The sequence below is a fragment of the Eulemur rufifrons genome, chromosome 28 (genome assembly GCF_041146395.1).
Source record: "Eulemur rufifrons isolate Redbay chromosome 28, OSU_ERuf_1, whole genome shotgun sequence".
Taxonomy (NCBI): domain Eukaryota; kingdom Metazoa; phylum Chordata; class Mammalia; order Primates; family Lemuridae; genus Eulemur; species Eulemur rufifrons.
The window spans coordinates 5,868,334-5,940,149 of NC_091010.1; positions in this window are offsets into that span (position 1 = coordinate 5,868,334).

A 71,816-nucleotide genomic window follows, 5' to 3' on the forward strand; every position below is an offset into this window, starting at 1 on the left:
GGGGGTGCAGGCGGCATGGCGTGGGGGGTGCATGCGGCATGGCGTGTGGGGTGCAGGCGGCATGGCGTGAGGGTGCAGGCGGCATGGCGTGTGGGGGTGCAGGCGGCATGGCGTGGGGGTGCAGGCGGCATGGCGTGGGGGTGCAGGCGGCATGGCGTGAGGGTGCAGGCGGCATGGCGTGTGGGGTGCAGGCGGCATGGCGTGGGGGTGCATGCGGCATGGCGTGGGGGTGCATGTGGCATGGCGTGTGGGGTGCAGGCGGCATGGCGTGTGGGGTGCAGGCGGCATGGCGTGTGGGGTGCAGGCGGCATGGCGTGTGGGTGCAGGCGGCATGGCGTGTGGGTGCAGGCGGCATGGCGTGGGGGTGCAGGCGGCATGGCGTGGGGGTGCATGTGGCATGGCGTGTGGGGTGCAGGCGGCATGGCGTGGGGGTGCAGGCGGCATGGCGTGGGGGTGCAGGCGGCATGGCGTGGGGGTGCAGGCGGCATGGCGTGGGGGTGCAGGCGGCATGGCGTGGGGGTGCATGTGGCATGGCGTGGGGGTGCAGGCGGCATGGCGTGTGGGGTGCAGGCGGCATGGCGTGTGGGTGCAGGCGGCATGGCGTGTGGGTGCAGGCGGCATGGCGTGGGGGTGCAGGCGGCATGGCGTGGGGGTGCATGCGGCATGGCGTGTGGGGTGCAGGCGGCATGGCGTGGGGGTGCAGGCGGCATGGCGTGGGGGTGCATGCGGCATGGCGTGGGGGTGCATGCGGCATGGCGTGTGGGGTGCAGGCGGCATGGCGTGTGGGGTGCAGGCGGCATGGCGTGGGGGTGCATGCGGCATGGCGTGGGGGTGCATGTGGCATGGCGTGTGGGGTGCAGGCGGCATGGCGTGGGGGTGCATGTGGCATGGCGTGGGGGGTGCAGGCGGCATGGCGTGGGGGTGCATGCGGCATGGCGTGGGGGTGCATGTGGCATGGCGTGGGGGGTGCAGGCGGCATGGCGTGGGGGTGCATGCGGCATGGCGTGGGGGTGCATGCGGCATGGCGTGGGGGTGCATGTGGCATGGCGTGTGGGGTGCAGGCGGCATGGCGTGGGGGTGCAGGCGGCATGGCGTGGGGGGTGCAGGCGGCATGGCGTGGGGGGTGCAGGCGGCATGGCGTGGGGGTGCAGGTGGCATGGCGTGGGGGTGCATGCGGCATGGCGTGGGGGTGCATGCGGCATGGCGTGTGGGGTGCAGGCGGCATGGCGTGGGGGTGCAGGCGGCATGGCGTGGGGGTGCATGCGGCATGGCGTGGGGGTGCAGGCGGCATGGCGTGGGGGTGCATGCGGCATGGCGTGGGGGTGCATGCGGCATGGCGTGGGGGTGCATGCGGCATGGCGTGGGGGTGCATGCGGCATGGCGTGGGGGGTGCAGGCGGCATGGCGTGGGGGTGCATGCGGCATGGCGTGGGGGTGCATGCGGCATGGCGTGGGGGTGCAGGCGGCATGGCGTGTGGGGTGCAGGCGGCATGGCGTGGGGGTGCAGGCGGCATGGCGTGGGGGTGCATGCGGCATGGTGTGGGGGTGCAGGCGGCATGGCGTGTGGGGTGCAGGCGGCATGGCGTGTGGGGTGCAGGCGGCATGGCGTGGGGGTGCATGCGGCATGGCGTGGGGGTGCAGGTGGCATGGCGTGTGGGGTGCAGGCGGCATGGCGTGTGGGGTGCAGGCGGCATGGCGTGGGGGGCGCAGGCGGCATGGCGCGTGGGGGTGCAGGCGGCATGGCGTGGGGGTGCATGTGGCATGGCGTGTGGGGTGCAGGCGGCATGGCGTGTGGGGTGCAGGCGGCATGGCGTGTGGGGTGCAGGCGGCATGGCGTGTGGGTGCAGGCGGCATGGCGTGTGGGTGCAGGCGGCATGGCGTGTGGGGTGCAGGCGGCATGGCGTGGGGGTGCAGGCGGCATGGCGTGTGGGTGCAGGCGGCATGGCGTGGGGGTGCAGGCGGCATGGCGTGTGGGGTGCAGGCGGCATGGCGTGGGGGTGCAGGCGGCATGGCGTGGGGGTGCAGGTGGCATGGCGTGGGGGTGCAGGCGGCATGGCGTGGGGGTGCATGTGGCATGGCGTGTGGGGTGCAGGCGGCATGGCGTGGGGGTGCAGGCGGCATGGCGTGTGGGTGCAGGCGGCATGGCGTGTGGGTGCAGGCGGCATGGCGTGGGGGTGCAGGCGGCATGGCGTGGGGGTGCATGTGGCATGGCGTGGGGGTGCAGGCGGCATGGCGTGTGGGGTGCAGGCGGCATGGCGTGTGGGTGCAGGCGGCATGGCGTGTGGGTGCAGGCGGCATGGCGTGGGGGTGCAGGCGGCATGGCGTGGGGGTGCATGCGGCATGGCGTGTGGGGTGCAGGCGGCATGGCGTGGGGGTGCAGGCGGCATGGCGTGGGGGTGCATGCGGCATGGCGTGGGGGTGCATGCGGCATGGCGTGTGGGGTGCAGGCGGCATGGCGTGTGGGGTGCAGGCGGCATGGCGTGGGGGTGCATGCGGCATGGCGTGGGGGTGCATGTGGCATGGCGTGTGGGGTGCAGGCGGCATGGCGTGGGGGTGCATGTGGCATGGCGTGGGGGGTGCAGGCGGCATGGCGTGGGGGTGCATGCGGCATGGCGTGGGGGTGCATGTGGCATGGCGTGGGGGGTGCAGGCGGCATGGCGTGGGGGTGCATGCGGCATGGCGTGGGGGTGCATGCGGCATGGCGTGGGGGTGCATGTGGCATGGCGTGTGGGGTGCAGGCGGCATGGCGTGGGGGTGCAGGCGGCATGGCGTGGGGGGTGCAGGCGGCATGGCGTGGGGGGTGCAGGCGGCATGGCGTGGGGGTGCAGGCGGCATGGCGTGGGGGTGCATGCGGCATGGCGTGGGGGTGCATGCGGCATGGCGTGTGGGGTGCAGGCGGCATGGCGTGGGGGTGCAGGCGGCATGGCGTGGGGGTGCATGCGGCATGGCGTGGGGGTGCAGGCGGCATGGCGTGGGGGTGCATGCGGCATGGCGTGGGGGTGCAGGCGGCATGGCGTGGGGGTGCATGCGGCATGGCGTGGGGGGTGCAGGCGGCATGGCGTGGGGGTGCAGGCGGCATGGCGTGGGGGTGCATGCGGCATGGCGTGGGGGTGCATGCGGCATGGCGTGTGGGGTGCAGGCGGCATGGCGTGGGGGTGCAGGCGGCATGGCGTGGGGGTGCATGCGGCATGGTGTGGGGGTGCAGGCGGCATGGCGTGTGGGGTGCAGGCGGCATGGCGTGTGGGGTGCAGGCGGCATGGCGTGGGGGTGCATGCGGCATGGCGTGGGGGTGCATGTGGCATGGCGTGTGGGGTGCAGGCGGCATGGCGTGTGGGGTGCAGGCGGCATGGCGTGGGGGGCGCAGGCGGCATGGCGCGTGGGGGTGCAGGCGGCATGGCGTGGGGGTGCATGTGGCATGGCGTGTGGGGTGCAGGCGGCATGGCGTGTGGGGTGCAGGCGGCATGGCGTGTGGGGTGCAGGCGGCATGGCGTGTGGGTGCAGGCGGCATGGCGTGTGGGTGCAGGCGGCATGGCGTGTGGGGTGCAGGCGGCATGGCATGGGGGTGCAGGCGGCATGGCGTGTGGGTGCAGGCGGCATGGCGTGGGGGTGCAGGCGGCATGGCGTGGGGGTGCATGTGGCATGGCGTGTGGGGTGCAGGCGGCATGGCGTGGGGGGTGCAGGCGGCATGGCGTGTGGGGTGCAGGCGGCATGGCGTGGGGGTGCATGCGGCATGGCGTGGGGGTGCATGCGGCATGGCGTGTGGGGTGCAGGCGGCATGGCGTGGGGGTGCAGGCGGCATGGCGTGGGGGTGCATGCGGCATGGCGTGGGGGTGCAGGCGGCATGGCGTGGGGGTGCATGCGGCATGGCGTGGGGGGTGCAGGCGGCATGGCGTGGGGGTGCAGGCGGCATGGCGTGGGGGTGCATGCGGCATGGCGTGGGGGTGCATGCGGCATGGCGTGTGGGGTGCAGGCGGCATGGCGTGGGGGTGCAGGCGGCATGGCGTGGGGGTGCATGCGGCATGGCGTGGGGGTGCAGGCGGCATGGCGTGGGGGTGCATGCGGCATGGCGTGGGGGTGCAGGCGGCATGGCGTGTGGGGTGCAGGCGGCATGGCGTGTGGGGTGCAGGCGGCATGGCGTGGGGGGTGCAGGCGGCATGGCGTGGGGGTGCAGGCGGCATGGCGTGTGGGGTGCAGGCGGCATGGCGTGGGGGTGCAGGCGGCATGGCGTGGGGGTGCAGGCGGCATGGCGTGTGGGGTGCAGGCGGCATGGCGTGGGGGGTGCAGGCGGCATGGCGTGGGGGTGCAGGCGGCATGGCGTGTGGGTGCAGGCGGCATGGCGTGGGGGTGCAGGCGGCATGGCGTGGGGGTGCATGCGGCATGGCGTGGGGGTGCATGCGGCATGGCGTGTGGGTGCAGGCGGCATGGCGTGGGGGTGCAGGCGGCATGGCGTGTGGGGTGCATGCGGCATGGCGTGGGGGTGCAGAGAGGCAGCGCCGAGGGAGAGAACATGCGGAAACACGTGAATTTGCATCTTTGCAAAACTGTGGACAGCAGGGTAGGGTCCAAAACAGGGAACACAGGTCAGCAGACTTCTAGATTCTGATCTTGGTCACCAGAAGGAAAGTAAACAGGAAATTATACAGGTATCCATAGAGAGACAGACACATATCAATTCCACAGGTACAACCATGAAGAAGGGCTTCGCTCTAAGCCAGGAATGTCTCCTGACTTGGCGACATCAGATTTTCAGGGAAGAATGTTGACGAGTAGATGTTCACGGACAACAGGCCGAAACCAAGCTGTCTAGTTCCCTGCTATGCTTCAACAGCTAGCTGAGGCAGGAGGAAAGGACTCCCTTCCAAGATAAATATGTAAAGATCAGGATGAAACCAGCCTGGTACTGAGAGGAAAATAAAAAGGAGAAGATTATGAGAAACACACACTTGGAACATTATGCCACCCAAGCAAATGAAATTAGACAAAACAATCCTTGAAATCAACAAAACTAAAGGAAGTGTCAACTCTCTGAAATAAGAGCTCAAAGAAGAGGTATGCGAACTTGAAGAAGAGATGATAAGACAGCCAAGAAACTTAAAACATATGGACCTATAGCAATAACATTAAAAACTTTATACAAAGAACATTTACATCACAGTTGTCAAAAAAGAGACTGGATGCTACTGAATATATAGGCAGTGACAAGAAGGACAGAATTGAGAGAGTGAAGCAAAATGAAACGGAAAAAAATAAAGAGCTAAGAGGAAAGGAGATTTGAAAGACAGGCAAATGTTGTCTAAGGTACAAATAATTTTTCCTGAAGATGATAGCAGGAGAAATAGAATTGAAAAATAAAGATACAGTAGAGGAAACTTCCTAAAATAAAGGAAGATCTAAATTTACCTGAAATTTCATGACCCAGAGAAATGATTGCAGCACAATAAAATATGAGAGACATTCTGATGGAGATACTAGAATTAAAATGTAAAGAAAGAAAATGGCCACTTAGGTTTTAAAACAATTCACTCAATTGCAAATGGAGAAAGTTCCAGATAGTGGCCTGCAGTTTTCACAACAGAATTATTCAGAGTTAGAAGGAAATATGGTAATCATCAGAGAAGAAAATATTGCTCAGGAATGAAGCCAAGTGAAGCTGTTATGTAAGAATAAATAATAATGATGATAATAACCAATTTTACTGAAGGCAAGATTCTTTGCTAGTGCTTACATATACTATCTCATTTAATTATCTCAATAACCCCACGAGGTAGGTACCATTATTAGCCACATCTTAAAGCTGAAGTTCCTGAGACCCAGGGGATTAAATAACTTTCCCAAGTTCTCAGAGCTTGAAATGGCAGAATCAGAATTTAAACCCAGGCATCTAATACCAGATCCTGCTCTCCTAAGTATTATCCTATGTCTCCAAACATGCAAGAACTCAGGAATATATGCCCTTGAACATTTACCAGAATACAAATGCCTGTGCTACAAGAACTGAATATGAAAGTGTAGTATGAAGGAACAGTGGTGAGTGTTGCATCCGTTTTATAATAATATAGAGTGAGCACAGCACAGATGGGGAGAGAGCGTTTACACAATGAGGTTTGTGGTTGGCAGCTGCAAAGACAGTCCACTGACCCTGCCTCTGGGAATTCTTGCCCTGTGTAATCCTCTCACCTGAGTGTGGGATGGACTTAGATACTGGCTTATAATGAACAGAAAATGGCAACGTGGGGGATGTCACTTCAGAGATTAGGTTACAAAAAGACCGATTTCTATCTTGCTCACTTACTTGTGCTTTCTGTCTTTGGCAGCTCTGGCTCTAAAGGGAGCAAAGTGCTAGCTGTGGGCTGTCCTATGCAGAGGTCCAGGTGGCAAGGGACCAATGTCTCTGGCCAACCGTCGGTCGACAACCTCAAGAGTGAGCTTAGAAGCAGATTCTTCTCCAGTTGAGCCTTGAGATGACACCTAGATGACACCTAGATGAGCTCTAGATGACACCTTGATCGCAGTTTGGTGAGACACCTTGAGTCAGAAACACCCAGATAAGCCATGGCTGAGTCGCAGAAATGGTGAGATGATAAATGTTTGTTATTTTAAGCCACTATGTGTTGGGGCGATTTTTCACACAGCAATGAATAACTAACACGAGTTTCGAGCATCATATATCTAGTGCCAGCAGCGTGAAAGACTCGGTCGGATCCGCCATCCACAGAGACCAGCCCTGGTCTCAGAGTGGGGCCTGCCCCACTGTGTGCCAACACGTGTGCCACAGAGAGATGACCCTGCTGCCATCCTCCCACCCCGTCGGGGCATCCATCTCCACGCGTGCGTTCTGCTGATGGGACGTGTGCGTTGTGTGTGCAGCGGGCAGGGAGCTGTTAAAATCACTGACCAGCCCAGACAAAAACAGAGACCACAATGATTGACTCACGGCTTCCATTTAGCAACTGAAATAGAATTTACCTTTTCTTTAAGCAAAACAAAACCCTCTTCTTATTATAAAATAATACTTATACAGACAATTTAGAATATATAGAAAATAAGACAAAAATAATAGTTGTTGGTAGTACTACAACCCTAACATTTAAAAAAATTCTTTCCATTGTTCTCCACAACCCTCTTTTATTTTGTACATAGTTGCTCCCAAATGAATATAGTTTTCTTACATGCTACAGTTAATGTTTTTGTACCATTAGCATTTTTTATCTCTTCATAAATTTCATTTTAATGGCCTAATGTATTCCATTGTGTGGAGTATAAGCACACCTCTTCTGGGGCACAAATGCTGTGTCTGCTCGTGGGACAAGTGTCTGGCTTCTGCGGACACCGCTGTAAGCAGCGCTGGCATAGGCACCTGCGCATAAATCCCGCCATGCGGATCGCTTCTTGGAGTCCACTCCCAGAAGTGAAAATCACGAAGCTCAAGATACGCCCGGGCCTGCGATAGAACGTCCAGTCGTTGTCTGAAAGGGTCATGGCCGTTCACACTCCCACCACAGGGCAGGGAAGCCCGCTCCATTACACATTGCCCACCCCGAGTGTTCTGCGGGAGGAGAGAAACCGCCCTTCAAGAGGCTTCTACTTTTTTGTTTCCTTGACAGCTGGTGAGGCTACCCCTTCCTCACGTGTGCGGCAGCCCAGTAGGTGGTCCGTCCCTGCTGTGGCCTGGCTTTCCCCTCCAGCCAGGCGGCACCTGTCCCAGCCCCAGTCCGGGTCAGTGTTCTGAGCGTGGCCCCCTCCGCTGAGCTGGGAGACTCCTGCAGGAAGGTGTGGCCCCCACCCAAGGGCAAGCTCCCTGAGAGCAGGGACACGCGGCGCTGCTGAGCGAGTCTGCGTCTTCATCCCAGTGCCACCCGATGAAACTGGCTTTGACCTGTTATTTCCATCTTGCTGTCCTGACCTCTAGGCTCTGGTCCTACAACTGTGGCTGCCACTAGCTACAAAGTCACCCCAAACCTATTCCCTTTCCTAATAGGCCCCAGGAACCTCTAATCCCTTCTCCAGAGCCTCCCAGCATAGGGCTGCTCAGAGTTAATGAATCCACCGGGGAAGCCAGCCTGCCCTGGCAGGGCTCCCCCCGTGGGGATGACCACATTTATCAGTTAAAGGCTTCATTTAGCCCCTGCCCTGAGGCGTGCACAGGGAGACGTTTTCTTGGGCAAACTTAATTATTGCATCAGAAGAAAAAACATGTTCTCATGTTAGTTTTGGGGAGGCAGCAAGCGCCGGCAAGGCTTCCTGTAATTTTCATTACCAGTAATGACATTTTCCACAATCCTGAATTCACTGGGTTATTTTAATTCTTTTTACACTCCTTGTCTAAATGGTGAAGCAATCTACCAGGGGCAGGCTTGATATCAGTTTTTATAAACTCAAGGAATTGTAGGATCCTGTGAAAGCTCACCCAATCCACGCCTCAGCCCAGGCAGCAGAGCCACAGCTAAGCCCTCTGCCTGCAGGAGACCCCTGGGCCAGTCAAGGTTCCCGGAGAAACGGCTTCCTCCGGCTCCCTGGACCTGCCATTCCGTGGCTCAGAAACGCCCAGTCACGAAGGTCTCCCAGCTCCAACATTGTCTTCCGGAATAGCGGCGTCAGCCTAGGCTCCCCTTCCCCTGCCGCAGGGCTCTTGACCTGGGCTACACGTGGAAATCACCACTTTAAAGCCCCGATGCCTGCGTCACACCCAAACCAATTAAATCAAATGCCTGGATGATGGACCAGAGCCTGTGCTTTTCAATGCCCTTACCCTAGGGGACCTTGATGTGACGCCAGAGTGGACACCCGTGGCTCTGTTTCTGCTGGTTGGTCCAATGTCTCACCTGGAAGGGACGTTACCGTCTACCTGGTTCATGCTCCCAGCCCTGCCTGAACATTAGAATCACCTGGAAAGATTAAATAACCTATTGTTGTGGGGACTCCGCTCCCGCTGGCCCTGGCTGAATTGATCTGGGCCCAGCTACTTTCCAGAGCTCCCCAGAGCTCTCTGCCAGGCTGAGGGTCAACCAGGTCTGTTGATCTTGTACGAACCTTCTTTGGCCCTACGTCCTGAGAGGGGCTAAGGAGAGCACCAAGCAATATTCCCACATGCAAGTGCGTGCAACTCGCAAGGGGTTTATGGTCCCTGAATTCTGTTGTCAGAGAGCAGCTCCTCTGGAATCGAGCTGCCACTCCATGTGGGCTACTCAGAAAGGTGATTTCTCATTGCTTCATGCCTCAGAAGGTCCTAATCCCTAGAGCCTGTGAATGTGGATGTCTATGCAAAAACAAGGCATTTCCAGATGTGACTAGGTTAAGGATCTCGAGGTGGGGAGACTATCCTAGATCACCCAGGTGTGCCCTTAATGCAATCACAAGTGTCATTGTAAGAGAGGCAGAGGGAGATTTAAAACAGACGGAAGAGAAGCGGTGTGACTGTGGAGGCAGAGATCAGAGTGGTGTGGCCGCAAGCCAAGGAATGTGGGCAGCGGCCAGAACCTCCCAAGGAACAGGTTCTCCCCTGAGGCCCCTGAAGGAGTGTGCCCCAGCTGGCACTTCAATTTCGGATTTCTGGACTCCAGAACTCCGAGAGGATACATGTCTGTTGTTTTGGGCTACATCTGTGGTGTTTATTACAGCAGACATAGGAAACTAATACTACCAGGTTAACTAAATTTTAGGATCAGGAAGGGAATTCGGGCTATGTGTCTCTGTGACTGTCTCTAACCACGTTTCTCTTGGGCACCAATCAGGGAGGCAAAGTTAAAGTCATGCATGGGGCTCAGCTTCCCACAGGGTCCCCTCAGAGTCCCCACTTCCAGCCACTCCTTCTCCCTTGTCCTCTCCTGGCTGGGTCTGTCCCCGTGGGGAGAGTCTCCTGGGAGTCCAAGGCCAGGTCTTCCTCCTCCTCACGGCTCCCTCCTTCCCTGCCTGCCTGCCCTCACCCCTGCTGATATCCTCGTGGCCTCCTGACCTCACTGTCTTGCAGGACTCTGGCCTCTAGTCTCGTTTCTCTGCTCCAATGGGGGTCTCTGCGGGCAGGGGTGGCCCTGCTCACCCCAGAGGTAGGCATTACGCTGTTCATGACCCCAGCAGTATGCCTGCACTCATGCTTTTGGTGATGAGCACGGCTACATTTTCTCCATTGTTCTCTCTTCTCGGCTGCCTGATCTTGAGACATTTGACATCCAGCCCCTCCCGAGTGACCTTCCAATCTTCTTTCTCCTAATCTTTCTGACAGTGCACCTGTCAATTTAGGACTTAGGATCTCTCTCTCCCCCTATCTACAATTCGCCTGGATCCCTGGTTCTGCAAGACCGCTGTCCTGAGGACCAAGCCCTCCACTTGCAGCCCCTGCACAGTGGCCCTTCTCACTGTGCCCTGAGACTGGCCAGAATGTCTTAGAGGAGCTCCCAGAATTGAGCCATTTCTGGGGCTCCCATTGCACCCCTTGGTCTTTCACAGAGAGCCCCCTCGAAACCCAGAGCTCCAGACGGCAGCCGCCCCCAGGTCTGGAAAGTGGGGAGTGTGCGGCCCCAGCACGCCTGGCCCTGGAGTGGTGCTTAGCGGTGCGAGTCGCCTCCCCTTCCTTCTTACGGCTGAGCCCAGGTCTAGTGACACCCACTCTGCCAAGGCACGGATAGGAGGTGGGGGGGCTTCATGGGGTCCCCTTTTGCCCCTGGTGACACACCTCACTGCAGCCTCGAGCTCCCCACTACTGACTGAACACACACATTGGACCTCCCATTGAAAGCAATTAGAATTTCATCCTTCAGAGTTCAGCTTAAACATCTTTTTCTCAGAAACCTTCCCTGACCTCCCAGACTAGGTCACCGGGTTAGTCAGAGTCCCTGCAGGAAACAGATGGCATATTTAAATTGTGTAATTCGATGAGAGTTCAAGGAAGGGGCTGTCTACAAAGTGTGACCAGGTTTAGGGGAAGCCTTGAGGGGTGGGGTGGCCCTCCGAGCCAGTGGGGCTAAGTTACGGTGGGAGCTCTACCTCCCTCGGCCCGAGGGGCAGGGGTAGGCCTGGTTCTCAGAACCCAGAGCAGCCCGGGGGCTGGCCAGGAGCCGGGCCTTCTGTAGGGGACACGGCCAGCCCCGGCCAGCAGCAGGCAGGGGTCAGGGAACCAGTGCCCACTCTCCTCTCCTGCTGCCTCCAGCCTCCCATCTGCAGCTGGTCCTCTCGGCTCTCGCCAAGCTGGAAGGCACAGGTCGCCTGCAGGGAGGCGCTGCACACCTCACGTGTGTATGACTGTGTGATTGTGTCTGTCCTGCAGGAGTGTGGGTTCCATGAGGAAGGAAACGTGCATGTCTTGCTCATAGTACAGCGCCTGTACGTTGTTGGAGCTCACTGAACGTCTGCTGACTGATGAGTGGGTGCCATCACTGGGACCCTCCTGGAAGATGTTATTAAGGGTCCCAATAGGGACTCACCGCCCCTCACTTCCATGAATGAGAGACCACTCTCTGCTCTTGTCTCTTTGCATAACTTGGGAGGTCCCAGATGAGAGGTCCGAAGGGCAACCCCTGCCTTGTCTTCAACCCCATGGCAAGAGCACGCTCACCCCAACAATGCCACATGTCAGTGGGCCTTTGGCATGGCTCGGAGTTCCTCTGACCACGTGCCCACTCCCCTGGGGTGCTTGGGTTTTCCCTCTTGCTCTCATGCCCTGACTCTCCCATGTCCCCTGCTGTGGACTGAATGTCTGGGTTTCCCCAAATCCATGTGAGGAAGGCCCAAGCCCCAGTGTGATGGCAGGTGGAGGTGGGGCTTTGGGATGTAATTAGGATTAGGTGAGGTCATGACAGTGGAGCCCCCATGACATAATTAGTGTCCTTATAGGGGACGAGGAGACCAGAGCTCTCTCTCCACCCTGTGAGGACACAGCAAGCCAGGAAGAGGGCTTTCATCAGAAACTGACCATGCTGGTACCTTGGTCTCCGACATCCAGCCTCCAGACTGTGAGAGATGAATGTGTGCTGTTTAAGCAGCCCAGTCGATGAAGACATCCCTGCAAGCTTCTGCTGGAAGCCCATCTTCCCCGTCTCAGTCCTTGGCACTGCTCATGAAGTCCTCTTTGTGTCCTACACATGGTATCCTGGGGTGGGGGTCAGTGTCCCTTCCTGAGGTAAAAGGACACTGACTGGTCAGAGGAGTGGCTCTGGCTTCCAACAGAGCAAAAGTTAGTCCTGGAGTGACAAGTGTGCCCTAGGGGACAGACCCTCCATACTCAGAGCAAGTGAGGGGCCCTGGTCCTCCAAATCTGTCTTTGCGGGTGGCGAGGGGGACAGGCACATGAAGCGGTCAGAGAGCCGCCAGCTCCCTCCCTTGCCCCACGCATGCTGGGCCCCAGCCTCAGGCTGGCCGGGAGCTGAGTGCCGGGATGCGGCGAGTACCCTCGAGGGGCTCACGTCTGGTCACCAGAGAGACAGACCAGGCCCGAGCTGATGGTGTGCCATGGCCAGCCTCGGGACGGGGTGGGCAGACCGAGGGGCCTCAGGGAGGAGGCACAGCAGGGCTCTGGGGTGTGGGGGCACAGGGACCCTGAGCCAAGGGGAGGACCTGAGCTGGGCTTCAGAAAGACCAGGCCACTTTCCAGACTCAGGGAGATGTCGCAGGGGCCCTGAAGAAAAGCTGTGCCTGCCCAGAAGCGTCAGACACAGGGCAGATCCAGACAGGGCGGACTCAAGGGCATGGCGACCTTGAGGCCCAGCTTTGGGTAAGTAGGTCTCCTACATTCCCTGTGGTCTCCACACTCCTCCAGGTGGACTAACTGTGAGTGTTACCTTCCATGTCTCCTAACTCAGGTGTCGCCAACCCTGGCTACACAGCAAAGTCACAGAGGGAAGTCTGCGAAAAGATACTGATCCTGGGGTGGATTTGAAACCTCCTCCGGTCATCTGAGTGTGCAGCTGGGGTTGAGAACCACTGGCCCAGGGAACGCCCGCAGGGGAAGCAAGCTCTGCGTGACCCAGCCGGTAGGCGGCAGAGACTCTGCCCAAGTCCATTCTTTCCCCTGGGCACATGAGGGGCCGCTTTGTACATCTCATTCTGTGCTTTTCTGGGAATGGTCTTTTGCGTAAATGAGTGATTATGGGGTTTGGGGCGGAACGAAGGCTGAGTGCCAGCTTTCGTCCTCCTCTCAGAAACTGGGGCGTCAGCTCGGGAGGCAGGGAGAGCTTCTGCAGGGTCCCGGCCACGGCCACGGCCACGGCCATGGCCTCGGGCAGCAGGAATCTGTCAGCAGCAGGCAACGCAGCCGGGCTCGGAGGGAAGCGCCGACTGCACCCGGGAGAGCTGTGGAAAAAGTCGCCGTGAGATATTAAATGTCATCACTTTCAAGTTATGCATTACATACATGCACACATGTATATGAATATATATGTCTTGGAATAATTTTAAAAGCCATTGGAGAGATGAGCTGAAGAGGTGTGGAGAGAGTTTTACGCACAGAGCTGCACAGGCAGTGAAAGCCACCGACCGCGTCGTGATGAGGGAGGGCTGTCGTGCCAGTGACAGACGCAGTGGAGAGAAGGTTCAGTGACAGGAGGTTATAACATAACGTTAAGCCAAAGAAATACGTAAACCTAAACACAAAATATCATCTCAACTATGTAAAACGCAGAAAAGAGGCCACAATTTTTAAGTATTTTCAAGTATTAGAGTCTTTCAAATATCAGTTTGTGGTACAATTATAATATGAATTATATTCTTCATTTTTTAGTATTTTCTAGATTTTCTACAACAAATATGCATTAGTTTCGTAATTGGAAAATAAACTATAACAAAAAAGGTAGATAGAGTGGCAAGTGGCTTTTCTCCCAGGAGAAAGGGTTTCCACATTCAGCAAATGAAAAGACAGGATGCTCATTACATTTGAACTTTGGATAAATGACAAATAAATTTTTAGTGCACATATATCCCAGATGTTGCATGGGACATACTTATACTAAAAAAAAAAAATTGTTACTTGTCTGAAATTCAAATTTAACTAGACATCCCTTTAATTTATCTGGCAGCCCTACCTGGAGGAGAAGGTGAGTGGGCCCAGGCCAGGTAGGGGGTTTCCGGCTACCTGTGAGCCCCAGGCTGCCCAGGACACAGGCTGTGCAAGTTTCCCTGCACGAGACCGTGAGGGACTGTCCACGCAGCAACCACTCTCTCCCAAGTCCTCCAATCAATAGTCTTCTTATTTTCTGGACTAAAGTACAGCTGCTTCAGTGAATACACCTATCTCATGCAAACAACAATAATATTTATTCGTGCGGCATGCTAAAATTCTCAATGGGCGTCATATTACTGGTCACATTTATGGTTTTGGTCTCTGATGGGCCACCCAGCAAGTGTCAGCTTCTTAACACAACTTCTCTAAGATAGGGGCTATTCTTAGCCCCACTTTGTGGGCAAGGAAACCGGTGCTCAGAGGGAAGGGAGTCACACGGCTGGAGGGTGGTAGCGTTCACCGCCTGTCCCCTCCCGAGTCTGGGACAGGTAAGCGTTTCTTGGCATGGTGCTCTGTCACCTCTTCATTTTGTCAGTTTGTCCTCAGAAGCAGCCTTGTGAGGGAACTGTTGGGATGGGAGAGCTAAGGCCCCTCGGCTCCCCCGCTCCTGGCAGGACCCCACTGGATTCTTCTGGTCTTTCTCGCTCCTCCCCCACTCCCTACAGTGAAGGCTTTTGGGGTCTGCCAGGTCAGCTGGATCCTCTCGCTTGCTCTGGGACCCCAGCAAGTCACCAGAGCGCCTTGCGCGTCACTGTTCTCACCTGTAAGACAGAAAGCAAGAACAATCCAGGTGCGTGAGTTTGCTCAGTGGACACACGTCCCCCGTGGGGTGGCCGCACTCCCAGGTGGCTGGTAGGGGGGCTACAGCGAAGGTCACTTCAAGAGCATCTCTTTCTCCACTATCCGGGGCTGTAACTGATGATTAAGGATCCAAAATAAAACAAAAAAATGTTTATTTTATGGTTGAATTTCTGGCTTGACTTCTTACACATTGTCTAGAAAGAACCAAGGTCAAATCTTTTAAGGAAAACTCCCACATACATCTAATGACACTCACTTCTTCATCAGATCCTTGAACTGAAGTCTAATCGCAAAGACATTGTTTCTTGTTTTTCTGATTTCTCTGAGTCCCTTCAAGGTCTTTTACCAAACCCAATCCTGAAGCTTTCTTGGAAATCCAGAAAACTGAGTGAAACAAGAACACTGTAGAATACATTAAATGGTCTGGCACAAATTAAAGAAAAGCGCTTTGCTTGTAAAAGAAAAATAAAGATTCAGTTCATTCAAACAAGGAAAGCTCTGTGGAAGAAGCCTACGTTTTCCATTTGCCTTCAACACCTCCAAGTGTAGTGAGCAGAGTGAGAAGCTCCGTGTATACACGCTGTCTACACGGGTGGAGGAGGAAGAGCGCTCAGCACAGGATGGGATCCTCTCAAGATCAGTGAGAGACAGACAGTGTCATTTTCATTTTCCAGATGAGGAAACAGGCACAGAGGGGTCCAGCGACCTGCCCAGAGTGATCCAGCCAGTAAGTAGTGAGGCTGGACCTACCCCAGACCCTGAGTTTCCCAGCACCTGGCTCTACCTCCCTAGTGGACAAACGTCTCCGAGTCTCAGGAAGGATCTGTCCTTCAGAGTCAGAACTGACTGCAGTTCAGACGTTTGTGCATGCAGGGTTGGCCGGGAGCCACCTCCAGGGCCTGCCTTTGGGCTCGCCCATCTTGCTTTGGGGAGGCCCTGAAGGTTTCTAGGCCTCTTGGCAGTCATCCTCGGCTACGGCACCCCATTCCTCCATAGCCCTAGCTCTAGACCCACGCTAGTACCTTTCCAGCCTCAGCATGAGAAGGAATGCCAAGGTCATAGACCCTGACCAGCAAATGAGCTGTGTTGAGTTCTCACAGCATGGAGACCTGGGGCAAGTCATCTGACCTCCAGAACTCTGCCTTCATCTGCAAAGTGGATACATCCATTGTCACTCCTAGCACTGTTGTAAAGATTCACTGTGCACTGAGTATGTTGAAAACCCTTTCCCATTCCATTGTAGACTCCATCCTCCATCTCCTCCCAGGCTTAAATGTTTCAGATAAACTAGTCCCTGAACGAGTGGAAGAAGGAACATGGGAAGAAAGCCTGTACCCAGAGGTCCACATAATCCCTCTCTTTGCACAAGGTAATGCTGCTCTAGTACTAAAAGTCAGCCTCAAATGAAACCGTGTCTAGAACAGTACCATGTCCAGCAGTCTTTGGTCTCTCTCTTGGACCAAAGAGAGGGCCCAACTCAAGGACTGAGTTGGGACACGAGAGAGATGCTAACAATTAAGGGCTGGGACAGACAACGTTGGTGACTGCAACCTGGTGCTCAGGTACCCATGAAGAAGCTCTTTAAAAAGTGAAATCCTGGTGACATTCAGGGGTGGTGGTGTGGCCAGTTCAGGTGACAGACACCCAAAGCCCTGTGTGGAATGGCAGAGGAGCTTCAGACTCTTCCCTGGCCAGAAGGAGATGCCCATGCCAGGCGTCCCGGGCCTGGTGTCCCTGCCTCTGGCCTGGCTCCCTGTCCAGTCCACAGCCTCTGCCAAGGACTGAAGTCATGGCCACCTCCTCTTCCAAGACCTGCTCTGTGGCTGTGCCAGGAGCTGGGCATTAGCTACCTTTCACTTATGCGTAGAGGATGAATTATGCTGGGGCCGTGTTAACCATCATTTGGAGATTATTTTTGGAGACAGAAAACTCTTTAGCAGCAGAGCTTGAAGGTTACACAACAACCGTGTGAGCAAGGCTCTTGGATACTCAAAATAGACCTGCCGAGGTGAGGTCACCACCAACTGGCGCTCTGGGGACAGAGTTCACAGACTCACCTTTGGAAGCCTCTGCAAGTGAGCGTGCTGTCGCCCCAGCCAGGAGCAGGGCCTGCTCTGCTGAGGCAGGACTCACCCCCGTTGATGCTGGGATGGTGCTCAGGGGAGGAGTGATGGAAAGAGGGGGGCCAGGATCCAGAAACACCTACTACCTCACTCACATTATCTCATCGCACAAGGGACCCAGTGTTAGGGAGACCAAGGCCTGGCCCTGGACGAACGGCCAGCTCTGTTGTAACCCTTTGCTGCATGTGCTGTCTGGTCCGTGGACCCTGTGGCTCATTGCCACATGGTTTGTGCTTTTCTGTCTTCACGATGAGAACCATGGCTGCGGCCTTCAGAGCTCACTGCACACCAGCCTTGCACTGGGCCACATTCATAAGAAATGCTGTTCGGTTTCAAAGGCTCCCAAGGGAAGCTTCCTTTGCAAACTGCAAACAGGACTTCACTCTTTCAACCTCTGATGAGTTTTAAAGTTTAAGGGCCCTTGGAGACAATGTAACTCAGGGACTATCTAACTTTTTTGACTGAAACCGCCCTTAAGAATTATATTACATGCCTGGTATTAGTCAGCTAGGGTTGCCATAGCAAAATAACACAGACTGGGTGGCTGAGACAACAGAAATTAATTTCTCACAATTCTGGAAGCTAGAAGTCCAAGATCAAGGTGTCAGCCTGTTTGGTTTCTTCTGAGGCCTCTCTCCTTGGCTTGCAGCTGTCTGTCTTCTCACATGGTCTTCCCTCTGTGTGTCTGTGCCCTAATCTCTCTTTTCTTTTTTCATAAAATTCTTTTTCTTTCTTGTTTTCTTTCTTGCTTTCTTTTCCTTCTTTTTTTCTTTCCTTATTTATTTATGTTTTGAGTGTAAATGGCTTGTTTGGGGGATGGCGACCTCAGGAAGCACGGCGGGGGGGGAGGTGTGAAGAGATGGGGATGGACGCAGCGGTAGAAGGTGTTTTGATGGGCAGGTTTCCGCTGTGGACACAGGGAGGGCTCGCCCCCCCCCCCCCCCCCCCCCGGGACCTCTGGGAGACTGTACAGAACATGCCTCAGGGCGGTTCCCCTCCAAGGGTACAACAGCTGAAGCGTTTATCCACCGACTTCTTTTTGCCATTGGTTCAAGGCTGCTCCAGGTAAATTCCTTTGCACTTCTGGTCTGCTCCACGCATAGATTGAGGACACTCCTGCAGCCAACAAAAGCCCTCAGGCTTTCTCCGGTGCCAGCACTGGGAAGCCGTCAACACGCACAGGAATGCGAGTGGTGGGCTGACATGGGCAGGGCACTGACAATGTGTGCTTCATGCTGTCTACGCACCTCCTCACTCCCAGACTCTCCCAGCTGTCCTTCTACACTTGCTGTCCTCTTCCTGACAGGCCACTCAGAGAGGGACCCTGGGGGCTCTCTCTGGGGGACCCAGCCTGTAACCTGCCCTTGTGCACAGTCCTGACCAGGACCAACAGAGGCAAGTAAAAGAGGGGCAGAGGCCGACACGCACCCAGTGAGAGGCAGTGCATGCAGTGGTGTAGACGCTGGTGCTCCACAACCTGGGATGGGGCCCAGATCTCCTATTTCCCACTCTAAAGTTATTTCTTTTTTAACAATTTCTATTTCAATAGATTTAGGTGGTACAAGCAGTGTTTTGTTACATGGATGAATTGTATAGTGATGAAGTCAGGACTTTTAGTGTACCCATCACCTGAATAGCATACACTGTACCCAACAGGTCATTTTGGATTCTTCTTCCCCCTCCAAGCCTTCCCCCTTCTGAATCTCTTTGGAGACTCAGTCCATTATACCACTCTGTGTGATCAAGTGTACCCACTTCTCAGCTCCTAAGTGAGTGTATGTGGTATTTGGTTTTCCATTCCTGAGATTCTTCACTTAGGGTAATGGCTTCCAGTTCCATCCAAGTTGCTGTGAAAGACATTATTTCATTCCTTTTTATGGCTGAGTAATATATACTCCATGGTATATGTACCACATTTTCTTTATCCACCCATCAGTTCATGGATACAGAGGTTGATTCCAAATCTTTGTAATTGTGAACTGTGCTGTGATAAACATACAAGTGTGTATATCTTTTTGATATAATGATATCTTTCCTTTCAGTAGACACCCAATGGTGGGATTGCTAGATCAAATGGTAGGTCTACTTTTAGTTCTTTGAGGAATTGCTGTACTATTTTCCGTACGTAGAGCCTGTACTAATTTACATTCCTACCAACAGCATATAAGCATTCATTACCTTTTTACCTCATCCACACCAACATCTATTCTTTTTTGACTTTTTAATAATGGCCATTCTGAAAGGGTTAAGGTGGTATCTCATTGTAGTTTTAATTTGCATTTACCTGATGATTAGTGATGTTGAGCTCTTTTTCAAATGTTTTTTGGCCACTTGCCTACCTTCTTTTTAAAAATATCTTTACCCCACTTTTTAATGTGGTTATTTGGTTTTTTCTTCTGATTTGTTTGAGTTCCTTGTAGATTCTGGATATTAGTTCTATGTTGCATGTATAGTTTGCCAATATTTCATCCTGTTCTATAGGTTGTTTATTTACTCTGTTGATTATTTCCTTTGCTGCACTAAAAACTGCAGAAACTTTTTAGTTTAATTAAGTCTCATTTATTTATTTTTGTTGTTGCTGTATTTGCTTTAGGGGGTCTTAGTCATAAACTCTTTGCCTAGGCCATGTCCAGAAGAGTTACTCCTACATTTACTTCTAGAATTTTCATTCTAGACATTTAAGTCTTTAATCCAGCTTGAATTAATTTTTGTATATGATGAGAGATAGAGGTCCTGTTTCATTCTTGTGCATGTGGCTGTCAAATTTTCCCAGCACCATTTATTGAATAGGTCATCCTTTCCCCAGTGCATGTTTTTTGCCTGCTTTGTTGAAGATCAGTTGGTTGTAGCTGTATAGTTTTATTTCCGGGTTCTCTATTATGTTCCATTGATCAATCTGTCTACTTTTATACCAGTACCATGCTGTTTGGGTTCCTATAGCCTTGTGGTATAATTTGAAGTCAGGTAATGTGATACCTTCAGATTTATTCTTTTTATTTAGGATTGCTCTGGCTATTCAGGCTATTTTTTTTTTTATTTGATATGACATTTAGGATTGTTTTTTCTAATTCTAAAAAAAATAATGTTGGTGTTTTGATGAGACTTGCATTGAATTTGTAAATCACTTTGGGCAATATGGACATTTTAACAATATTGAATCTCCCATTTCATGAGCATGGGATGTTTTTCCATTTGTTTGTATCATTAGCGATTTCTTTCATCAGTGTTTTGTAGTTCTCCTCATAGAGATCTTTCATCTCCTTGGTTAAGTATATTCCTAGGTATTTTTTTTTTTTTTGCAGCTATTGTAAATGTTATTGAGTTCTTGATTTGATTCTCAGCTTGGCTGTTATTAGTGTATAGAAAGACTGCTGATTTGTGTACTTTAATTTTGTAACCTGAGACTTTACTGCATTTATTTATCAATTCTAGGAGTCTTTAGTCTAGATGTAAGATCATATTATCAGCAAACAGGGATAGTTTGATCTCCTCTTTTCTGATATGGATGCCCTTTATTTCTTTCTCTTGCCTGATTGCTCAGCCTAGAGTTGGGGGAACCTGCAGCCTTGGGCCACATGTGGCCTTCCGGATCACTGAGTGCAGCCTTTTGACTGACTCCAAATTTTACAGAACAAATCCTTTATTAAAAAGGGTGCAACGGGGACAGATGAAGTTTTTCTTGTTTTCTTTGGTGATTAAAAAAGAATGATATCTTGAAATCAGAAGGCCATGGGTTCCCTACCCCTTAACAAATGCCGTTGGCTGGGGGTTTTTATCATGAAGTGGTACTGGATTTTATTGAATGTTTTCTTCTGCACCTGTTGAGATAACCATATGGTTTTTGTTTTTAATTCTATCTATGTGTTGAATCACATTTGTTGATTTGTGTATGTTGAACCATTCTTGCATCTCTGGAATTAAATCTACTTGATTGTGGTGAATTATTTTTTTCATATGCTACTGAATTCAGTTTGCTAGTATTTTGTTAAAGATTTCTGGATCCATATTCATGAGGCATATTGGTCTGTAGTTTTTGGTTTTTGTTGTGTCCTTTCCTGGCTTTGGTATCAGGGTATCAGGGTGATGCTGGCTTTGTAGAATGAGTTAGGGAGGACTCCCTCCTTCTTGATGTTATGGAACAGTTTTGGTGGGATAGGTACCAGCTCTTCTTTGTAGGTCTGGGAGAATTCGTTTGTGAATCCATCTGGTCCTGGGTTTTTTTGGGGGGAGGAGGAGATTTTTTATTACTGATTCCATCTTGCTTCTTGTTATTGTTCTGTTCAGGATTTCTGTTTCTTGCTGATTCAAGCTAGGAGGTTGTATGTTTCCAAAAATCTATCCATTTCCTCTAGATTGTGTAGTTTGTGTCAATAGAGGCATTCATAGTAGTCATGGGCGATCTTTTGGATTTCTGAGGTGTCAGTGTAATGTCTCCTTCTCCATTTATGATTGAGTTTATTTGAATCCTCTCTTCTTTTCTTGGTGAATCTAGCCACTGGTCTATTGATTTTGTTTATCTTTTCAAAGAATCAACTTTTGTTTCATTGATCCTTTGTAATTTTCTTTTTTTGGTTTCAATTTCATTTGATTCTACTGTGATCTATTATTTATCTTCTTTTGCTAGCTTTGGGTTTGGTTTGCTCTTGTTTTTCTAATTTCCTGAAGTGTGATATTAGATTGTTAACTTGTGATCTTTCTGTCTTTTTGATGTATGCATTTAGTGCTATGAACATCATCCCTGTTAGTACTGCTTTTTCTGTATCCCAGAAATTTTGGCAGCTGGTGTTGCCATTCTCATTCAACTCAAAAAATTTCCTTATTTCCATCTTGATTTAATTTTTGGCCCAAAGTTCGTTTAGCAGCAAGTTGTTTAATTTCCATGTATTTGCATAGTTTTGAGAGTTCCTGTTGGAATTGATTTCTAATTTTATTCCACTGTGGTCTGAGAATACACATGGTATGATTTCAATTTTTAAAAATTTGTTGGGACTTGTTTTATGGTGTAACATATGGTGTACCATGGAAAATGTTCCATGTGCTGATGAGAAGAATGTATATTCTGAATTTTGGGGGTAGAATGTTCTGTAAATGTCTGTTCAGTCCATTTTTTTCTAGAGTCCCATTTAAGTCCAGTGTTTCTTTGTTGATTTCCTGCCTCAAAGATCTCTCTAGCTCTGTCAATGGAGGGTTGAAGTCCCCTACTCTTATTATGTTGCTGTGTATTTCATTTCTTAGGTCTAGTAGTATTTATTTTATGAATCTGGGAGCTCTGGTGTTAGGTGCATGTATATCTAGTATTGTTATATCTTCTTGTTAAAGTGATCTTTTTATCATTATATAGTGACCATTTTTGCAGGCCTTTTTTTTTTTTTTTACTGTTGTTGATTTAATCTGTTTTATCTGATATAATAATAGCTATTTCTACTTGCTTTTGTTTTCCATTTGTATGGAATTTTTCCACCCCTTTACCTGGAGCCTATGAGACTCTTTATGAGTTAAATGGGTTTCTTGGAGGTGAAAGACATTTGGATTGTGTATTTTTATCTATTCTGTCGATCTATATCTTTTAAGTGAGACATTTGCATTCACTATTAATATTTATAGGTGAGATACTGTTCTAATCATCATGTTGATTGTTACCTAGTTGTTTTGTATTCTCCCTTGTGTTACTGTTTTATAAGAGATGTGAGTGTTTACTGTTGAGTGTTTTTACACTGGTGAGTATTAACCATTCTTTTCAGTGTTTAGAGCACTTTTGAGCATTTCTTTTAGGGCAGGTCTAGTGGTGACAAAGTCCTGTCGTGTTTGCTTGTCTGGGAAAGATTTTATTTATTCTTCATTTATGAAACTTAGTTTTGCATGATACAAAATTTTTGACTGGCAGTTATTCTATTTTAGAGGAATAGAGATGAGACCCCAATCTCTTCTGGCTTATAAGGTTTCTGCTGAGAAGCCTGATGTTAGTCTGATGGATTTCCTTTATAAGTTACTTGATCTTTTATCTCACAGCTTATAGGATTTTCTCCTTCACTTTGACTTTGGCCAGGATGGTTAATGTTTGCTTTGGTGATGTCCTATTTGCACTGAATCCTCCAGGAGTTTGATGACTGTCTTGTATCTGGATGTCTACATTGCTAGCAAGACAAGTGAAGTTTTCCTCCATTATTCCCTCAAATAGGTTTTCCATGCTTTTTGCTGTTTCTTCTTCTTCTTCTTCTTCTTCTTCTTCTTCTTCTTCTTCAGGGATACCTATGATTCTTATGTTTCAACATTTTACATAATCCCAAATTTCTCAGAGACTTTGTTCATTTCTCTTAATTCTTTTTAAATTTTTGACTGGGTTAATATGAAAGCCTTGTTTACAAGCTCTGAAATTCTTTCTTCTGCTTGGTCTAGTGACTAGACTCTAGTTTGTTAAAAGTTTCCACTATATTTTGAAATTCCCTAAATGACTCTCTCATTCCCAGAAGTTCTGGTTTCTGTTTTAATGTCTATTTCCTTAGTAAATTTTTCATTCAAGTCTTGAATTTTTTTGTTTTTTTGGGTTTCTTTGTGTTTGTTTTCAACTTTCTCATCAGTCCCATTGAGCTTACTTGAAATCCATATTTTGAAGTCCGTATGTGACATTTCAAAAATTTCCTTTTGGTTGGAGTTCATTGCTGTTGAGCTGGTGTGATCCTTTTGGGGGTGTTGAAACAGCCTATTTTTTAATACTTCCAGAGTTCTTATGCTGGTTCCTTCTCATCTGGAACCTCTCCACTCAGCTCCAAATAGATAGCTTTGCATTTCTTCTGTTCCTCTGCCAGGTTCTCTGCTGCTTAGTGTAGGGAGGGAGAGGGACACTGCCTTTTGGCTCATGCAAGTAGGTACCTCCTGTGGTGTTGCTGGCAATTTCCGGTCAGTTGGACCTTCAGACCCCTGGAAGAGTGCTCAGGAGCCAGTGGTGGGGGACAAGGTTATGTGATCCTCAGTTCACAGGCCCCTGGATGGCATGCTTAAATTCTGGGGTGACTGGACTGGACTAGGCTAGAAAACTTACCCTCAAGCCTCTGTGGTTTGGGCCTGGTTGCTATAGTGAGGGGTGCCGTGATCTCCTGCTCCAGGAGAATGCTCAGCCAGGAGACAGGTACATGCACTGTAAGCCTGCAATGGGAGGGGTCGGCCCCTCTTGACAAGATTAGCAGAGGTGGGGAGGCAGCTGTGGGATCCATATGCCACTCACAACTCTCTCAGCAGTGACAGCAGTTTCTGTCCTTCAAGGGCACACAATCACCCAGATCTTCCACCCTGGCCTAGCTGAAGCAGAAGTGTTAGAGGCAGGTCAACCCGCTATGTGCAGGGCTACCAGACTGGCTGTGGGCTGTGGCTGAGTTGCTCTGGCAGGAGAGGTGTGCTTGTGCCAGGGACAGTAGGCTCCTCCCAGAGGACACAGGCAGCTCAGGGAGAGGACTGCTAGCCCCACCCTCCCCCAGGGGAGATGGTAGCTTTTGTCTTTGGGGCACATGAAAGCACTCATTGTGGTTTTTTTAGAGGGAAAGGAATGAGCCCCAAGCTTGGGAGAAGCCTGGGTGTGACAGGTGCTCTGTCAGAGGCGGGAGGCTGTTCCCAAGTGCCCTGGCTTAATTGTCCCCTGCAGAACCCTCACTGGTCTCAAGTGGAAACAGCCATGGCTTCCTTGGCAGCAGTGGGAGGAGGAAAGGGGGGGAGAAGACCCTGACCCTGACCAGTGGAGAGCTGCTGCCCTGGCCCCTTTGTGCTAAGACCATGGCGTGCTGCACTCTTCTCTCAGCTGGAAGTGGTCTATCCTGATTACCTAAGCTGCATCAGTCCTCCAAGGCTCCTACAGTCTGACTGGGCACTGGGGAGCTTTGGCTGTGGATCAAGCAATTAGAGCCCCGGGGGCTGAGATTCCCAGGTCAGGACAGATGCTAAATGCTGCCTGTCTGTGAAAGGAGGGAAATGAGCTGCGCCCCCTAGGCAGGACCCAGGTGCAGTGAGCAGAGTACTATTGGGGGTATTTCCTCACCCCCCGCAAGCCTAGAACTGACTGTCCTGCAGCTCACCCGCCCCAATACTTGTGCTTGGGAGCAGAGGCGGCTATGTCCACAGCACTAGGTGGTTGGAGGAGGGGAGGTTCCTGCCTCAACATCCCTTCCTGGGCTCCAGTGCTGCTTCTGCTCTGGGGTGGGGACACCCTCCTACCCTCCGGACTCCTCTCTGCACTTGGGTTTCCACGGGGAGGGTGCAGATGACTTTGGATCAGGAGCCTGGGGCTCTCTGTTACAGGACAGTGTGCCTAAAAAGCATTTGAGGCACTTCCCAGTCGCCTGGGGCAGCCTGCCCTACAGGTCAGAGCTCCAGGAATACTGCTGCTCTCCTGTCCCTTTGTGGTTGTCACGGTCCAAGCAGGTGCTGGGAATGTTCGAGTGGGATCCAGGGACAGGGAGATTGAGGGGCTGTGGCTTCCTTGGCAGGATAGAGGCACCCGGTGTGTGTGCAGGCAATGTGGGACCTGCTGTCTCAGCCTGGGTCTGTGGTGACGGCAAGTGACCTGCTCCCGGGAAGCTCCCAGGAAGCTCCCAGTTCGCTGATGGCAGCGGATCCTGGATTCATCGGGGCAGAGGGCTCTCCAACAGGTCTGGAGCTGGCAGACTGCCATGGTGTGAGGGGAGGAAAAGTAAACACTCCCGCCTCCCCTTTCTGCTGGGCTCCAAGTCCCTGCAGGCTGGGCTCTGCCAAAATCTTGCTCCTTCCTGTTCCGCTCAGCAACTTCTGCCCATGTATCTCCAGCAAGGGCAGGTTCCGAAAGCTTTTCCTCAATTTTCCACCTGGGCCATGCTTTGTCACCTGAAACTTTTTCTTGTTGGGACAATATGGGGACTGATGTCACCAGTCAGCCACCTCTTCCCCTCCCTAATCTCCTCTTGTTATGAGGACACCAGTCATATTGGATTAGGGTCCCCTCTAATGACCCCATTTTAACTTAATCAATTCTTTAAAGACCCTGTCTCCAAATAGAGTCCAATTCCAGGACCCAGGTGGTAGGGCTTCAACATATGGATCTGGAGTGGCCACAATTCACCCCATGACAATGTCAACACTCAGTATATAAATATAACTGAACTGTAAGTTAAAAAACAAAACAAAACGGTACCACATGTGAGGCAATTTGATCTTTGCTATTCTATTCTATTTCTTGAAAATAACCCTGGTTATGACCCACCAAAATGATTTCACAATCCACTAATGGCCATAACCCACAGTTTTTCCAACTGTGATCAAGGCCAAACATTGTGAAGATCTATTTCCACACTGATCTGAGGAGCTGAGCAAGCACTGGTCAGGGCCAGAGCTCTTATCTTAATGACGGGGGAGCTGAGACCGTGGAAAGGCCCAAGCAGGCCTGGCCAGGGAGTGTCGGGTACATCGGTGGCCCAGGGCTGGGAACCAAATGGTTTGAGCTTCTTCCAGAAAGGAGAGTGGCCAGGCAGGGTCAGGATAGAGGGCGAGTATCACCATGTCTGAGACACACTGCTGGGGGCCAAAATGGGGGGATCATTCAAAGAGCGAGTGCAGAGCAGAGCAAAGAAGGAGATGCCGAGAGGTCAGACTGTGGGCCGATGCAGGGACAGAGGGACGAGCTAGGAATGAGTGGCTGCGAACACCCTAAGGAAGGCCAAAGCTTGTCTACACTGGGGGCTGGTGGGTGGCACAGGGGTCAGTCCCTGCATGCTGTGGGCTGGAGGACAAGTGCTGCCCTAAGAGGCCTGCCTCATCTCATTACCCCTTTCCTACAGGATGAGGGGAAGCTGAGGTCACAACTGAGGGGTCCCGACACTGTACACTGGAACTGCTTGGGGAGGCCAAGGAGAGAAGGCTTTCGCTTGTGGAAAATCACCAGAGTACGTCAAGCTGCATAGAAAGCCATTCCTGAAGTTCCAAAATATCATCCTAACATTATGCCAGTGACCTTAAAACACAGATATAATATAGTCGATTGCTTGCTTGTTTAAACATATTGTTTCTTCATCGAAAATACAGCTACCACTTTGGAACAGAGTAACAATTCTTCAAAGTGGCATTTGAGACCCAGGGATCTTTAATATCATCCTCCACCTTAAATCTTTCCAGCTTTTTAGTTTGTCGTTTACAGCCCCCTGGCTCCCCTCACCACCATGTACATGTGTACTCCACGGGGCTGGATGTGGTAATACCCGTGATACGGCGCCCTGCTTTTTCTAATAGTAAAAAGTAATTTCAAACAATATTATACATAAAAAGAATCTAAACTGCTTTTTTAATAAAAAATAATTGCAAAATAAATCACACATTAAAAAGCATAAAAAGAGTATCTGTGCAGTTGAAACAATAAAAATACAATAGGCATCATAAATCTACCACCGAGCTTAAGAAACAGATCCTTACAAACGTATTAGAAGCCCACCACGTGCCCTTCCCCAGCCCTGCAACTAATTGTCTTGCAGGGTTGCCTGAATATGGTCTTCATCATCTTTTGCTTTTCAGTATAGTTTTTGACATAGTATCAAAATTTTTAAAATTACCTTTTATAATTGCAAATTGCTGGTGTTTAGAAATGCAGGGATTCTTGTGTATTGATTGAATTTAACAATCCAACAAATTTAGTACATTGTCTATTAATTCTACAAATTTATCTTTAGTTTCCTTTGGGTTTTCTGTATAGAAATTCTTAACATCTACAAATAATGACACTTTTGATTATTGCTTTCCAAACTTTTTAAGTTTTACTTATTTTTTCTTCTTATTGCACTGGCTAAGCCCTTTAGTATATCACTGAATAGAAAAAATAAAAGCGTATATTCTCGTTATTTTGCTGCTCTTAAAGGGAACGTCTTAGACATCTGCACATGTGATTTGCTATAGGTTTTGCTCTTTATCAAGTTAAGGAAGTTCCTCCCAATCTTGGCCTGTTACATGTTTTATTTTTAAGTCATGAGTGAGTATTGAATTGTATCAGACTGATCTTTGCATCTATAAATATGAGCATTGACTTTGTCCCTTCAATCTACTGATACAAGGAATTACATTGATTGATTTTGAAAATTAAACCAATTTTGTCTTCTGGGATAATTTCAATATGATTGTGAGATATTATTAGTTATACATTTTCTTTGTATGTTCTTTATAGTATGTTTATTTAGACTAAATTGATCTGTAGTTTTATTTTGTTAGTAGCAGGCATATGATAGCTTCATAAAATGAGTTAACATGTACTTTTGCCTTTTCTATTCTTTGGAAGAGTGTGTATAAGATAAAATTATCTGATCTTTGATGTTTGATAGAAATCAGCTCTAAGGCTGTTTGGGTCTGGGGTTTCCTTTATGAAAGAATTTTAATAACTAGTAAGATCTTCTATTTCTTCTTGAAACAATTTTAATAAGTTATATTTTTAAGATATGTATCTATCTCACCATTTATTGCCATGAAATTGTTCATAACATCTTTGTTATTAGTTTAATTTCTATAATACTGTAGTTATATTCCTTTATTCCTATATTTCCATTCCCAATTTTGTTGTGCTTTTCTTCTTTTTCTTGATTAATCTTGTCCAATGTTTATCTATTTTATTAACATTTTCAAATCACTGATTTGACTTTGGTTATACTCTTTATTTACATTTGTTCTTATGTCTATAGTTTCTGTTCTTGTGTTTGTTTTCATCCTTCTGTATTACTTGCCTTTTTTTTTCTAATTTCATATTTTAGATAGTTAGCTCACTCATTTTGAGCTGCCCTTTTTATTATAAGTATTTCAGACTATAAATTTCCCTCCAAATACCACTAAGGTAATGCATAGTGTTTTTATTATACTTACTTATAAATATTTTCTAATTTTCATTTCTATTTCTTCTTTGTCTCATGAATTATTAATAAATGTATCTTTATAAATCTAAAACATATTTTAAGCTTTTATCTATTTGTAATTTAATTGTGTTGTGGTAAGATTATGTGGTCTGTATGATACAAATTTTTTGAAATTTGTGGAGGATAGCTTTATGATCAATATGTCAAATTTTACAAAGTTTCCTATGTGGGGAAAGAATATATTCTCCATGTGTTAGATATGATAGCTTCTTGTTTTATCAATTAGAGCAGTTGTGTCAAAATATCCCATGAATCAGTAGATTCATTACTTTGTTGTTCTGGTAGTTCTTGCCTGATATATATTTGAAGATGTTATTTGAAGTATTCAAGCTTAAATTTTTTTCAGGTTATTATTTTCCTATAGCATTTTATTTCATTCTTTGGTTTCAATTATTCCATGTGTTTACATTTTATGTTTATCTCTTGTAAATATTATATATTTGAGTTTGTTTTTTCTTTTTTACTCAGACTGAACATATTTTAGGGAAGATTTTGTCCATTTATATTTAGTGTGATTAGGATTTATACCAATAATCTTACTATGCAATTTCTGTTTGTCTCATGCCTTTATCTTTTTTTAACTTCTCCTTTTGTGCCTTATTTTGAATGGAGGGCCTTAAAATCTGAGTTCATTGTTATCCCTCTACTTGTTCTAAAGATACACACTCCATGTCTGTTCTATTAATGGTTGTCTTAGCTGTTTCAATATGCATATTTAAGAATGTTTTAAATTGATCAATATCTATTGTCATCTCAAATGGTACACTAAATGCACCTAATTTTTAGGTTTATTGCTTTCTAGAGGTGAATTTACTGTGAAGCTAATGAAACATGAGTTTTTTAAGATTCTTCACTTACATGGGCTCTTTCTAAGATACTGAACTTAATTTTGTTTTTAACATTTGGTATTCTTTTTGTTAAGGAGACAAAGTATATATGTTTAAGGTATCATAGAACCTGCTTTGGCCCCGGATATTTTCGAATCATTCTGTGGATTCTTAACTTCTGTGTAGCTCAACACTATACCTAAGAAGGCGTTTCTTATATCGTGTCTCCTGTTTTGTCTCAATGTGGAAGTTTCTTCAGCGAATCTAAAGGATCTCACTGCTGTGGCAGGGACCGAGGTTGTGAAACTTGCTACTCTACTGAAAACATGGCCATTTCTTACAGAAAAGGAAGAATGTCAAAGAATGGATACAAGAGGTTCTGAGAACAGTGAACTATGGAGTCACTTTCGGGAAGCAGGCTGGCTTCTAATCAGGGACATCCCCTTATCCCAGAGCAGGGGGAGGGGCTGGGAGCCCAGGTGGATCTAGTAGTGGTGTGTGCCTCCTTTTTAATCTCTTCTGGGCAGAAGTGTCTAGGTTGTTACTCTGTCTCTGTCCCATCATTGAATCTTGAGTTGGGAATTGGGGGAGGGGCAAATAACTTATCTTTTTAGTTTGTAGGTCTCTGGGCCAGACTTAGGTAACAAGATCGTGGGCTTTAAAGAGCTCGATGTTATAATGAGATGAGACTTTTAGGGGCAGGGGTGAGAGCACTCTGCCAGACCACCCTGTTTGGGCTCAGGAATGCCGCTGACCAGAGCCTGGTTCTGCTCCCTGGGATGGCTCCATGGTCTGCGCTTGGAGGCTCCTTGAGCCACTGCTGGTTTGTTTTGCATCAAAGGCTAGTAGGGACACTTCTGGAAAGAGAAGCTCATCTTGGGCTTTTCTTCTCTTAACATTAGACATAAACATTGAATAGAATAAATAAATAAAGATAAAATATTGCATATAAATGAATATAACACACATATTTTTCAAGGTGTTATATTATTTTTAAATAACTGAATAAAATTGAAATATCTTTGAGTGGCTTTTAGAGTTAATTAAGTCATCTATTTAATTTTAAATATCTGTGCTCCTCTTCATATAGTCAATTATTGGAGGAGGCTTATGAAAATTGTTAAAATGAAAGGTTAAAATAAAAGCCTGTGTGGGCTAAGAGGGTAGAATTAATAAGTGAAGCATCACACTCGTCAGGGTCCCACACATAAAGAGGTCTTAAAGGTGCTTCTGAGCTTCCAAGCAGCCCACGAGGAAAGGAAGACAAGATCCCGCGACACGATTTGCAGTGTCCTTAGTATAAACAACTGTAACAGCTCTCAGGGGACATGCTGCAGCTGATGCTACAGAGACTTGAGACCCACGGCCCTGTGGCTTCTAACCCAGCAGTCGCTGCTCAGGGCAGGGGACAGCGTCCTTTACCGATATCCTCACAGGGTCAGCAGCTGGGGTTTCCCAGCAGCCTTTGGTTTGCTTTCCACATGCCTGGCCTTCAAGCAGGAAGCAAGGCTCCTGGCACGAGCTCCCCAGGAGAGGCTCAAAGAACTCCGTCCACGCAGCTCAGGCTCAACCCTTCACCCAAGCCTCAATGAATACTATTATTCTCAACTTAGGTGTGAAGTGATGACATTTTCAAGGTTTTCCTCCCTGATAGCTGGAGTGCAGCTGGTCTTCCTTGCCTTTTAGTTGAAGAAGGACACATACAAATGCTCAGCCAGAGTAAACCCGGATTCCATTCTCTGCCGAGAGCGGGACAGCTGTCGGACCAGGACATGTCCCTTAGAGCAGGCCACCCTGCCAGTGTCAGTGGCTGGCCCCTCTCACTGCACGGGAGGCTTCCCGAGGGTAAAGCCCACACCTGCTGTGCTTACCATCTGTATTGGTTTGCAGGGGCTGCTGTGACAAAGCGCCACAAACTGAGTGGCTTAGACAACAAAATGCATTGTCTTAAAACTCTGGAGGCTGGAAACACAAAATCAAAGTGTCATCAGGGCTGGTTCCAGGCCTCTCTCCTTGGCTTTAGGTGGCCATCTTCATTTCACATGGCATTGTCCCTGTACAACTGTCTCCAAATGTCCCCTTTTTATCAGGACACCAGTCACATTAGATTAGGGCCCTCCCTTGGTGACCTCATTTTAACTTGATTACCTCCGTAAAGACTCCATCTCCAAATAAGATCACATTCCGAGGTACCGTGAGTTAGGACATCAACTCAGAATCTTGGGAGGGACACAATTTAACCCCTAACACCATCGGGTCTCCAGTTCCTGACAAGCATCTGGCACAAAAGCAAACTAAAAGAATTTCTGGAGAATTAATGAATGAATACATAAATTGGGATCTATTTTATCGATAGGCAGAGCATGTTCAAGGCTGAAGGTTTTTATGTTTTAGCAATAATTCTGGGCTGGAAAATCTAAAATAGATGTTAATAAATGCTCATGTTAGTCACATAAGCCTTAGCAGAGATTAGCAGGGGATGTCTCACTTTAAGTTATGTGACTTCCTGAGGAACGCTCCAAGATAAACCAGTTATAAAAAGTAGCTCAGCAAATGAATGGGTAGAATCTACACAGGGTCATTACCCAAACATTCCAGCATACCTTGGAGATATTGAGGGTTTGGTTCCAGAACACTGCAATAGAGCAAATATCTCAATACAGCAAGTCACACAAGCTTTTTGTTTCCCAGTGCATAAAAAGTTATGTTTACATTATACTTTAGTCCATTAAGTGTGCAATAGCATTATGTCTAAAAAAACAATGTATATACTGAGCAATGGGTTTGCCAAAAAAAATAAAAATAAATAAAACAAAAAAGCCCCCACAATGTGTATATCTTAATTTAAAAATACCTTATTGCTAAAAAAGTGCTGATGATCATCTGAGCCTTTGGCGAGTCATAATTTTTTTGCTGGTGGAGGGTGTTGCCTCCATGTGACTGATCAGGGTGGTGGCTGCTGAGGGTTGTGGTGGCTGTGGCAATTTCTTAAAATAAGACAACAATGAAGTTTGTTGCATCAATTGACTCTTCGTTTGATGAAAGATTTCTCTGTAGCATGCGATGATGTTTGATAGCATTTTAACCATGGAACTTTTTTTCAAAATTGTAGTCAATTCTCTCAAACCCTGCTTTATCAACTAAGTTTATGTAATATTCTAAATCTTTTGTTGTCATTTCAACAATGTTCACAGCATCTTCACCAGGAGTAGATTCTATCTCAAGAAACCTCTTTCTTTGTTCATCTGTGGGAAGCAACTCCTCATTCATTCAAGTTTTATCATGAGTTTGCAGCAATTCAGTCACATCTTCAGGCTCCACTTCTAATTCTAATTCTCTTGCTATTTCCACCACATCTTCAGTGATTTCCTCCACTGACGTCTTGAACCCTTCAAAGTCATCCATGAGAACTGAAATCAACATCTTTCAAACACCTGTTAATGCTGCTATTTTGACCCCTTCTCATGAATCACAAATGTCTTTATGGCAGCTAGCATGGTGAATACTTTCCAGAAGATTTTCAGTGTACTTTGTCTGGATCCATCAGAGAAATCACTATCTATGGCAGCTATAGTCTTACAAACTGTATTACTTACATAATAAGACTCGAAAATTGAAATTACTCCTTGATCCATGAGCTGTAGAATGGATTTTGTGGTAGCAAAAGTGAAAACAATATTCATCTCCTGGTACATCCCCATCAGAGCTCTTGGGTGACCAGGTGCATCGTCAATGAGCAGCAATATTTTTAAAGGAATCTTTTTTGCTGAGTTGAGTTTTCTCAACAGTAGGTTTAAAATATTTAGTAAATCATTCTGTAAACAGATGTGCTATCATACAGGCTTTGTTTTTTCATGTATAGAGCACAGGCAGAGTAGATTTAGCATAATTCTTAAAGGCCATAGGATTTTTGAACTGGTAAATGAGCACTGGTTTCAACTTTAAAGTCACCAGCTGCATTAGCCCTTAACAAGAGAGTCAGCCTGTCCTCGGAAGCTTTGAAGCCAGGCATTGACTTTTCTTCTCTAACCGTTAAAGTTCTAGATGGCGTCATCTTCCAATAGAAGGCTGTTTCTTCTACAGTGAAAATCTGTTGTTTGGTGTAGCCACCTTCATCAGCGATCTCAGCTGGATCTTCTGGACAACTTGTGCAGCTTCTCCATCAGCTCTTGCTGTTTCTCCTTGCAATTTTATGCTACAGAGATGGCCTCTTTCCTAAACCTCATGAAGCAACCTCTGCTTGTTTCAAGCATTTCTTCTGTAGCTTCCTCACCTCTTTCATCCTTCATAGAATTGAAGAGACTTAGGACCTTGCTTTCGATTAGGCTTTGGCTTAAGAGAATGTTGTGGCTGTTTTGATCTCCTATCCAGACCTCTAAAACTTTCTTCATATCAACAGTAAGACTGTTTTGCTCTCTTATCATTCATGTATTCACTGGAGTAGCACTGTTAATTTCCTTCAAGAACTTTTCCTTGGCATTCGCAACTTGGCCTTGGCTCACTGTTTGGCACAAGAGGCCTATCTTGGCTTTCAACGTGCCTTGCTCACTAAGCTTTTGATTTAAAGTGAGAGGCATGCAACTCAGCCTTTACTTCAACACTCAGAGATCGTTGTAGGGTTAATGGCCTAATTAAGTAATAATTGGCCTGAATTTAATATTGTGGCATCTCAGGGAATAAGACAGTCTAAGGAGAGGGAGAGAGACGTGGGAACAGCCAGCGGAGTAGTCGGATCACACAACATTCACCAGCTAAGTTTGTGTCTTACATGAGCGTGGTTCCTGGTGCCTCAAAACAACTACAATAATAACATCAAAATTCACGCATCACAGATCACCATAAGAGATACATAATCATGACAAAGTTTGAAATATTGTGAGAATTAACAAAATATGGCACAGAGACAGGAAGGCATCACATGCTACTGGAAAAATGGCACTGATAGACTTACTTGAAGCAGGATTGCCACAAACCTTCCAATTTGTAAAAAATGCAATATCTGCAAAGCACAATAAAGTGAAGAGAAACAAAACAAGGTATTCCTGTAGTTAATGGGAGAAGAAACCTTCCAAAAGTGATGACTTAGGCTTTGAATGGCTGGTCTTGACCTGACACTAAAGAGATGCCCAGTTAGCTATCCAGGCTCACAGTTGGAGCACGAGCACTTCTGCTCCCAGAGAAGACATTTCTCTGCTTTCTATGCCGTCCAGGCTGGGATTGGGAGGCATTCTTTGTTCTCCTTTGCCCACCAAAATGGAAATGCTGTGTTTATTTTTTCTGATTAAATGGGTAATGCATGCTAATTGTAAAGAAGTTATCTAACAATTCTGAAAGTTTAAAAGAAAAGAGTTCCTCAAAACTTCTAGAAGTCTGTGATAGCAACTTCTACAATGGAGGTGTGTATCATTTCAAACATTTCAACATGCATATTTACGTTTGATATATGACATATATTTACCCAAATGCAATCATTGTTTTATCACTTGAATTTGGAACTTAACACATCATGACTGGGAAGCATGCTTTATTTGATACTGTTGCAGGATGTAGCTCTCCTTGGAAGCCCTGCTCTTTACTCAAGAATATGCATCATTTCTAGTTTTTGCTACTATAAATAGTATTTAATAAACTTTCAGATATGTACACATTTTTATGATTAAATTATTTCCTAATGCAGTGCCCAGTAGAACTGCCACATAAAATGAATACATTTATCCTGAAAATTTTTACATTCTTCAGAAATGTTGCACCAGTACTCACTCACTCTAACCAACAGTGCTGGAAATTGTGTTTGTTCACAATTTAAACATCAAACATTATTCTTTTGAAATTTTGCCAATTTAATGGACAAAACTGATATCTCCTTGTCAGTATAGTTTACATTTCTTTGATAACCTGATCTGTTTATTGGCTACTTGCCTGTTTTTCTTTTTTGAGTTTCCTTTTCATTCCTTTATTATTAAACATTTTAAAGTTGTTTCTAGTGTTTTATTATTATAATTAGTACTATAGAAAGTGTCATTGTATATGTAAATTTTCTGGTTTTGGAATTATTTCTTTTAGACAAATTTATACACATGTAATTTCTGGGTAAAAGGAAATGACTTTTATGGTGAATGTTAATCTTAAGTACATGTTTCAGATTATTTATTAGTAAATAGCTTAATCACCATCTCTTTAGCTTTAGATATTATGAAGGTACGAGAAAAATTATTCTCTCTGTTCTTACTCATTGTTCCCCCAAAGTGTATTCTCTTCTTTACTGTTTCTTTGGCAATTTTCTCCCCTCCTTTGTCACCATTAACCCTTGCTGAAACTTCAGTTCAGCCAATTTTGGGTGTAGGGTGTTGGTTTTCCCTTTTGCTTTATACTGTATGAAAATTCTTTTTTCCTAGAACGTTGAATGAATTGCTACCTTGGCGATTATATCTATAATATCTAAGAAGTCTTTACTGTTCTCAGGCTGTTCTCTTTTCCTGGTACCTTCGTCTTGCTTTAAGTATATATATATGTGTGTGTGTGTGTGTGTGTGTATACATGTACTCTTTTCTTCTAAACTTTCAGAATTGTTAGATAACTTCTTTACAATTAGCATGCATTACCCATTTAATCAGAAAAAATAAACACAGCATTTCTATTTTGGTGGGGAAAGGAGAACAAAGAATGCCTCCTGATCCCAGCCTTGATGGCACAGAAAGCAGAGAAATGTCTTCTCTTGAAGACATATTGAATATATACATATACAATTTTCAATGCTTCTTAATTAGCTTTTTCATTTGTCACTATCTATGTATCTATCCTACTGAGATAATCCTTTAACTATTTTGGCTTCTGAGAGAATAAGTCAGGATATCAGTAGTATTAGTTGATAGTAGGTTGTCCGTGCGTGCGTGAGTTCCACACCCTGCAAATACTTTGGGGAAGGATGGAGGGAGAGAGAAATTGGTGGGTCAGTAACTGCTGTATAGTTCCATGATCCTGTTTCCTCTTTCTCTCACTTGTGAAACATTCGCCCCTTTCCACAGAAGCCGTGATTACCATATTAATTTAAGGTTTGCATTTTGCCACAAATAACCAACCCCGCTCTCGAGTAGCACACACATCTTCCCGTGACGGTCGCTGTCCCTCAGGTGCCTGCGTTCTGGTTCAGGGGCCGAGGACTGTCAGGACCAGGATCTGAAATCCTTGTGGCCTTTCCTAAATGGTTGCAGGATGGAAACACACTCTTGTTGCCCGGGAGGGAGGAGGAAGAAGACACAAGGAAGAGGGAGTACCGCTCAGAGCTGGGAAGCGGGGCTTGCCAGAACCGCCTGCGACGGCTGCTTGCATCCGCTCGGCCATTTAACACCGTTTCCCAGCATCCCGAGAGCTGGAGCTGGTCACGTGACACTGCCCGGCGCAGGCGCTGTTGGCTTCCTGGCTTGGCTTCTTTCTTACTAATATGCCTGAGAGTGTTGCTTAGTCTAGTTTTGTTTTGTTTTCTGATAGACGTTTAGGGCTTTTAGGGGAGGTGCTTGAATTGCCTTATTTTAAAACCCCCAACAGTGCTTAGCCCAGACTTGAGCACACAATCATTCACAGTTCCCAGAATTCAGTTGGCTGCCAGTGAAGAGCTTAGTAGAACTAAGTTAACTACTACTAACTACTACTTCCTGAATACCTACCCTATGCCAAGTACTTTTCCAAATGCTTTACATATATTAACACATCTTATCCCACAACAGCCTTATGAGATGGATACTATTATACTCACTTAACTGATGAGGAAACTGAAGCACAGAGTGGTTAAGTAACTTGCCCAAAGCCACACAGCTGGAAAGTAGAAAGCAGGGGAACGGGGATTGGAAGGCAGGCAGGCTGCTTCCTGGGCTTGATTCCTACCGAGCCATACAAGTAAAGTAGGCTATAAGCGACTTACATCACCAAATCTTCATTATATGATGAAAAGTGATAAAAAGCAAACAAAATATACAGCTATTTTAAACCTATACTTTAAAGGGAAATCTGACAGCTGTTCAAAGCAGAGGAGCTAAGGAAATCTTTGCTTGTGTTGCAGACCGTCCTAGCCCTCATTTCTCATCCATGTGGATCGGGTTAAAAGCCTCCCCATCTTCTTCATTCATTCAATGTTTGTGGAAACGTCAGAGTGATCAAAGCTGTCTAGGGGCAAAGGGTGAGCCCTGCTGTAAACCGAGCTTCTGTGAGGCCTGTGCCTTTCCTCTCCAGCCCAGGGCTGTCTACACAGTGCCTGGGGAGTGTTGTTTGATTCTCATTTGAAGAACTACATCCACTGTGCAATCTCCACACCGTGGCCTAGTGAGAAGACAGAAAACCAAAGGACCCAGTTTAAGGTTGGCCAGCACCTATGAGACCTTAGTTTCCATATCTATAAAGTAAGGCTAGTTTGGATTCTTTGGAAAGAACTAGTTTATAAAATCAGCAGATAATGTGTAGACCCAGATGTGACTTGTTTGCAGACACTTGGGGGTGGCTTTTTCTCACCAAGGAGAAGTCTTTGATCTTTGCACAGAGTTCAGGTGGCAAGTCCAGAAGCCTAGTTTGACTTCGTTTCCTGCTTCCAAAGCTTTCATGTAAGATATTCCACATTTAACAGGTAGGGAGACCTAGGCAGGGCCTCAGCAGGAACTGGAGAAAGGTGTACCGTGCCCCATGCTCTGTAAAGGAGGACAGACCCAGGAGACCTGACTGCCCTCGATCTGCCTTGCTAGAGCCCTCCCCGACTCTCCAGTCTCTTCTCTGGACCCCCGGAAACTCACATGCACGCTGTTCCCAATGCGCAGCAGTCAGGGCAGGCTCAGTAGCGCTGCAGTCACAGGTCGCCTCGCACTCTCGGGGGCTTACTCGTGTCCTGCTCTCGTGAAGTCAGCTGTGGGTCCCGTGGCTCCCAGGGCGGCTCTCCCCCATATTTAGCAATTCAGACAGTTCTGTTCTTTCGGCCTCTCTTTCTCAACACTAAGCAAACCCCTTCACTGCTGCAGATGAAGAAAAAATCAGGTCAGGCATCTGTAGTTAATGGCTTTGGCCCACAGGTGACACGCTATTTCCATTGACATTTCTTTGGTGGGAACTAGTTACCTGGCCAGACCTAAATTCAAGGAATGGCTTGTGATGGTCTGTGTAACTGGCGGCAGAGGAGCGCTGGCTGCCGGTGAGCACTAACACGCTCTGCTGACCACGTAGACCAAAGCTCTCTTCGTTGGATACGGCGTTCTACCTCTGAGCCGTGACCTTGGGGTTAGCCAGATTCCGGGTTGTGTAGTCCTGGTGAGGAAGGAACATGGGGGCCACTGGTGGCATCAGTCCTAACAAATAGCTATTAAGTTTCTCTTTGGTCACTTCCAGTGATGGAGTCTCACCAAGTTATGAGCCAGAAAACTCCATTTTAAGGCAGCTCACGTGGAAAATTTCTCCTTGTTCTGAACCTATCTACCATCCAGGCATGGCCAGTTCTCAGGTTCTGTGGTCTCTGAATAAATAGAGGTGGCTCTGTCCACACCCACTCTCCCATGAGCCCTCAGATGCCTGAGGCCACTGACATGTCCCCATTCCATCTCCAGCTTTCTAGGTCTCACAGCCTCGGTTTCCTCCACTACCCCTCATGTGACCTCCAACTTCTCACTGTCTCGATCCCCACTCTGTACGCAACCTCCTTTTAGCGTAGTGCTCAGAAGCAGGTACCATTTCCCTGTGGTCTGACGGTTGCCACCGCTCTTGTTCTGGGCATTGCCTCATTCTAGCAATGCCACCTGAGACAGCATTGCTTTTCCCAATAGCCACAGCACACTCTAGGATTATATCATCCTTTTTCCCTTCCAGAGTTCTGTCCAATGGCTGGCAGAAAGAGATGAAAATAAAAATGAAAAGGCTTCATTAATGGTTGGGCATGCATCCCAAGATTGACAAAAGGCAGGCCTCTTTGATCTAACCTGAAACAGAGAATTCATCTTGAAGCTGAAGGGTGACCTCAGCTCTCTCCAGCCTGTGTGGAAGACAACTGGGACCAGTGTAAGACAGGCTGAACTCACCCATTTGAATGGAGAGAGGCTGGAACACATACACTGCAGGTGGCCAGGGCTGCCTACAGAAGACAAGTCCTGGGCCTTGACGATCTTTGCTTGGCCTTCGGAGAAGGAAGAAGGGAAGTCGTCTGGCTCCTCCACTGGCCTGGAAGGAGACTGTGAAGGAGATGGATAAAAAGACCTAGTGGCCCTGTCTGCTAGCTAAGGGCTCTCAGTAGTATACTTTGTTTCTTTATTTAAAGGTCTCCTAGACCATTCCCCAAGCTAACAGGATCATTTTGAATCATTATTTGACAATCCAGTAGATCAATTCCTCCCCCCCACCACTCCCCTGGCTTTGTGTTATTTGCTCCCACGTTATCCAAGTTATTTAGCACAACAGGGACAGTTACAGAGAAAGAAAACACACGTCTTAATATTCCCAACCAGGCTGATACACCTTGAGTATCATTTTTAGCTATAAATTAATAATGTCACATAGCACAAGAGTGAAAATACAGTTTTTGAATATGTTCTGCTACAATTTTACCAATACTAAGGTCTTCTGCCCCAGGAGAAAATTAGGTCGGTTTGTCAGGGCTTGCGCTTGGTGAACTCCTGTTGGCTCGCACTTCCCAGGTACTCTGTGATCTTTGATTTAATGATTCTGCTCAGAAACTTTCAAAGAAGCAGTGTCTTGTCTTGTCCTTCAGAATCTGCCATCTCCTTCTTTGTGATCACAACACAGCACTGTCCATCCACCTCCGCACTGGGCCGACAGAGTCCCTAACGCTCAAGGGGCCTTTGTGCAAGAAGAATGTTTATATTCGTACATCTTGGATTTGATAAAACATCAATTAATCTTAAGATTTTGACAACGTTTTTTATATATTAACACTTAACATTTTCTCTAGTCATATATTTCTAACATGATCTTTCACAATTATGAATGTAATAAATTAAAATTTTCCTAATATTTATACATTATTACAAACCTATTTAATAAAATTTTCCAAACATTTAGTTAAAAACACAAGTCAGATATATCGGATTCTTTTTAATGTCTTAAATGCTTTATAATAGAGGCTTATAGCAGTTGCCTATATCAGGGTCTGCTTTCCGCCGAGTGCTTGGGCGGCCCCTGTGGCCCCTGGCTATGTGGCAGGGTCCTTTGGCTGATCCCGGGTGATGCGCTGAGAGCAGAAATCCAATGTGCCTCTTCTGGGCTGAAACATTAAACTGCCAGAACAAGACCCTCCAGTGCACTTTTGCCCTGTCTCACTGTATCGGTTGTCTATACCTACATAATAAATTGCAGGTGGCTAAGTTTTACGCCCGAAACTTAGTGGCTTAAAACAACAAACATTTGTTATCTCACAGTTTCTGTGTGTGGGCAATTCAGAAATGGCTTAGCTGAGTGGTTCTGGCTCAGGGTCTCTCATGAGGTTATAGCCAAGCTGTTGGCCTGGACCACAATTATCTCTTAACTGGGGCTGGATGATCTGCTTGTATGAGGGCTGCCTTCCATGCTGTTGGCAGGAGGCCTCAGTTCCTAGATGGCTGTGGGAAAAGGGGCCCAGTTCCAGGGCACAGGCACTTTCCCAAGGACTGCTTGAGCATCCTCACAGCATGGCAGCTGGCTTCCCCAAGAGCGAGTTGTCCAAGGTGGATGTTGTGATCTGGTCTTGGAAAGTAAGAGTTGTTACTTCAGGCACATTGTATTTGTTAAAAGCAAGTCACTAAGTGTAGTCCATATGTAAGGGGAGGAGAATTAGTCTCTAATTTTTGAAAGGAGAAGAAGAAAATAATTTGTGGACACATTTTAAAACCACCATACTGGGTGCCTGAAGTGGCCATATGTTCTAGATGATACAACTACAAGGCCATGGAGCCCCTGTCAGCCTGGGCCCCTGAGCGACTTGGTGGAGCAGAGCCCTTTGCTGAGCCAAAGGGGATATGGAGACGAGAAAGAAATGAACCCGTGTTGTGTCAACTGATTGGAATTTTGAGGTTGTTTGTAATCACGGCATGACCTAGACTATCATGACCAGTAGTCATTTTAAGACATAAATAAAATCACATATGTAAAAGTGGTTACATAATTATGCATTCCCTATGTTTAAATGGTTTTAATCCTTATTTATATTATTCATAACATTTCATTTCTTACACTTACATAGGGCTTTGGTAATTCTCTCAGATACTAATAATCTTAGCAGGCCCCAACCTAGGTGCACTCCATTTCAGAAGAGAGGGGGTCACAGATTCTGGTCCAGGACAAGTCTGTATGTCTAAAGCGATCCAAACCAAACCCCTGACTGAGTTTCTTTTGCTAATGGAGTTCTATTTGTTATATCCGGACTTTTAAGCCTCTGCCTTTCAAAATCTAATTTCAAAGATTTAATTTTTTTTAAACTTGGTGTCTTTCCCAGAAATGATGTATTTTTAAAAATTTCTTATGGCTGGCAGTACCTAAACTATTGTCCTGTCATTATGATGAATTGGCCTAGTCTATAAATATTAATTGGAAACTTATGCATGCCTTATCAATATTGCATTATAATTAGTGGGGTCATCTTGAGGTTCCATCTACTAAGAGATGAGAGATGTGTGTGCAATGTTTAGCTAATTAATCATCTTGGAACACTGTGAAATTCTTTGTTTAATTGGTTGCTGTGTAGGACTACAAGAGAGTAATCAATTGGTTCACTCCCTAGAGTATCCATGTTTGGGGGATTATTTTTGTTTGTGTATAGTTCCCTTTGTTTATTCTTTCTTATCTACAGACATAGTAAAAAACATAGCTCTACTTTGTGAATAGACATGCTTAATAGAAAAATATAAATACAAACATAAATATTCTTCTATTCAGTAAAAGGAATAAAACTAAATAACCCCTCGTATTTGCATTCTTTTGCACATATTCTATTAACTTTGCTTTATTTAACATTGCTATAAATTCATGATCTTTCACAAAATCAACTTGTTCCAGTAACTTTGATGATTATCATGTTTTTCATGCTCTGCTTGGTTGATGGGGCTCTTCAAACTGGTACTTTTGTCTTTTCAACAGTAACTTACCATTATTTCTAAAACAATCTTATATTCTGGCATTACCAAGGGTATCCACACTCAATATTTTTCCTGTCCTAAGATTTGGAATCAAAAGTCCTAATTCCTTTTGGTGGAAAGTAACTCTGGAGAACCAAATCTGGACCCAAGAGCACCCAGGACCTGTGGCAGACACTGCTGCCGCCCAGCCTGTACCCTTTTTCACCTTCCGTGATGGTTAATTTTATGTGTCCACTTGATTGGGCTGCAGGGTGCCCAGGTGTTTGGTCAAACATTACTCTTGGTGTTTCTGTAAGGGTGTTTCTGGATGAGATTAACGTTAGAATTGGTAGACTGAGTAAAGCAGACTGTCCTGCCCAATGCAGGAGTGGGGTTCACCCAACCAGCTGAAGGCCTGCATAGAACAGAAAGGCTGACCCTCCTTTTTGGAAAGAGGGAACGCCTCCTGCCCGACTGCCCGGGGCTGGGACGTGCGTCTTTCCCTCTGGACTCAAACTGAGACATCAGTTCTTCCTAGGTCTCCAGCTTGCTGGCTTCGCACTAGAACTACACCTCAGGCCCTCTCGGGTCTCCAGATTGCCGACTGCAGGTCTCAAGACTTCTGAGTCTCCGTAATTGTGTGAGCCCATTCTTCATATTATGAGTTTCTTTCTCTCTGTGTGTATGCACCCTATTAGTTCTGTTTCTGTGGACAGCCCTGACGAATGCACCCTCCTCCTTGTGAGAACCCTGATTGCCCGCGGGTGGCAAGGGGCTCACCAAGAGATATGCACCTTCAGGGGCTCTTGCAGCTGACGAGGGCCCCGCATGGCCCTGTCTAAGCCCCTTCATCTCTTGCCCAGACTGTTGCAGCTGACTGCTACTTCCTGTCCCCCATGCTCCCCTAAACCCAGCTCTTCTCACAGCATCCCGAGTGATCTTCCCACAGTGTCATCCGGGCCATACCTTCTGCCCAAACCTCGCCAACGGCTTCCATTCCTACAAAGTGAGAGCAATACCTGCACAGCGGCCCCGGAGGCCTGTGGGGCACGAATGCTGACCGTATGTTCCAAACACGGTAAGGAATCACACTCCACTCCTCTTTCCCCCAAAGATCCACTCATTGTTCTCCAGCAGTGCAGCCCCGTGTGGGGAAAACCCTTCCATGTCCTGTTGGCATCACACCCTGCGGCACAGTCCCCACATAGTACAGTAGATACGGTGCCCCCACAGCACAGGGTCCGGTCCCTTCTCCCTGTCTCGTGCAAGACTGGCCCGTGTGCTCGTCCTGCATGTTCTGGCACCTCAGTAGAGAGTCCCCGACATGGGCGATCACTCACAGGCAGGCTCTCGTCCTTCCGTTTGACTGTCTTGAATTTCTTCTGTGCAGGTCTGGGGTGGTGGGTGGGGTATGACACAAACTGGATACGGATGAGAAAGATTCAGCTTGGTACTTATTTATTGATTTCATTTTGTCCCACAAATAATTGGAAGCGGCTGTTATTTCAGCTATTAGGAAGAGCTGCCCAACAAAGACTCCTAAAAGAATAGGAGATTTTAGGAAGCAGTGAGTTCTCTGCCTCATCCAAGTACAAGCTGGAGGACAGAGGACTAGGGCTGCTGGAACAAGGTGCGCCCAGGGCAGGCCACGCCGAGGGCTCAGTCTGGATGCCAGGTTTCTGTGGGACATCCTCCTCCTGAGCTCCCCTGGCTGAGTTCAACGGTGGTGCTGTCCCTTGAGAAATCCCAGAAAAGCCAAGGACCCACCTGATCACTACAGGGACTCTCACCAAAGAGAGACCCCACCTGTCTGACAGCGATGATACGGGGGAGTCGGAAATGCATCTCTCGATTACACGTCACCGTCACGAGGTGGATGGGAGGTTGGGCTGCTCTCCACACCAATAAAAGGAGTTTGATCTTTCCATCCTCTATCGAGAATGGCTCCCTTCTCATCGCTTCTTCTAGAGGACTGATATTTAAAAGTTGTTTTTGGCATTTGTCAACGTACATTTCTTCCAGATGTTACCCAAAGGTCTCAGACCAGTTTCACCAGCACGGAAGGACTCACATACGTCATAAGAATTTAAGAAGAGATTAAATTGGTGGTGAGGCTGGCCTGTGTCTTGAACAGAGTTTTGTTTGCTGAAGGGAAAAGCCTGTCCTCAATGCTCTACTGGCCAAAAATATTATTTGCATTTAAGGAAAAATAATCCAATGCTTTTTTGGGTGCTCGCACTTATTTTTCCCTTCTGTTTTGAGTGAGGACAGTGGGGCCCTGTTTTCAGTTAACCTCAACATCCCCAGCCTTCTGGCTTCATCTCTAATTAAAGAGAAGGACCAATGGCATTTTAAATTTCTTTAAGATTGTTCAATACACAAGCACACATTTCAACATCCAGCATTCTATTTATTCTGAGATGTTCTCTGTTCCCTCCTTCATTTTATATGCCTTCAATGAAACATCTCCCCTCCTTTTTAAACATCTGACATTCATTCCAATTGGACAGAAGGAGATCCTGAGCTGCAAAACAATCTCTTTTACTTGCCCAAATTCCTACATAAATGGGCAGAGTAGAACCTGGGAGTTCTTGGCTAGAAGGAATTTGTTGATGGAGATCTGGACCTACGTTTTTTTTAGTTTTCAACTTAGATCAAGAAACAGTCTGATTCTGGAAATTACCACATAGGAAAGATGGAAGAAATAATTTCTTTGTCACAGAGTCTGGGATGTCATATTTTAAATATGCACAAGGATATGTGCTTTTAGCATCTTTCTGGAGCCATTCCTGAGCTCGACTGCGTGAGCCTATTGACGTCTGCCTTCATTCCTGTGCTGAAACTTGATTTTGGAGGAGGGTGGGTGGCAATTCTGCAAAGGGAGAAAGAAAAAAAATTCAGTGGAGTATATATATTTCAATCTCTCTGCTGTTCATTTTGTAGCGGAGTGTCTATTCCCAAAACAGGTGTGACAGTACCATCTGTCCTACATGCACTTCAGTGATGTGGCTTTGCCGTCCCACGTGGGCAGATCCTACTCAAAACCGGGTTGATGTCCTCTCCTTTGGATGCCTTCGGGTAGTCTTCCCATGGGCTGGTAGCCTACCTGCTCCCCCAGCCCCCGCCCCCACCTCGGCCTGTGCTCTCACAGCACTTGGTTATACCTCGAGGGTCCCCTTCCATGGTACCATAACACATCTGGCCATGTGTCTGGTCCCTACTAGTTTGGCAGGTGTCACAGTCTCAATGGCCACAGTATCTAGCATGGGCTCTGGTACAGGTGGCATTCAGGGTGGCTGCTTGAATTTTATAGGTTTATAAAAAATAGAAGAAAAAGGGAATGCATCTTCCTCCTTATCCACTCAGACACTGGTGCTAGAGGCCTGAACTGACCAGTGGCTGCCATCTTGTTAGGAAGTCCAGGCTCGTGGAAAGAGCACAGGTAGAAGCTGAGTGAAAAGGTTGCCAGATGATTCCTGCTGCCAGCTTTCAAGTCACCTCCAGATGTTCTAGGCTTCCCAGCTGAGGCTGCAGACCTCATGGAGCAGAGACAAGCCATCCTGCTGTGCTCTGATTTAATTCCAGACCTACAGCACTCATGAGCATAATAAAATAATTATTTTATGCTACTATATTCGCAATGGTTTGCTACCCAATGAAGATGATCAAAACACCTTTCTCAGACAAGCAGCCACCCTGAATGCCATCTATACCAGGCCCATGCTGGACACTGTGGCTGTTGAAACTGTGGCACCTGCCAAACTAGTAGGGACCAGACACATGGCCGGATGTGTTACGGTACCATAGGGAAGGGTGACCCTAGAGGTATAACCAAGTGCTGTGAGAGCACAGGGACGAGGTGGGGACAGGGGCTGGAGGAGCAGGTAGGCTACCAGCCCATGGGAAGACTCCCCAAAGGCATCCAAAAGAGATGACATTGACTTGGTTTTGAGTAGGACTCAATCAGGAGAAGAAAGAGAAACAGCTGTAGGTGGAGAGCACAGCTCTCCATCGGTACTAAATCATGGACTTCTTGGGATAGAGAAGGAACCGAGACCGTCCCTCAGCTTGAGCTCAGCCTCCATGGGCAGAGATGACAGGGTTGGATCACAGGAGGTCAGGGTACCAGGCCAAGGAGGTGAGACTTGGCAGGAGGGCGTTGTGGAGGCCGAGGGGGAGGGAGAAGCATGGGCACTGCTTTTCTCCAAGGGAGCCTACATGACAGTGACTACAGGCCAGGCCCCAGCCCACTTCCTGCTTCTTTATGGCTATGACATGCTGGGGATCTCTGGCCAGGCCTGGGCTCAGCAACTGACCACCTGGCTCCAGCCACTCTGGCTTGTTTCCTCCTAGGCAGCCCTAGTGTGGACACATTTTCCTCTAACAGGGGTCTTCCCCATTGGGTTTCTTCCCCAGGCTAATGGGGACGGTGTCTGAGGACGCCCAGCCAAAGCCCTCGTGACATTCTTGTTCCCAGGAGTCTGCAAGGCTCTGCTGCCCCCACCTCCCCGAGCAGCCTTTGGGCAGTTGGCGGCCACAGGCAGAGGCCCCTGCACACCGCCCGTTGCTTTTCAACAGAAGCCGTGGCCTCCTGCGGGGACGCGTCTGCGCTGAAATGGATCTCTTGAGGCCACTTTGCTTTGAACTCTGGGGCAACTCCGAGAGCTGAAAGTAGCATCCACCTGAAAGAGCGAGACGTGAAATTCGGCACAATGGTTGACTTCACTTTATGGAGGGCTCGTGAGTCAGCTCACATTTATGGAGTGTCCCGTCTGTGCTGGGCCCTGGGTTAAGGTTCCTCTCAGCTGCAAATCCTAGGCAATGAGCCCTGCACCTCGATAAGCCTCAGTTTCCTTGACTTAGAGTCGCTCCTTCCGTGGGGGCCCTGAGGCTGACACGACGCAGATCGTGCGAAGCGCTTGGTGCGCTGCCTGGCCCTGTGCGGGGCCAGTAAGTATTCACCGCTGTTGTTAGTATCCTCACTACCCACAGTCAGCTCCACAAAGAAAGCGTTGTCACCCCCACCTCACACGTGGGTAATGAGTCCCCAAGAGGCTGAGAACTTGCCAAGAGGCACTAAGCTCCGAGTGCTTGAGCTGGAGTTCAAATCCCGTCTCCTGTCCTCCAGGCAGGGCACGTACCATCGGCCGCCACCTCAAGGCAAGCAGCCTTGTCTCTGGCTTGGGCGCCTGCGGTGGCCGCGGGTGAGATCTTTCTTCAGTTCGCATTCTACTCTGCAGCTACAGCGATGGGAGGTAGCAGCCCCTCGCTGCGGCACCCTTCCCGGGTTAACACTGTGTCCCTTCCCTACAGTGGTCCAGGCCACAGAGACAGAAAGCAGAGTGGGGTTCAGGGGCCGGGGGAGGGAATTGCCGTTTAATGAGAACAGATTTCAGTTTGGGGTGCTGGAGAAGCTCTGGAGGTGACGGTGGTGACGGTAGCATAGCGGTGTGAATGCACTTAATGCACCTGCGCTGAGCACTGAAAAATGGTTACCATGGTAAACTGTACATTGTGTGTATTTTACAACTAAAAAAGAAAGACTGCATCCCCTAAAGGCTGAGGCCCAGGCTCCTTGACCCGGCCCGTGGCACCCTCACCGAAGGCCGCATGGTCGGCCGCCCCCGCAGCCTGGTGTGTCTGTCTGTCCGTGGCCACCCGCTCCCCTGGCACCCTGGAGCCCTGCTCTCGGCGGCTTCTTGCAGATACCACCTTTCTTACTCGGGCTGCCCTCTGCCTGGGAGTCTCCTCGGTCCCCCTTTCCTGACTTCTCATCCTGGACGGCGCAGCCCGGCAGGGCTTGGCAAGGACACCTAGCCTCACTGGCCTCAGGGTTCCTAACACACTCTGTGCTGACGCATTTGGGGCCCGCCCCGCAGAGGATTGTGACGTCTCCTCTGGACTCTCCCTGCTGAAGTGGGGGCTTCTCAGACCAGGAACTGCCCCCAGTTATCCCTGGGGCTCCGGCTGCTCACACCAGGCTCTGGCCCGAGGCCCCAACAGGCAGTCAGCACAGGCAGCAGCCCAAAGCCCCTGCCTGGGGGCAGAGGTTCCAGAGGGCACGTGGCCCTGAACTCACCCTGCCCTCCACATTTGGGGCTAGGGACATGGGTGGGTCGGGGGACAGGGCTGCACAGGTGGGACGTGCCACTCGCCCTGTGCCAGAGGGCTGCATGGGAGCGGCGGAGGACAGGGAAGATCGGTAGGGAAGTGTCCTCTTCCTACAGAGGCCAGGGCTGTGGCCAGGGTCAGCTGCCTCTGCGTCACACTCCCCATCTCTGGCAGAGCCTCTGTGCCCTGAGATTCCCTGGGGGCCGGGGTCAGAGATCCCTGGGGCCTGGGGCTGCACGCAGCGCAGGTTTGGGGGCAGCGAGGGCTCCCCGCCTCTCAGAGCGGCTGGCCTGAGCAGCGCCGGGGGAGGTGGGGCCGCCGCGAGCCAGAAGATAAACATATTAACTGAACTTTCCATCTGTCATTTCAGAGAGTCATTTACTGCCTAGCTGTGGTTGGAAAAATTAAGTCCTCGTAATTTAGAGTCAACATTTCTCGCGGAATCATGTTAGACAAGTTGGCGGCATTCACAGCCTCTCGGCAGAGTCGCCTACAATCAAAACAAGCTTGCCACGGCCGCTGCCGCCTCCCCTGCCCGTGGCTGGGCCGCTGTCCTGCGCTGGCCACAGGGCTGGGGTCACGGGGGAGTCGCCAGCAGGCATCGGCCACGGGAGGGGCTGTGAGGGCTGAGCTGCGTCCCGGTCCCCCGCTGCCAGGGCAGGGCGGGTCTCCGTCTGCCAGCCTGATCGCTGGCCGCGCTGCCATGACAGAACAGGCCGGGCCGCGCAAACGGCAGAAATTCATTTCCTCGCAGGTTTGGAGGCTGGAGGTTCTCGATCAAGACGTTGGCAGGGCTGGTTTCTCCTGCGGCCTTTCTCCTTGGCTGCAGACGGCCGCCTTCTCCGAGTCGTCACACGTCTCTCCTCTGTGCATGTCTGTGTCCTGATCTCTTCTTACGGGGACAACAGTCATGTGGGATTAGGGGCCTCATTTTAACTTAATTGCCTCTTTAAATACAGTCAATCCTGAGGTGCTGGGGCGGGGTGCTTAGGACATCAGCACATGAATTTGGCCGGAGGGCATAATTCAGCCCATAACCCCCTGTCCCTTCTAGATTGGCCCATCCTCACTGTACCCAGGAGAAACTGGTTTCCTTGGCTCCGTTGTGCAGGGAGGAAGCCGAGGCTCTGGACAGGCAGGTGCTTGTCCTGAAGCCGCACGGCCAACACAGCCAGCCCCTGTGGGGGCAGCACCCCAGACACTGCACAGGCTCCTGGGACCCTCCAGAGGCTGCCGTGCCCATGACGGGGAGACGGGCTTCAGTTCAAGGCAGACCGTCCCCCCGGGAAAGGAGAGCGCTGGCAGCCAGCTCCCTACCCCCGGGAGGGGCAAACAGAAGTCGTCCCCAGAGGCGGCTCCCCTGCTTTCCCGTCTGCCCTGCTAGTCCTCCACAGCCAGCGGCTTGCCGGGCTGCCCAAAGACTGTCTCATTCAACCTAGTTCCAGTAAGCAAACTTTTGGGGCCTGCTAAGTACCGGGTGCTAAATAATATAGTTTTTAAAAGATGGTTAGAAATCACAGCAGGCTGGCCCCGAATCAGGGAGGCAAATTCCTAGACCTCAGGCTGCAGAGTGGATATTTTAGGACCAGCCCAAACTTCTCATTTTGAGACGGGGAAATTGGGGCACAGAATACAGACTTTTCGAGGTCACATACCGAGTCGGTGGTGAGGCAGGAACTGGAACTCAGGCTCTGGGCCACCCGATGTGGCACTTTCCAGTAGGCCCCGTAAGTTCTGTGCTCTTATTCCCTTGTCATCTGCACGGAGACCCAGGGGCTGATGCGTGGCTCAGGCTCTGGGTTTGGCATAACAGGCCATGTGCCACCCGTGACTTCCTTGACTCAGTCCGGGGAAGGCGGTGCTAGTGGTGGGGGAGGTGGTGGACGCAGGCAGGCAGGCAGGAGTGGAGAGGAGAGAGCATCCTTTCAGGTCCATGTGGGCTCTGCCTTGGCTTCTCCCCAGCAGAGCCGAGCAGGCCACGGCCACGCAGATCTGCAGCGTGGTCTGCGGGAGCAAAAGGCGTGTGGAACACAGGGCCAACACGTGGCCAGCGAGAACGCTTGCTCCCCTAAAAGGCCTCCCTCCAACTGCATCCACCCCTCTATTCCGAGGTGGAAACTGAGGTTTACCCAGGTGCAGTGACTTGCCCCAGGCCAACAGCGAGCAAAAAGGCAAGACCAGAGTCCAAGTTCCCTGGGTCCAGCCCCGGGACGGTCCGAGAGAGGCACAGTTGACTCTCAGGTCCCGCCCTGGCTTTAGGCTCACAGGGCTGCCGTCTCCCTGCAGAAGCCCTGCTGCCAGGGGATTGAGTCGGGGGACACCCCTGAGTGACAGCCCATCTGGACAGAGGCCAGGAGGTCTTTTTCCACAGGGGGTGTGGTTCTCCGACACCCCTCACGTCATCTGCCAAGACCCCACACGCATCTGCTATCACTTCCCGGCCCCCTGCCCTCTGCTTCCCCTGACTGGTGAGAGGAAATCATTAGTGTGGCTGCCCCAGGGGGCCCGAGGTCTGCTGGCCCCCAGTGTGTGGCTGTGCCGCCATCCGCCCGCCCGCCTGCCTTCCCCAGCTGCTCGGGCCCTCCCTCCACTCCCTGAGGAAGCCGAGCAGGGACAGAAGGACAGAGCCTGTGGGTTGGAGGTCTGTCTCCTGCCCCCTCCAGACCTCTGCCTCGGGGACTGCGGAAAGTCCCCTCCTGACCAAGGGGCTCCGAGCAAGAGAGAACTCGCCTAGCAAAACAAGACTCTCCACGGCGCCAGGGCAGCTGAATGTGCCCTGCTTGGAGGCTCCTTCTAGGGGACCCCTGTGGTGGGCGGAATTCTACAACAGCCCCAAGTTCCCCTCCCGGGTGCCGGATTCCTTCCCTAGGGTGTGGGCAGGACCCATGGCCCTGACGGGGCATCACTCCTGTGACTAGGTTACTTATCTCACGAAAGGGGTTGTACAGGTGTCAGTAAGGTCCCTAGTCACTTGATTTTGATTTAATAAAAAGGGAGATTACCCTGGTGGGCCTGACTTTATCAGGCGAGCCCCTAAAAGAGACCTTGTCGCACTCCCCTGTTGGCCTGGGAGAAGGCAAACAACAGGCCCATGAGGGGACCTCACGGCCAGGGGCCTCAGGGTCTCCAGCAGCTGAGAGTGGCCTCTGGCCGACAGCCCCCTCAGTGCTCTGGCCACGGCACCGGATGCTGCCAGCCACTGAGAGGAGCCTCACAGTGGAACGCAGCCTGGCCAGAGCCTGGGCAGACGGCCCGCCCACCTATGCCTAGAGTCTTTGCCCCTGGGGACTGAGCTGACAGGTGTGTGCTGCTTTAAGCCACTAGCTGCGTAGGAGTCCCAAACCGACCTACCTTCCCACCGCAGGCTGCTCCCCCTGAGGAACCTTCAGAGCCTGTGGATGGAGACACGCGCTGCGCGGGCACCTCGGTGCGCAGGGACACATCTCAGCACAAGCATGTTGGATAGGAAGGAATGAGCCGTCACGTCGACAGCACAGCATTGAAACAAAAACTATGCACTGCTTTGCCAGTGAGAGAGAGGGAGGCTGAGGAAGAGAGAGACAGAGAGAGATAGCAAGAGACAGAGGTGGAGACACAAAGAAGGAGGGAGAGACAGAGACACACTCCTCTGGCTGTCACAGATCTGGCACGTTTGCTCCAAATGTTTTCATCCTGCTTCTGTTTTGCTTATTCACTTATTTTTAAACTTTTTCATGCTGATAGTGCCAGGAATGAAACAAAGCTCAGTAAATTAACCCTCACTGCCTCTGAGTAGAACTGGTTTTTTCTTTCTGGGAAGCACTGTTCCCTGCAGACAGGAGTCTGCCCTGGAGAGAGAGCAAGCCGGCGGGAGCGGTGCACCTCCGCGGCGGGCCAGGCCTCAGCTGTGTGGGGATGGCAGCGCCGCACACTCTGCAAGGTGCCCCGGGAAGAATGACTTTGTGGAAGGTAAACATCTCCGTTTTGTAGCTGGAAAACACAGGTCGGAGGCAAGTCGTTTACGAGGGTCTCACAGTAGGTCTGGCACGAATGCTGGGTGTCGGCTTTCTTAGGTGGTGGTCAGGGTTTTCAGCTTCAGGCTGTTGCTGCTCAACTACAGTTGATGGTTCTGACTCATCCCATCTTTGGCTAAGACAATCTCATGGCCTCGAAATCTCATGCCTCTTCAGGGACAATTCCTTTGAGCCACCTCCTACGGTACAAAGAACAATGGACACTCCCCTGCCCCTCCTGACCACTGGCCTGGGGCGGGGGTGCAGATTTTCATTCCCAAAAACGGTGGGGGAGGTTTTAGAGAGACAGAAAACATTTTTACCCTTTTCCAGGCCATTCTCCCTGTTACGCCCTGAGTGAGGGCGGCAAGGGGCAGAGTCCCAGTGGACCCGCTGTGGGTGTGCAACCTGGGTGAAGCATAAGCCTGTGCTGTTTGAGGCCACTGAAATGTGCTGGTCAGTTGTTACTGCAGCGCAGCCCGCCCCATACCAACTGTGCAGCCTGCCGGCCGGGCCCACTTGGCACAGCGTCTGTCCCTTGCTGGCCAGGTGTCTGGGTGACATGCCCATTGACCTGAGCCATGCAGGGGTGCTCCTGTAGGTAATGATCTGGGCTTAGGGGCTCTGGGACAGCTGGGTCTTCTGGTGGATAGAGGAGCATCTAAATCTGCTAGAATTCAGAAGGCCTTGATTTTACTTTTTCTTACTTGTACACAGATACACTCATGCTATATATACAATTCTGCTTCCCACTTTTTCATTCATTTTCAACATTTCTCCATGTTGCTATAGAATTTGCAAGCATCACTTCTAATGGCTGAATAAATACTTCAGAGTGGATTACGAAGGAACTTACTTAATCATCGTTCCCTGTGGTGGAATGCTTAGATGGTTTGCAATTTGTGCTCATCTAAGTACCACTGCAATAAACATCTTCGTGCATAAAGCTTGTTTTCTGTTTAATATTATTTACTTTGGCTAGGTTCCCAGAAATGGAATACCTGGGCAGAAATGTCATGAAACCTTGCCTTTTTCAAACATAGATTTTAAAAGTAAAGCATTCATCCACACCGATGCTGCAAGATGGCCGTCCAGGGAGAGCAACGTGCTCTTTCCCTAGTGAGGGAGGCTGAGCCCGGCCTTGGCCCACCCCTGACTCTTGCTTAGCACTCTCCAGGACCACAGTGGTGTGGCCAGGCCTGCCTGGGGGGGTCTTTCCACGGAACGGGCCCCACAACAACTGCAGCTCAGTCCTCTCTGGCTCCAGCCCAACTCACAAAATTCCTGTGGGCACACCAGTGTTCCCCAACACCTCCATTGGGTCCATGTGCCCCTAGGGGGTCTCCTGATGTCGGCTATAGGCCTCACTTTACACCTTGGGTTCCCACGTTCATTCACTCCTGGCTACCAGCATGACCCTTTGCAGTCCCAGAGCCAACACCCCCTTCCTGGGCCCGAGCCCCCACCATTGCTTCTCCCTCTAAGTGGCAGTGCCTGCAGCTCTCTGGGATCTTACAGCTCAGGTGCTGGTGGGATGCCCTCTACCCGCCATGTAAAACACCTGGGTCAGGCCACACACCAGGGTCGCTGGGCCAGCCTTTCCCTGCCATCCCCTCTAGACCTTCTCCTAAGCCACCCACAGACCTGGCTTACATCCCATCCAAGGGACTCCACAGTGCTGCACTCAAAGTCATTCCTTCCCTTCTGTCCCCAAGCCCAACCTGTGCCCCAGGCCAGCCTTTCTCCCCTTAGGGATGACAGCGACTCCTCCTTGACTAAACTTTCCCCAGGCTCCTCTCAGCCCTCTTTCCAACCAGACCTTGTCCTTGGCAGGCCCAGCCCAGTTTTAGCAAAGAATCCTACTAAATCCTTTTGTGAGGAACCCCAGCCCACTGATATCCAATTAACTCCTCTTTCTGAACCCGGAAGCCTAACCAAGCTCCTCGTAGTAATTTTCCACCCACTTCCTCACCTTGCCCACTGGCTAGAAATCCCCACTGGCCCCCGGTGTACTCGGAGTTGAGTTCAACCCCTCTCTCCTATTGCAATAATCTCAAATAAAGTCTTCCTTGCTGTTTCTTACAAGTGTCAGAAGAATTCTTTTTGATGGGCTCTGTTCCTTCCATCCAGGAAGGGGATGGGAAAAGTTAGCTGGAGCGGTAAATTTAGCCCTGGGGAATGGCTGCCACCCTCCTCCCTGACCCAGTCTCTCCCACAAAGGACGCCATCGTTGGTGCAAACCCACACCAGCCAGGCCTGCTGCCTGGCGTGCTCCCACTCTGCCACCCACACACCAAGGGGTGGGTCAGGAGATGGCCCCCGGAAACTTTAGTGTCACGCAGGACATCTCTGTGGTGGGGCTTCTGTGCTGTGTATCTCGCACAGCTGGAGAGCTGGGATGACAGTAAAAGGACATTCTGAGTGCCTTTCCTCACGACCTGGCACCCAGCCCCACCTCCGCCTCACAGCACTTCCTTCAAGAAAGTGTTTATTGTGTTCCTCCTACATCACCTCGTCTTGATGTAACAGTGGGAATGACCTGGAAAAGGGTAAAACTGTTTTCTGTCTCTCTAAAACCTCCCCACTCCTTTCGGGAATTGAAACCTGCATCCCTGCCCCAGGCCAGTGGTCGGGAGGGGCAGGGGAGTGTCCTTTGTTCTTTCTACCACAGAAGGCGGCTCAAGGGAATCGTCCATGCGGAGGCCACGAGATTGTCTTAGCCGAGAATGGGATGAATCCTCTTAGCCGAGGATGGGATGACTCCATCACTATAGTCGGACAGCAATAGCCTGAAGCTGAAAACTTCTCCTTTCCAAGCTTTGTATTCCTGCTCAGGGGCAGGACGTTGTTACTATAAGGCAGAAGTCTGTCAACCTCCTCATTTGCTGGCAAATCAATAAATTTCTCTTTCCTTCTCCTCAAACCACTTGCGTTTTCGATGTGGCCTCGGGGACTAGCGCCAGAGCTTTTGTTAACATTAAATTATGGGTGGGGACTTGGTATCTTCCGGGGTTTTTTTTTTTTTTTTTTGGTTTTTTTTTTTTTTTTGCTTCACTTTTCATTTTATTTTATTCATTCAACAAAGATTACTGAGCAGCTAAGCACTTGTGAAGCTCTGGGGACACCACCATGGGGCATAAGGTGGGCCAAGGCCCTGCCCCATGTAGCCCCTGTCTTGGGGAGAAGTCTGCTGGGGCAGAGGTCTTATGTCTGGTGGGACAAAACGCCCAGTCTCATCCCTGAGTTGTCAAGAACCTGATCACAGAGCGGAAAGGAAGTGTCCTGACAGTGGCTTCTGTGTGTCTGTGCAGTATCAAACATGTCACATAGACTGCGATTCGCAGGGTGCAATAGGCAATACATTCTTAAAATAGCTCCTTCCTTCCCACTTCCTCCCCTCTTCCTACGTTCTTTCTTTTCTCCTTTCCTCCCCTCCAGCCCAGATGTTCCCCCCTCTCCCCTGAGGGCATTCCACTCTGGGCAAGTGCAAACTCACGTGTCCTGATAACAAGGTGTGGCCCCAGCACCCCCGAAGGAGCTCAGGACACAGCCATTCTCCAGAGCCTCCCAGGGGGGACCCCACCTGGGGGCTGGGCCCTCCCCACCTCCATCACAAAACCCTTCCACGGCCCTCTGAGGAGGAGACCCCTGCTCGATTTCCTGCATGTTTGACCCTCCTTTGTGGCCCTGGAGCCCAGTGACACTTGTGGCTGGGGACGTGGGCAGATGTCTATACCTCATCAGACATTCGGTCTGAGGGTAGAGACTGCCTTTCCCCTTGGTTATTACTGGGGTGCCTGATGCACAGTAGGTGCTTAGAAAATGCGCATTTAGAAGATGAAGGAGAAGCCGCTGACCCAGCATGACCTCTTTCCACAGTGGATGCTCAGGGGCTTCTCCTGCTGTCACCCCACGCGCCTGCTGTCCTGCTTCAGCCTGAGGCCTCTCTCAGAGGTCAAGGCTCTCTGAAGAGGTGGTGTCTGGCCAGGTGGTACACCCCACCTCACCTGGGGCACCGTCAGAGAAAACTCAGCCAGGCCATGTCTCTCAGAACATTCTAGAAACATTTGTCTTCCTGATTTCAAGCAGGACTCTGGGGCCAGCTGTGCTCTGCCAGCTGCCAGCCTGCCACAGGTGAGCTTGCCTGCCCTTCCTTGGGCCACGAACATCCTCATCACCAGCTGCTGCACCTCTGGCCCACCGAGGACAGAGGTAAAACCATGACGGCAGCAGCTCAAACCATGTCTCTCTGCAGGTCAGAAGGGGAGGAGAGGACCCAGCTTCCACTTTGGGCCAGGGTCCTGGCGAACCTCCCTCTCCCCTCGGGTGTGGGGATTATGAGCCCCAGGGCACCCTGCTCAGGGGTGCGGTGAACACACGTGTGCAGATGTGAAAGGGAGAAAGAAGGGGGTGGAGAGAGAGCCGCATGGTGACAAAGAAAACGGCCAGCAACGAGGTGGCCAGATGGAGGGGCGAATGCCCTTGAGGTCCGGTCAGCGAAACGCTGCCATGCCGTTGGCTGAAGGAACTTTCCAGTCTGCGTTTGCCCCTATTCCTTCGTCCTGGCTTCAGATCTGCTGGACAGCGAACGCTTGCGTGCACTCCAGCTCCTCTGTGGGTGGATTTATTCCCAGGCAATTCCTAGCCAGTGACTAGTCCTCCTCTCGGGTCCCGTCTCCCCCTCATCTTGTGGCCCATCCTTTGCCTCCTTCATAGCCCCAGCCACTTCCAGGCACCGTCCTGCCCACGGTGGCATAAAGTCCACACAGCGGCCTCACGGGCAGACGCTGGTGTTCCCATTGCAAAGACAGTCACGGTAGCTCCTATGAAGGGTTGGCTGCTATCGAGTGTCTACTTTTGAGGCCGGGATTGTTCTCCACGTTGGAAGGACAGGGAAGCTGCAATGCCGAGCGGCTGAGTGGCTGCTCCAGGTCCCTCCATGGGCCGTGAGCAGAGATAGGAGTCTAATCTGAGTCTGTCTAACCACAGAACCTCTGCTCATTAACCATGATTTCAAACCGACAAAAAACGTGGTTGTGAGCGCGCTCGTCATGGGAAATAGCCACTTCAGGATGTGCTGACCACCCTCACCCTGTTTCTTGGGATGTGTCTATTGAGAGGCTGCCATTTGCTCAGACAGTAAACGGAACTAAGAGCCAGTTACAGAGTAAATGGAAAGAAAAATATGGAGGTGCCCAGCACGCACTGCAGAGCTGCAGACCTGCTAGAAAGATTAAGCAGTAACCCTGACCATAGCAAGGGCGGCGAGGCTGTGGGACAGTTGCCCCTCACACTGCTGGTGGGGATGTCGCGGGGCACAGCCGCTCTGGGAAGCAATGGGGCCTTCATTGTAGAGTTACAGACACACTCACCGTGCGACGCAGCAATCCCACTCCCGGTGCTTACCTAGAGAAGCAAAACATAACTCTATACAAAGACCTGCTCACAAATGTTTATAGCAGCTCTGTTCATAACTACCAAAGACTGGAAAGAACCCAGATGCCCATGCATGTAGAAACAAACCATGGCACGTCCCCGCGAGGGAAGGGTGCCCAGCGACGAACAGCAAAGGACGACAGACCCAGGCAGCGGGATGCGGGACCGCAGTGCATTTGCTAAGGGGAGGAAGCCAGTCACCAAAACTGCACACTGCATACGACAGTCTGTTTATGTGATGTTCTGGAGAAGGCAATACTACAGGGACAGGGAGACTACGGGGGGCCTATCGAGGAAATATTCTACACGGAGACAGGTGATGAAATATTGATCCAAATACAATGGATGGAAATATTCTATATCTGATTGTGGTGGTTACACGGCTGTCTCTATTTGCCAAAATTCATGGAACAGTGCACCTGAAAAGGGTAAGTTTTATTGTATGTAAAATTATTCCTCGATAAATCTGACTTACAGAAAGTACCGAGCTCAGTAGACCCCCTTTGTCTGAGAGTGGGAGGAGCTCAAGCTTCACCTTAGCAAGTTGCTCAAATGCACAAACCTCAGCAAAGACAGTGGTTTCTGATTGTCGCTGTGAGTTACTGAGTTGAAGGCAAAAGGAAGGAGAGGCGTGGTGGGGAGAAGGGTGGGAAAGCCCAGGGAGGGAGGTGGGCAGGGGCCGGGGGCCAGCAGGGGGTGAGGGTGCAGGGGGCAGACCTGTGGGCGTGGCCTGTCCGGGAGATGCAGGACCCCACAGGGGCTTAGGTGGGGCTGGACAGAGGGAGTCCCTGGGGAAGGGGCAAGTCAGGGAAGGACAGGGGTCAAGGCCCTGGTGGGGGTTCATTCAGGACAGACTCAAGCTCGCAAAGCAGGAAAAGCCGAACTATGACTGGCTATGGCACAGAGGGACGCATGGCCCCAGCTGAGAACTGCCACACGAGCACCAGGATCCTGGGCCCGGGCAAGGGAGCACTGCTAGTCACTCCACCCAGGACACACAGCCAGGGCTGCAGTCCCAAAGCCCGAGCTCAGCCTGGCTCGCTACAGCTCGTGCCTTCCCTTGTGCCCTTATCTCAGGCAGCAAGACCCGTTCTGAGCCCCGTGGTGTCCCTGGGGCTCTCTGCCTCCGGCACGGCGAGGCACTGACAGCATGGGGGACCTCGCCCCTCAGAGCCATCTGGCCTTGGTTTTCCAGCTGCACCTCTCGGGGATGCTTTGTATCCACGAGGTCACAGAGGTGATCCTTCTCCTCTGAAGTGAGCCTCTAGAAAGTCCACATTTGCTAGAGAACAGGAGAGGTCCCTGCTGGGAGGTTATGCCACCTGCCACAGAGGGTCCAACGCAGCCCCGGCAGGATGTGGGGTGGGACAATTGGCTGCCTTTGAGTTCCTAGGTCTGTGCCCTGCAGTCGCTGAAAGGAATAGTTCACAGGGGTCTCCCTAGTTAAGCTCTGCTGGTTCATCACCCCAGACTCAATCCCACCTTGTGCTGGCACAGATGGTGAGCTCAAAGAGGCACAAAACAAGGCCTGTGCCCTAGGCCAACTTGCCCATCCCTGGAGATGAAGCATACCTGGGAAAGAGCTGTCTGCCTGCCTGGTGCCTGTCCCTCCCAGGGGCAATTTGCTATCCCTTTGAGGGCGGTGGGCCACTGCATGGCTGGTGAGTTTAGAAGGCGGCATCCCTCACATGCCAGGGGCACTTCCTACATTCTGTTTCCTCTGTGGCTTGTCTGCACCTGCAGCTTGAAACGCTCAGGCTGGGCTGTCTTTGGAGGCGACTGTTTAAAAGGCGCCCGTTCCTTGGCACTGAGATTGTCCAGGGCCTGCTCACGTCCCATCTGCCTCATTAGGCACCTTGGCTGCCCTGTCTCTGGCTTTGTCTCCTCATCCTTACTCCTCTATGTGATGCACTCTGCCCTCCAACCACAGGGTTGGTGCCCTAGTTTGCCCCCGGCCCCTTGGCTCCTGGGAGAGGCCAGGCTTTGCATGATGAGTGGATTCCTTTGGCCTCAGTGGAACGTCACGTACCCTGGCTGGGTTTCATAATTTAGAAATGCAAGATCTTCTTTGGCTACAGAGCCCCAAGTAACAAAACGAGTCTGGGAAATATAACCTGTGACAGGCTAGGACTTCTCCAAACTCAGAGCATGTTTCAGACACAACTGCAAAGCCCAAGACCAGCTGTGAAGTGCCGCCGCCCGTGGTCTTGGCTGCTCTGTTTGCCACACACGCTGTGCCTTTGCAAGTGCAGGCCGGTGGGCAGACGCTTGCGGGCGGGTTTGTCAGCGCAGTGTGCTCCATATCTCTGGGGGTCTGGGGTTGATGAGTGAGCAGCTGGGGCAGAGGACAGCTGTCTCTGTCAGCTCCCCCTGCCCAGGTGGTGTGCAGGGCAGGCCCAGCAGATGCCAGGTTCCCTGGTCACTTCTCTGCAGCTAGACTCTGATTATGCCATAGTCTCACAGCCAGATTTCCCACAGGAGAATTGGGGAGGGGCTGTCATGGGTGCAAGTCCAGCTACCGGCCCCCTAGGGCCAGGATCTGCTCACATGGAGGGACATCTGGAGAGCAGATGTGTGCCCATGGGGAACTTGATGAGGGAGGAGGGTGAAGAGAATCCCTCTCTGTCAAGTGCATGCTCCAATGAGGGCAAAGTCGCCACCCAAGCCCCCCCCGAACATACACAGTCCACCCAGCTCCACACAGCTCTCAGCAAAGGAGACATCTGGTCAACCTCCATGTGCTTTCTTGCTTGAAATGATGCAGATGAGCTGGTCCTTGCTAAATGGATTACGATCCTACTATTCGAGTCCAAAATCTGTCTGGCCCAGGATATCTGATTCTTCACTCCCAGGCACTCGCAGAGCTGTGCAATGTTTCCCTAGTCTCAGCCATCCAGCACCAATGTCCAACCTCCTATGATTTACTCAATATTTTCTTTAAATTGATTCACTCATATTGCCTACATAAATAAAATTTAAAAGGAAACTTTATACCACAAGTATAAATAGGAAACTATTAATACTTGCCATAAGTAGAAGGGAACTACATTTAAAAATACAATGAAAATAAAGAAAGTTTATTAAATTCTAGCAAGATACTGTTTTGCCAAGTTTCTCAGACTGAAACTATTCTCTCTTTGTTAGAAAGAGAAATTATCATGTGTTAGAGCAGGGTTACAGACATGCCTTTGGGGATCTAAAGAGAACTAGAAAGAGAATCACATTTACATTACAAAATTCAATGTTATTTTATTCATCCACTTATTAAGTACTTATTGAGTGCCTGAATTGAGGAGATGGTTCTTGGGGCAGAATTAAATGTGAAGTCATAAAATTTCTTCCCTCGTAGAGCTGACAATCTAGCGGGAAGACAGACAAGGAACAAGGAAATAAATTTAAAATAATCTATTTTATTAGAAAGAGAAAGCAAAGAAAGGGAACAGAGAGTGGAGTGTGTTTTAAGCAGGCGTGTGTTTTGCAGTGGGGGAGGCATGGAGGATCCACAGTTATGTTTTGGCCATATTGAGTGTGAGATTCCAAATGGGTATTCAAATGGTGATTAGAACCAGGTCAATGTGGAGCGCTGGGGCTGAAATGGTAAACTTAGGAGTATTCATAGCATAGCTGGTGTTTGAAGCCACAGGCCTGGGTGTGATTCCCGGGGGGCAAGTGTATGTGAGAAGCGGCATCTGCCAGCTGAGCCCTTTGATCTCCCACATTAATGGATCAGGAAGGAGAGGAGGTGCCAGCCAGGGTGACGAGGCTGGCGCCGGCTGTGGTCCCCGGTGGTCCATGGAGAAGCGCTACAGGAGAGCTCACGGAGGATGGAGTGATCAACTAATAAACGTTGCTGCAAGGTCGAGTCAGATGAGGACAGGGACTTGACCCCTGGACTTGACAAGACAGAGGTGGTCAGCGCGGTTCCAGTGGAGCAGAGCGGGCGGAGGGGACACCTGGCTAGAGACAGGGGATAGAGACTCCTCTGTACTCTTCCAAGGAATGGTGCCGGCAGTGAAGAATTCATCTGTGCAGCTGCCCCTGACACATGTCCTGAACCACCCAAATCAAACTGTGGACCAAGTGGCCTGAAACCCAGGCAAACGGGGGCCCCCTCCTGCCGCTGCCCCCGAGACCATTCACGCCCTCTGAGGGTGCCCTCTGGGTCTTTCCTCACTGGGTGCTGGGGGCCTGGTGGCCCATGCTCAGCACAGACGCGTCTAGCAGAAGGGCAGGCTCGTGCCAGGGCCGTGGGCCGCACACAACCGGGGCCCTTATTCCAGAAGGCAGCGAGGCGCCGCGGCAAGTCATGCTCCAGCACAGATATTTATTGATCTTGATTCACGCGGTCCAAGAAAAGCTTGGCCACAGGGCCTCCGGCTCAATCACAAGGATGTGGGGGTTGGGCAGGGGTGAGGGAGAAGGAAATGGAATTTAAAGAAATCTGTCCCTAAGAAAATAACTCTTTGTAAACCTGACGTTGGAGAGCCCAGCGCAGGCAATAGTGAAATGCTCTGTTGCTCTTCGAGGCGGCAGTGAATAGAGGCTCTGTTAGCAGCTGGCCCGGCCTCCAGAAGCAAAACACGCCCGGGAGAGCGGCCTTCCCGCAGCCAGGGGCCGCAGAGCCCGCAAGGAAGTGGACCTTCCTCCTCCAACCCTCTGCCCGAGCGAGGGACAGAAAAGCCCTCACACTGACATGCATTTTTATTTTGAACAAATAGAGCAATTAAAATGCACCAAGACCAGATTTGTATTTTCTCGTGGGGCTATTTCGGGAGGCTGCCTTCAGACTGGCTTCGTCTGCACCCGCCTTTTCTTTTCTATGTTTGGCTGCAGATACTAAGGAAGGCCTGCAGTAACTATCGAGAAAGAAGTTGGAATAGCTGGACTTACTTTCTGTGAGGAGAAGAAGACAGTAACAACGGCTGAGAGCCCGCCACGCCCCAGGTATCTGGTGTTTGCCTGCTCCCTGAGTCTTTGGCGACGCCCTCTTTCACGGACAGGGAACTAAGGCTGAGTGAGGAAAATGACTTGTCCAGGACCACGGTGTGACTGGGAGGTCTGCTCCCTCTGATAAATAGCCCTTCGGATGTTTTCCAGCATGTCTGATTTCTTGGCAGCCAGTAGAGGTTTCTGTCCTCGACCCTGGACTTTTCATAATCACAGAGGATGTAAAGTCACAAACGCCGTGTCTAGAGGTTGTGTCCTAGCTCCCTGGGCCAGCCTGCTCTGGTTGGGGTGCGCAGTGAGTGCGGGTCCTGCTGGTGGGGCCGGGAGAGCGTGTGTGCCCCCTCCCAGCCCCACACTCCCCCCGAGTCTGCGTATTTCCTCCTGCAGGTGGCCCCTTATCACGGCGCCTGCCTGGCTCACGTGAGCATTGGCCTCATGACCTCTGCCTAGAGCTCTACCCGCTCCCACAGGGCTTTTCTCATGCAATCCTTGCCCAAAGCCTCCTCTATCCAGATAAAGCAGCTGAGGCCCAGAGAAGTTCAGCGACTTGCCTCAGATCACAAAGCTGAGACTCAAACCTCGGTCTCAGGTCTGCAGATTCCCAAGTTGAAGCTCTTTCCCTGATCTGCACATACCCACTGTGCAGGCTCTTAACAGCCTACCCTGACTCCCTTCATCAGGACTAAGGCCAAGTTGGAAAGGTGAGCCACCCATGGTTGTGGCTAGTGACCTCAGCCAGCCAGCTCTCAGGACCGCAGAAGCTTCTCACCTGCCAATGGAAGCCCTTTAATATTACCTTCCATCAAACACGTGGTGTGTTTTCCTGTACCCGCCTCATCACCAGAGGGGTTGATATTGTTATACCCATTTTACAGATGAAGAAACTAAGGTGCAGGCACTTGCCCAAGGTTACACAGCTACTAGGTGATAGATTCAGGATGCAAACCCACCCTTGCCTGGCTCCCAAGACCACTGGCTTTGTACCATGCCTTGAAGCTGCCCTTCAGGCCCTGCAGCCTGGGTGCAAGTGAGAGCAGTTCCTAACACCTTGTGCTTGCCTTGCACATGTTCCCTGTCATAAAGCCACAGAGAAGATCTGGACAGAGCCTGAGAGGCACATTTCATGCCATGCTCTTGCTGAAATGTCCTCCTTGGAAGGGATGTGCAGCCTGCTTTGTCCTGGCAGTGGCCCGGCCCCTCCCCGTCTTTCCTTTCCTAGTGCGTGGCTCTCCAGAAAGACCACGTCTCCTTCCATTCTTCTTCCTGGTTAAGTCAGAAGGGGCCGAATTTGGATCCTTAGTCATGTCCCTCTGCCCTGAACTTCAACTGCTGGGGGTGTCATGTGTTGACAGCTTGGGAGCTGACTCGACTCATCAGCCTTGGGGCCATGGCACAGCCCTCCTCCTGCTCCAGGCCCCGCATGGCACCTCAAACCCAGAAGGCAAAGTCATCAGTCCTCTGCTCAGAGCTTCCTTTCCACCAGCTGCAAAGCCCATGACTGCCGAGGCCCTCTCCAGGATGTTGGATTCTGTCCTGACACTGCTGAGCTCTACGAGGAGCTGCAATGAATGAACAGGAAATTTGCAGAGGATGAAGATGTGAAGGCTTCGTCCAGCCCCGCGGAGGCTTCCTCTCTGAAGCTCTGAGTCTGGGCAGAGACCAGCCCTTTCTCCGAGGCTTTCTCCCTTTCACTCGGGCCTTCTGGCTTCAGTGTTGCAGACCCAACGTGAACCTTCAGAGACGCCAATTCATTTACTCTTGGCAAAGCCCGGCTTCCTCTCTCAGTGCAAATGAAAGCATGGAAGGCTTGTAAAGTTGACCCCAAAGGCATCACGCATATCCACAAACTCTTAAAACCCAGCATTTGGATGAGCTGTGAGGAGATGGATCAGAAACACATGGAGTAGATTTTCTGTAAACTGTTCTGCGGGCCTCCGAAATTAAGGGGAAAGAGCCTGCTTGGCACGGTCCATTTGGGAGTTGTGGCTCTCCCAGCACTTGAAGCATCAGCGAATGTTCCCCAGGCGGAAGGTTCTTTGGCTCCCTGCCCAAGACTCGTTCTCCCCCCAGAGGGACCGGGGAAGGGGAAAGGAAGTGAGGAATCAAAGAGGAAGTGGGAGGGCAGTGAGAAGGCCTTCAGGGAGCTGGACCGTGAGCTGGGGGATCCTAAAGGAATGTGGACAGTGTGAGAGGGTTGGGACGCAGCTCAAGCAGGTTCCTAAAACCTGTATCTGCCACCAGGTTGGCTTCTCTGTCAGTGATCCGGGCAGCTTCCTCTGGACGGGCCGTGGACTTGCAAATGAGTCACGTCATTCGGAAACTATGCACGGCCCGGCGTGGCCAGAGCACGCAGAGCGATTGGGACCACTCCGGCCGCTGCCATAAAGCCTGGCAACGCAGGTCGGCCTGTCACGTGCCTTGCTCGGCTGGTGTTTGAGGGCATGATCTGTTATTTTCCACCTGTTTACTTCTAAAACAAAGCCCTTTTGACTGAGTGGACTCTGTTTTTAATACTTCAAGTGAATAATACTTTCAGACCAAGTCAATGTCTGACATCCAGCCAAGACCAGATCCCATATGTTCAAGGTTAATGACCATCTGGTCTAGAAAAGGCCAAAGGATCGCGAGACGTGCGGAAAGCACATTGGAGACAATCTCTGACCTTCTGATGCACTTACAGGCCCCTCTCGGGCTGACGGCCCCTCCCCAAGGCCTCATCACCTGAGTCACCCTGAGGTGCAACAGTCTGTCCCATCAGAATAGCCCCGTTCTCGTGGGGGGGGCGGGGCTGGGGATGAACCTGGAGCAGTGGGCAGCGCACTGGCTTAGGCACCAGGCTGGTCTGGGCTTACGCTCAGCTCAGTCTCCGGTCACAGGTGGATCCATCGATTGCTCTCTTCCTTCGCTGCTCGTTGCCTCAGCTCTGCCCCCACCCGCCACCCCCATCAGAAGTCTGGGTTTACACACCTTCCTTGAGCCTGTGGGGTTTAAAATCAGAGTTCTCACTTTATCTCCCCTAGCCAAACATCTGCAGTAGAAAGGATGCTCTCTGCTCTCAATGTGTCTGAAATCTATCACGCTGCCCTTTCCAGGCCGCCTCCAGAGGAGGGTGGGGCTGTAGGAAAAAGATACACTCCTGTCTGGGACTGCAGAACCCAGGCTTTGGGCGTTAGATGCAAATCCTGAGAATGACGGGGTGGGGTGGGGGAGGGTCCTGGCAGCTGCTCTGTCTAGCTCTGCACCCCCTGCTGCTGCCGGGCGGGGCTTCAGAGAGGAGGGAGGGAGTCACCCCCCACCCCCAGCAGTGTCCCTTGCTCGGGAGAGACAGAGGCATAAACGCAGAATAACTGAAACACGTGTTGATGTTAGTGGAGTTACAGGGCGAGTCCCTTCTTAAACTCATGCGTTCCTGTATTTTCTGTTTCATAATAAACATGTAGTTCTTTGGTAATTAGAAAAAGGGGACTAAAGATTTAAAAAGGACAATGCAGTACACAAAACGACAAGACAGGGAACAGACGTGAAGTATTACGTGGAGAGAGGGGTTTAGCTCTGCTGAGGTCAGGGAAGGCTTAGGGAAAGAGGATCAGGGTTTCTCAGGCAATTCGGAGGAAGCGCTGCGTGGCGGGCACCTGGACACCAGGAGCACGCCCCGTGCAGGAGGCAGGGCGGCACAGTCTGGGGACAAGGATCAGCTCAGAGCTGCTGCAAAGCCCAGGGAGGCAGGGCAGGCAGTGAGGAAGAAGAGCTCAGAGCCTAATAGGAGAAGTCATGTGTGCCAGCCTCAATTTTTATCCCGAAGGGAGCAATAAAAGGTAATTAAGCCAGGCCTGACCCAAGGGGCGGCATTTGCATTTTGAAATTCCTTCAGGGTATGTGGAAAGTGCTTGGAGAGTGGCAGAGCTGGGACCAGTCAGGGACTATTTTTCACCTGCCAATGTGGCCGACAGCCAGACAGCCAATTCTGCTAGGGGTCAGTGGGGGCCCAGCTGGCACCTGCCCCCAGGCTCTGCGCAGCGCTCCTCCCCGAAGCGGGGAGGGGCCCAGCGGGGCTCCACCAGGCCATCAATCTTCATTAAGTCCGCCATTGTCTTCCAGAGGCAGGCGGTGCTTGGAAGGGCCGCTGGATGGACGCGCTGGGTGGACGCACGGTGACCCCAGAGTATTTAGACATAAAGGCTAATGGACCGTAGGAAAATCAAACAGATATCATCACTGGTGTCTCAGCTCCTGGGCGCTCGGACGCCTCTCCCAGTCACACTTCCTCCTGGTCCTCAACAATGGAGACGCCTGCGAGGCCCTCGCTGACCGTCCCGGCAGGTGGAACTGCCCAGAGAGGTGACAGATGTCTCTGTATTGGGTGCTGTCACGTGACAGGGTGGATGGACAAAGTGGGCTGGGAGGCGGCTCCGACGGGGCAGGGCAGGGTGGGGGGCAGCAGAGCCAGGCCCTCGGCTGTCCTTCAAGCCCCCAAGACATGTCATCTCATCATTTTGGAGACTTTATTTTCAGCTTTATTGAAGTATAATTGACAAAAACTGTACATATTTATCAGGTATGATTGGTGTTTTGATGCACATACACATACATTGTGGAAAAAATCTCTATAATCAAGTTGATTAATGTTAGGTTTCCTCCAGGTGGGAACTCGAAAAGTGTGCACAGGACGGAAGGTGGTTAAGAGAAAAACTGAGGTTTGCGAAACAACGGCCGCAGGAGTCTGGAGAGTCCCGACATCGTGAACCTAACCGGCAGCTGCAGCCAGCATTCCTTCCCCCAGTAAGGACGAAGCTGCCCCCTCCCTTATCTCTACAGGATGAGACTGATCCAGGGGTCCCAGAAATTGGTTGTTTAAAAAAATTTCGTTGCAGTAGCTGTTCTGGCCCAGGTACTCACTCGCCCCTGAGAAACCCTCTATAAAACCCAAGGCTTTCCCCTCCCTCAGGGTGGACGCTCTTTCGCCTCCTCGCATCTGCACCCAGATGCTCAAGAGACACAGCATTTTGCTACACATGAGGCTTCGTGTGTCTCTCGGCTCCTCCGGACCTAGCAATTAACATACTCATCACTTCACATAGTTACCATTCTCTCTCTCTCTCCCTCTCTCTCTCTCTTTTTGGTAGTGAGAACACTTAAGATCTACCCTCAGCGAATTTCAAGTAGACTTTTTTTTTTTTTTTATCAGAGTGAAGATCCTAATGCTAGAAGGAATTCAATGGCAGGACCATACTAGGTGTTGTGCTGTTCTCAGGGATATTCGATAGCATTCAATTTGTACAGAAATTGACCACTGATGTGTGCTTTCTCATACGCTATTTAGTAAATTTTCACTGTGCTGAAACTGGTGATTCAGAAGTGAGGACCCTGCCCCCAGGCAGCTCGTGATCACTGTCAGTGTGTGTGTGTACATTTATGTGTGCGTTTACTGTGTGTGTGTGTGTGTGTGTGTGTGTGCGCGCGTGCGCACGTGCACGCATGCATTGGGGGTGCGTTAAAGAACAAGAGTCACCCAGGAAACCCGAGCATCTAAGGGAAGGACAGGAGGGACTGAGAGCATAGATGGGGTCAGCTAACTAAGCCAGCATCCCATTTTATGTCAGAAAAACTGAGGCACAGACTTCTGCAGGTCACACAGCTAGTAAAAGGTGGGTTCAAATCAGGCGACTGACTTAGGCTTCCGGGAGCTGGATCTCTAGGATGTGCAACATCTTAAAGGACACTTGCACCCCGGCTTCGCAGAGCTGTCCTCGGCAGTTGCCAGCACAGCGGCCGGCGCAGAATCAGCGTGAGGCCACGGTCCTGCATCACTGCTGCCCTGTTCTAACCACGGCGGCATCGCCAGGGCGCTGCTCCTGCCCGCCAAGGCTGCTGCAGTGGGGGTGAGCGTTCTCTGGGGAGGGGATGTGTGGCCCCCTGTGAACTCTGATGCCACACACTGCATCATCTCAGCCCCAAGAGGGGCTCTAATTTTGCATTTTTGATGTGTGTGTACATAGCATGACATTCGAAGCGCATGCCCGGGCAAGATCACGCCTCCACTGTGCTCATCTGATTCCCATAGGGCCACCTGATGATGGCGACTCATTTCCGAGACCTTGCTTGACTCCTTCATTCTGTAAGTATCTATTGAGCAATTTGGTCAGTCACAATTCTTGGCACTGGGGACAGAGCCGTGAACAAAACCAAACCAACTGGGAGAAATCTTGCTTAAAGGTCCAGGGTCAGCGGGGCTTGTGAGGACACCGACTGCCAGCCCCCACTCAGAGTCTCTGAATCAATGGCTGCAGGTGGGGCCCCCGAATGTGCACCTCTAGCAAATTCCCAGGGGTGCTGCAGCTGCTGGCCCGGCACACACTTTGGGAAGCACTGCTCTGGAGGGCCCCTCATGATAGTAACATTGGGGTGGGGGTGCCAGTGAGCGCAGCAGACCCCCAGGCAGAGCTCCTGGGAAGAGGGTGGGAGAGAGAACAAAACCAAACCCAGAAACTGCTGCCACGCAGGGAGACCAGGACGAGGCGTGGCTTTCATTCTAGGAAATGCAGCCCCCTGTGTGGACACAGCTGTGCCTGTGTCACAGAACAGTAGTGAGTGACATTGACGTTTTGCAGGATCTGCAGATAAAGGGGACTACAGAATGTCCTCGGGCAGAGAAGGAGCAGGGAGTGGCGTGCACAGCACTGCAGGCCCCGCCTCCGTTACCTGCTGGGCCTCCCGCAGCCTGGAGATCGGTGCTGTCATCCCCATCTCACAGATGAGGAAAGTAGGACTTGGAGAAGTGAAATAACTTTCCCAAGCTCACAGAAGTAGTGAATGGCCGAGCCCAGCTCAGACCTACGGTCTCACCACAGGCTAGGCTACTCCAACACCGAGGACCAAGGGAGAACCGGGGAGCAGCCACTGTTCTCTGCAGAATGGATGGATCTCGGTTCCCATAAAGGCTCGCGGGGGTCGGGGGGTGGGGAGAAGGAGCGGGTAGGGATGCTGAATAAGCAGTTATGGTCCGAAAGTCACTGGGGTACATCCGGTGAGTGAAAAAGACCCAGGTCACAGTGGACACCTGCGGGATTTATTCTGTTCTCCTCTACAAGCAATGGCCACCGGCCCCCATGCGTGTGGCTCCTAAGGACTGCTGTGGACTAAACCGTGTCCTCCCCAAATTCGTATGTTTGCGCTCTGGCCTCCCCAGCATGTGACTGTGTTGGAGACAGGGCCTTTAAGGAGTGCATCAAGGTTACATGAAGTTACAAGGGTGGAGCCCTGATCTGATAGAAATGGTGTTCTTGCAAAAGAGGAAGAGACACCAGATTCTCTCTCTCTCTCTCCCCTCTCCCCGCCCCACGTGCCATGTGAGGACGCAGGGAGGTGACCATCTGCCAGCCCAGAAGAGGGCCCTCACCGGAAAGTGAACACTGCTAGAATCTTGATCCTGGACTTCCCAGCCTCCAGCCTGTGAGACATAGATTTCTGTTGTTTGAGCCTCCAGTCTGTGGTATTTTGTGGCGGCCCAAGCAGACTAACACCGGCAGGTTCCAGCTGGGGAACAGGCCTCGGCCCGGGGGGCTGACAGAACCCCCAGCTGTGAAAAGGCTGAGAACAGCGCCTTGGCGTGAGCCCCGCTCACCTTTGCTCACTCGACAGACGTGGCCCGTGTGGCTTGAGAAACGGAATTCTGTGATTAAAAAGAACGTGTTCTTCTCCCTGCAAATTTAATTAACAGATACTTTATCAAACTGTTGTCCTGTTTCTTGGTTGACACGCTTAGGTCAGGGTTTTCAAGCCAATGTTTTCCACATGCAGCCAGAAGACTGAACACAGACTAGTGTCCAACTATTCGCCACTCGGGGAGCATCATAATTATGTTGGCTTGTTGATGGATGTTTTTGACATTCCAATGACTTTTCACTTATTGATGTAACTTGTTTATGCACAAAGCTACATAAGGTCAACAAAGAGTTCTGCTTTTGAATCGTGGGCCAAACTTGTAGAACCTGAACCTTGAGCCAGGTGGAATCATCCCTTGACAGAACCTTACATTTCTCCAGCAGTGATACTGGTTCAGAACTGTTGACTGGCTGTCCATCTGTCCATCTGTCTGTCTGTCTGTCTGTCTCTACCAGTCGTCCATCTACATGTCATCTATCTACCTGGCATCCATCTACCCATCCTCTATCTACTTATCTGTCAAATATCTAATGAAATGAAAATAAAGGAGCACAGAAGTGAAAAATTTCATAAGAGCAGTGAGAATAGGAACAGGATATATCAGTGGGCTAAAAGGGGCTGTGCCTGACTTTGTAATCATAATCATATTTGATCATAATCAAAATTTAATCATAAGTAGGAGCAGACAACCAAAGATCATCAGGTTCTGGAGAGAAACAGCCACAAACTTAAATATACTGTCAATAACGCCCTTTCCAGCCCCCACTCCCAATCCCAGGGGTCGCGGAGCCTGCAGAGGTTCAGCGGTGGTTGGGACTCTGCTCAGCCACTTACCATTTATTGTTCTGCTTTTTAGCGCACGACATTTTGTTGATGTTAACTATTCTCCTTTAAAAAAAAAAAAAAAGTTTGGCTTTTAAAAATCACTTTACTGCCATTTTAGTGGGGTTTGGTGAGA